This window comes from Falco cherrug, chromosome 3 (genome assembly GCF_023634085.1).
Source record: "Falco cherrug isolate bFalChe1 chromosome 3, bFalChe1.pri, whole genome shotgun sequence".
In the NCBI taxonomy this organism is placed as follows: Eukaryota; Metazoa; Chordata; class Aves; order Falconiformes; family Falconidae; genus Falco; species Falco cherrug.
Window position 1 is genome coordinate 25,630,387 of NC_073699.1, and position 72,089 is coordinate 25,702,475.

At 38.5% G+C, this 72,089-nt stretch overlaps 1 protein-coding gene across 3 annotated transcripts; it reads right to left on the reverse strand.

Moving 5' to 3' along the window:
* Positions 1 to 12,535: 12,535 nt before the first annotated feature.
* On the reverse strand, positions 12,536 to 53,425 carry EMC2 (ER membrane protein complex subunit 2). Of its 3 annotated transcripts, none has more exons than XM_055704428.1 (11): positions 53,292 to 53,425; positions 47,258 to 47,371; positions 43,875 to 43,939; positions 39,492 to 39,577; positions 36,624 to 36,681; positions 25,572 to 25,657; positions 25,339 to 25,398; positions 22,839 to 22,920; positions 21,637 to 21,747; positions 19,131 to 19,235; positions 12,536 to 13,132 (listed from the first exon to the last, which is right to left on the reverse strand). In XM_055704428.1, the coding sequence occupies exons 1-11, from the start codon at positions 53,329 to 53,331 to the stop codon at positions 13,046 to 13,048; spliced, it is 894 nt and encodes a 297-aa protein (XP_055560403.1). In that variant the 5' UTR covers positions 53,332 to 53,425; the 3' UTR covers positions 12,536 to 13,045. The 3 variants fall into 3 exon arrangements, with proteins under 3 accessions (XP_055560403.1, XP_027655258.1, XP_055560404.1); XM_027799457.2 differs by lacking the exon at positions 53,292 to 53,425 and adding an exon at positions 52,666 to 52,717; XM_055704429.1 differs by lacking the exon at positions 19,131 to 19,235.
* Positions 53,426 to 72,089: the final 18,664 nt, after the last annotated feature.

Sequence of the window (72,089 nt, forward strand, 5' to 3'; positions counted from 1 at the left end):
AGCTATGTTCCTGACAAGTGCTTCTCATCCCAGTGCTGTCCCTGCTCTGCCTGGCTGCACCTTGGCTCCTCTCACCATCCTACAAAGAAAAAAGCCAAACCCATCCCTCACCTGCCCAGAGCAGTACAGGGGAGCGTCCCTGTCATTACAAATTTCCTTCTTCCCAAAAGACAGGAGTGCTTTTGCTACTCCCTACAAGAAGGATTGTAACTTTCACCTGCAGGAATTTACACTCGCGTGTAACAACTCAAGTCATAGCTGAACTACAGCTACTGCTCCAGTGCACACCTCCAGCCACGCTATGCGCTTAACCAAAACCTGTTTCAAGTCAACATAAACTGAACTGAAATCCATGTGGTTGTTTACCCAGTGTAATTACAGTGGATTAGGTTTAATTCCCCATTTAGCTTACCATGGCAGTGAGCACTTGAAACCACCACTGCAGCCTCCAGCCACGAATGAAGCACCTCACTGCTGGTTCTTTTCCCAGTGTAGTTCATGTGCGTAGCCATGGTTGGTGATTTCCTTGGCTGACCTGGCTACTATATGAACAATTTGACTGGATTACCAGGGTAATTGATGTCCTAGCTTCCTCTCTCAACATTCATCTTCCAGTCTTTAATAACTACATTTAAAAAGAAGCCTTGCATGTGAGTTTTCAAAAAGCTTTTACTCTCTGCAAACCTGAATACTATGTTTTCAAACTAGGCACATGCAAAAAAGCACGTAGCAGGTGACACAATGAGAACCAAGAAACATCTCTGACTTGTGCAGAAAGACTCTCCTTAGACCTGCAGCTTGCTCTTCAGTTCCTGCTAGAGCAATATTCCCAGTAAAAAAGCACAGGATAGGAGGAGAAAGGTAATACAGCAGCAGAAATAACACACTGTAGAAGTTAATGGTTGCAGCCATAACTGTACAACCTTCACAAGCAGGTGATAAGGCTTAGCCCAGTTTTAGCCTAAAAAGCACTGGGCCCTTGCTACACTCCTGTTGAACCCCTCCAGTTCCCCATGAACCCAATGAGATACCACAAACAGGCAGAGGCACATCTCCAGCCCTGTGTGCAGAGCCCAGGCCACCATGTGTTCACTGTACACTGCCGGGCACCCCTGGGGCACGTCCCTCACCAGGTTTGCTTTTGAAAGTAGCAGAAGGTTGGCACTCAAGAGCATCCTGGGTCCCCCAGCTTCACGAGCGCATGTGGGATTTGTCCCCCAGACAAAAATCCTCTGTACAGCTTGGCTCTGGGGAGGGCTGTCTCACAACGAACAAGCACAGTGAGTTCGGATATACTATACCTCATCAGGTAGATGGTTTATCGGGACTTAAACCTGACTATACCCCATAAACATGTCCTTTCAAAGAGCCACTCATAAAGTGGAAACAACACATCCTGCAAAGGGTAAAGTGTGGCCCACGGTTAACTTATTCCTATCTAACATACTACAGACGTCCTGATTTTTACAGCACTACATGTTTTGAACCTTTTCAGTAAAGTGGAGGTTTCTCATTTCAGCCTAACTGCTGTTAATCTGTTCCAAATGTTAACATTGCAAATAAGGTCTGGTTACCATCTCTGCCCCAAGTCGATAATAGGAACAGAGCTGATCAGCATCTGGTTTAGTTCAGAGTACAACTTGCTGCCTAATACTGCAGAATTTGGGTTGGAAGATCGTCGCGTTTCATGAACACCACAAAAAAAATTAAACTAACAACACTCACATACAGTCATGTGTCATTATTTATTGCTCTATAGGCTTGCTAAAGATGGAATATCGCATTACTAATTCTGGCAAATTCCAGCACACATAAACAGGCCAAAACCTCTTAACATAAATTATACCAGAGCTGCCTAATGATAATTAAAAGAATTCAGTCACTCACTTTCCAGACTTGTGATAGAAAAATAGTTTAAAAATAAGAGAAAATTATAAATCAGTTTCTTATTTTATCAAGCACCCTGAACACTTGAAAATGTGTCTGATTCACTGCAAGGTACTTGGCAATGCAGCGCTTTCAATATACCAAAAACTATGGTTATAAATGAAAATGTTTTTAAACTGATTTATAAAATACAAATTAGTATTTTAATGGAATATAATCATTAACGTAAAACTCAAAACACCAAGTTCATGTTTAGATCAAAATAAAAACCCCCGCTGAGTGAAATCAGAGCTGAATGCAACTCTTAGTATACAGAATAATTCATCTCAGGATTAGCTGTGACCCCTCTCACATTCAGAACCACTTCTTTTTTCCTTCAAGCACTTTTTATACTTTATTCCAAACTCCTTTACTGTGTGTTTCAACATTTTGCAGTTGATCATATAAAAATTCTGCATACCACATATTTCATTTCATTTCTTTTGTTAATCTAAATGGCAGATTCTTCTTTACAAACTCAACGAAGACTACAGGACCAAAAGCTCTTGACATGTATAGAAAATAAACCACAAATTATTAATGAACATTTTACATTAGCAAGATATGCTAACTCAAATCCATCAACCATTCACATTAAAGTTCAGTTTGAGCAAAAGGCCCACCTCAAATATTAAAAGACCATTTTTTTAAATGAATGCACAGAATGCTCTAAAACATCTAGAGCCTGTATAAAATGCACATGAATTCTGCCAAATTTACCCTACACTTTCCTGTCACCCGACACACTGACTGGGGTGACTCACATGACATAAATTTCTTGTTACCTGTGAGAAATAACTGGACACAGAAATTACTTCTCTCCCCAGACACATGTAGCCGGTTGACCAGCCAACTACTAATACAATATTTATGAAGTTAAGCATGATAAAACTGATACGCACTGTATTATTTTCATGGCAACACCTAAAAGCAGTGATTTTTTTAGGCACAACAGATTCCACCCATCCTATTTTACATTTGAGAAATCTGAAGCAGAAAAATCCTACATTACTGAATTGCGTCACATTACAGAGCCAAGTCAATTAGAAAACATGGAAAATGGCAAGCTGCTTCATGCTTCACAAAACTATACCACTGCCCTCAGCTTAGCAAGGTTTCTCTAATCGTAACAGATTGAGTAACTCCTCTTCTACTCCACAAGGGGAAAAATAATCAGAGACCTCCAGCAAACCTACCTATCGTCTGCATACAGATTTCATCAGAGAGATATTAAACTATCTAAGAGGGGGAAAAAAGGAATAATCCCACATATTCAATAACTCAGGAGATAAGACACATTACTAGTAACAAAGATCAGCATTTTCAGGTGCCTTTTACAAAAACACTGGCATAGTAAGGAAACCTACCTACTCAACCCTACTAACATCATACACAAAACCACAAACCCACCACCCTTCAGCAGATAAGAGAAACAGACTAATGTTTAGAGATCTGTCTTTGCTGAAATGTCATGCATCTTCCTTAGCAGCACGTTACACCATTTGTCCTCTGAACCAAGCAATGTGCTAAGTTAACTGATTGTAAAAAAGTGAAGATGCAGCTGTACATCTGAAAGATAATTCACTTGATTCAAGCTGTTACCGCTTCACTAGTTTGCTGATATATGTAGTTGTCCAGGACAGGCAAAGTGTCTAAGCAAGGTCTTTTCTCCTTTCAAACGGCCAAGAGAATCAAGACTTAATGAGGTCGGTCCATCTCTCCAGGTCCTACTGACGCATGCAGAAGCAAGTACCTCTTTCCCTATTTTCCTCGTCCTTTATGCTTCTTAGAAGTAATTTATCATACAATGTTTACGTGACAAGAGCTTAAATTATCAAAATACTGAAGTAATTCAAGGCTTTTTTCTATGTTGGCCCTTAAAAAGAAATATCTGCCAGGCAACATACTTCCTGGCTTCTTCCTTTTTTCATGGCCATTACCTGAGCTGCAGCCGGCCCCTGCAAATGCCCACATCATGAATTTCTTGGGCAACCATCAGTGGATAAAGCTGGGAATCGGGCTCTGCAGAGACAGCAATGATTTCAGAAGTTTCTTCACCTGGTTTATCTGCACTTGAGAAGCCTGGGCTGAATTTGGTCCCTGTAAGTAGCTGAGTCCTTACTGCCCTCTCTCCAGTTTTCACTAGGGGCTCTCTCCTTCACTTGCTCTTTGAGACAACCAGCTGTGCATGAGCATCCACTCACCAGCCACACTCCCTCCTGCCTCCGCCTGACTCTACTCTGCATAAAGCAGTGATGCTTCCCCTCATACCTCCTCCCAAGAACAGCCACAACTCTAGAGGTGTCTCTTCCTTCAGAGAGAAAAAGAAGATGGCCAGGATGAGCAGCTCAATGCTGCTTTTACAGCGAGTTAGAAAGGAGAATGGGGAAAGCTATACAGAACAGAGCTGCCCAAACCCACACGTGAGCACTGACCTTTCCCTTGCTAGATTCTGTTGGAACAGCGAGCAGTGCACAGAGAAGGCAGGCATGCTGCTCAGACAGCCCACCTTCGCCTTCTCAGACACAGGCAACGCTCCGTAAAACCTCCTGTTCTGTCCTGCTGCCTGCATTGCCTGCTGTCCTGAGCTGCCTCAAAGCACAGAGAAACCATCCACATCTGTACAGGACGAAGTGCATTAGCAAGCAAAGAAAGGGAGCAAGCACCAAAAGCAGATTTGTGTTTTCCTTTCCCTGTAAAGTTCCAGATTTGTTAGCTGAAAAAGACCCAACTTGATTATTTTTAATGCCTCTGAGCCACTGTATATTAAATAAATTGTGAAGTCCATGTCCTGGTTGTGAAAGATTGAAATTAACGGTGCAGTCATTAGGACCCATAAAAGCCAGATGCTTTCCGCAGAAATGCATTTGTTTCACTGCAGCTTTCTCAGGGCCGAGTTTATTTTAGAGAATTTTAGTGAGACAGGACCCAACCTATCAAAGCTAATTGTCCGGTCCCTTCTATTGAGTTCTCCCATTTTCCCAGCTGTCTGTGAGCCAGAGACTGACTCAGCAACACGATGGTTAGGTCACTTGCTAGGAAGACAGAGAAACTCCAGTTCAAAGTCTCTCTCTTAATCAGGTAGACAGCATAAACCTCCATCTCCTACAACCCCGGGAAATGACTCAGTCATTAGGTTACTAGTAATTCAGTGTGGAGTCAACCTTGTGGGTATGGCTTTTTCAGCAGTGAAAAGGTTCCTGTTTTTTTCTAATATGGAACAAAACCAGAAGTTAAACCTCAGTTTTATTGTAAATATTGTAAAATAAAATTCTTGCCTTCTGGCCAGTCCTCAGTAATACCACTTCCCATTTGAATAGTCTTCTTCATCCAGGGTGTTTGTGCTCCCCTCCCTCCCATCCCCATGATGGCACTGAAGCATTGGTTCCACAGCTTTCCTCAGGTCGCTGGGGACCTGACAGCAGATGGACATCCTCCTGACACCTTCAATTCCTCCGTTTCCTCTACCTGAAGTGATGAGAAATAAGTGAACACAGGCAGTATCTGGCAGCCTTCTGGTATTTTTTGTTAACTGCAAAGAACACACCCTCGGTTCTCAACCACCACTGAAAAGGAGACAGGACAAAACAACAGAAAAACCACCACCCTGGTGTGACCAGATGTCATCCCTCAGTTCCCATGCGTGTCATGGTAGGCCACAGCACACGGCCAGAAACTCTGCCATAAAGAACCCACAAAAGATGTAACTGGTGGGAGGCAACAGGCATGAGACTGCAGGGATGGACAGAGCACGAATTAAAAGGAACACACTGCTCCAGAGCCCAGCAGCGCAGAGGATTTGTTTCACCTTCTCTATTTCAAGCAGACGTTTTACTTCGCAGATTTCTACCCTTTCAGTCACTGCAGCCTTTCTTGCATTAATGTTGTTTAAAATGTTCTTGCTGCATTAGTCAGCGGTCACTTTTGTTGCTTTCTTCCTATGATTTTACACATAGGTGGCCATGTATGAGAAGGCCCTTTTCGTTGCTTGCAAACACACAGCCAGGGTGATTTAGTAAACTACCTATCCTGCTTCCGCTTAGGAGTCTGGCAAATGAACGACACAAAGAAAAGAAATAAAATTTGGTACCTAAATTTCAGAATCGAATCCATGTCTAAGCACTTAAGCACTTAAATATGTGGTCTGATTTAAAAAAAAGCACAACTGGAATAAAAAAAGTGCCAGCAAGGCCAAATGGGAGCCGATGACTTGTAGAATTCCATCCCTTATTTTGTTGCCTGAATAGCATTCCAGGAATATGGCCCAGGAGCCCATTTTAAACAAAATATTTGTACGTATGCTAGCTAGAGCCGGAGGGAATAAATTGGATCGCTGATCCGCTCCGAACTGGCAAATCAGTGGGATTTTTAAAAAAGCACTGCTAATATACAGAAATTCAGAAGACTGAATACGACAGTTGGGCATTGGGAGGACACGAGACAGACTGCTCTTGCCCTAGAGAGGGACGTTAGCGCAGGGTGACATGCCGCACCGCCTCGGCACGGAATGCCCAGGTGCTCCTGCCCGGACCGCACGCGGGGCACGGCTCCCACCCACACCCGCCCGCCCACACCCACTCTGGAACGTGGTTAAGGCAGCTGAAACCCAGGTATCAGCCAGCCTAAAGGAACTTTCTTTGCAAAGGGCTTTTTCTTCAGCAAACGTTGCATTAAAAAAAAAGGCTCAAGAAAATTAGACATGGATCTCTTGCTAGGCTTCATCCAATCCCCTCCCAAAGGGATGGTGTCATGTATCGATTTGTTCTCAAACTGCTCCCAAATGACCACATCTACTTCTCTGCTTTGCTGAGAAGACGGTTTGTAAGTGGAAAGGCCTTGATGTTCCTTGAAACTACTCTGATAACAGGCGTAGCTGCTTCTTTCGGCTAATCAGGCTCAGATTTACCTGAGTACGGGAGCTTCCAAAGAGGAGCAAATTATCTGTTTCTTTCTCAGTCTGGGTGGTGCCTACACTTTACTAAATCAAAGTTTACTTAAAAGCTTATTAAAGCTTTTGGCTCCATACAGACATCACATTTCTGGGAAGTTTTGATCAAAAAGCCTGGCATGGCTACAATTACAATATTGTTACAAGTCACTAAATGTTATTGATATGTTTAAAACAGAAATTTTGTGTTCATTTTACATATAATTTATCTCAACTGCAGTCAGCAAGACCAAGGTATTTACAGGTTTTCCAGAATTTTCCTCCTCCCTTTGAATCTTTCAAATGTATTTCCAGCTTATAAAAAAGCCTGCTAGTAACACCCAAGCAGTCCATACAATAATTGTTCAACTAAAAAAAGTGAAGGAATAACAACGCTGATTACACAATTAAAAGGACACAGCAGCTATTGACTTCCAATAGACCTATTAATAATTTCTCATGGTTGTCATTCTTGATTCTACCTTAAACAGAATAAACTGCAGCAGCTGTCCAGGGAAAGTTAGATATTCTTCTACTGGGTAGTTTTCTTACACTGCTGCTCATATCTTGATCTATCCAGAACTACGCAATTTCCAAAGTCTAAACTGAAACAAACATTCTCAGACAGCCAGTGACAGCTTTGAGTGTCGCATCTGTACTTAATGGAATAAAAAACACAAACCAACTTGTCAGACACACCACTGTGTCAAGCTCCATTACCTAAACAAACAGAGGTAATGGTTAATTTTACTTGCTGCTCACTTTTTTGAAACTGCCTCAGCGTTGATTTTTGCAGCCTTTTCCCAGGAGGATTACATCTGCCTGGTTTAAAGTTTCACTTCCAAACATCATGTCCAAAACCTAAAAGCTTGGTACAGAAAACCTGTATAAATTTGGGGAAAGATCCTTCATTCTTTGGGGAAAATTGGCTTTGATCCTAAGAGGACTCTTAATTAAGCAAGCCCGGTCTGTGGGACAAGCAGTGCTCCTACTGCTGACGCAAACAGGTCATGACCTGCCATGATGGGATCCCTTCAGGAGCTTTTCCCAAGTGAGCAGTCACTCTAAATGTGTCTTTCTCCACTGGTAGCCCTGAGGCAGATGCCTACGTGCTAGCCAAATGGCATGAGGAACCCTAACATCAACAAGGTCACACAGAAAGCAGTTAAAATGCATAGGGATGAAGAGAAAAACATTTTTTCACTGTAACTCCAATCTTTTTTCCAAAATAACCTTACAGCTCTTACTATTTATGCAATGCAAACGCGCAGCATATATTGTAATCTACTGCAGGGAAGAGAACTACTGGACCTATGCTTACTTAAGCAAGCTGAAAAGGTGGCTCTTCCTCCCTCCAGCCATCCCTTTGACCTTGGATAACGGGCCTCCCATCTGGAAGCGTTTTCCCTAAGTTATTCACTCCATGCTCTTTCATATATACACACACACACACAAAAAAAAGGCCCAGTGACTGTGAGAACTAAACTGCAGTCACCATGACATGAGGAACAGATCTTTCTATGCATTTGCACGTCGTTCAGCATGGATAACATCCACCCTCTTACATTCTCTGTCAAGCACCCACAAAGGAGCAAAGCAGACTGCAGATCTTTAACAGGGCAGGTCTGATGTCTGGTGTCTTTTCAGTCCAAGGCAAAGGCTTACACGCTGACCTTCAGGTGTGCACTGGTAATTGAGCGCACTGAAGCTAAGAATGTGTAAAACCTCCACAGATCCAGGATCAACCCTGCAAACTGATCCATCTCTACCCTCCTCTCCGCACCTAGCCCCAGTGAAACTGGCAGGGTACCACATCAGGAGAATCTTCTGCAAGATTCTTGCTGTGCAGAGGCCAAGAGGACAAAAGTAAAATACAGGGGCAAAAACCTGCAGGCAGATTCATGCCAACATGCAGCCCTGCCGAGGCCAGAGAGGACACTCACGTGCTGTGCTGGGTGTCAAAGCACTTGTATCGGAGCTCCTATTCCGTAGGCTCTGGGCTATGCTGGTCCAGCCTGATTTAGCCCTCTTCAGTTGCAACCGTGCCTGCTCACCACTGGGATCTGAAGTGCAAAAGAACAGCGTTTTCTTTGCAACTTGCCACAGGATGTCCTACAATGGCATACGGGTGGGGCAGGCCTTTGTGCCGCTCTCCATCCTTTCTTCTAGACAAGCATCAGAAGGATTGTACTGCTTTATAAAGGGGATCTCATCATCACAGGACAACATAAATTCACCTATGAAGTGCACCGATAAAGGTTTTCCATTTTGCATCCAGCAGCTGAAAAACAACTTTCTCTACCAGAGGTGGTTTTTGGGGGTTGATTGCTTTTGTTGCTGTTGCTTTTTTGGTTTGGTTTTTTTTTTTTTTTTTTTTTTTTTTGAGGGCGGTGCTTGGGGCTTTTCAGGCTGGGTTTTTTTGGGGGGTTGGGTTTTTTTGTTTCTTTGTGGGTATGTTGTTTGGTTTTGTTTGGCTGTTAGGAGGCAGAGATATTGATGATCATTTATTTCTGAAAACTAGTCTCTGGGTTGAATCCAAGTTCCAGCTGATACCTATCAAGAGGACTGAAATCTAAAAGGGTGCCGAGTCATTCCAGAAAAGACTAACAACTAATTTCAAGTACTCTATTCTCCATGTAGACTTAAGTATCTGTAATTAAGCAATAGCTAGTCCTAAAATTCTATTCATGCACTCAGCAATGCAAGTAATAACCAATATTTTAAGACATATTAAGGACTATTTATTTGTCTTTTAGATAAGACCATATCCACAAAGTGTTCTAACACACCGAGCTGAGGGAGGTGGGAGAGCCATCCTTCCCCTGCATACCAGTGTACGTGCACACTGTATAGTATTGCTTCACTGGAATCTGGATGGTTTAGATTTTAACGGTGTTGGTTTTAGAGCTGAATCTGTGGAAGCTTTTGAGTTACAAGAAGAATTATTATTGCAAACCTGACTACAGCTAAAGTTGGTGTTCTTGGAAGATGAGGCTGCAAGTAACAAGAAGCTAACACACTCATGCCAGTAAGTCAAGTTTAATTTGCTTTCCTTTTCCCCTCCCTTCTAAAGCTGGCTGAAATACAAGTTCCACTGTAAACGCAGTGACTAGCAAACATGGATGCCATCACAAATACAGCGCTGCCAAGAGGAAGTCCTCCGTTGACTAATAACAGAGTTTCCAATAGCAACTGCAACATATTCTGGGCACCGGACTGAAGAGATTTAAAGATGTATTCTAAACAAGACGTGCTTTTTGCAGCTACAGAATATGAATTGTATAACATTTGGAGAAAAGGCTTTTAAGAAATTACAAGGGCAGAATCAGAGGTTTTGCTAGCTCTTCAACGACCTTTACTTCAACAGGTAACACTAACTGCTCCCTACCAAGCCTATTATCAAGGCTATTAGACAAAAAATAAAGACACAAGCCGCTGCTGCACAGTGTGGCATTGCAAAGGTCTCAAGGGTTTTGCTGTTGATTGAAACAATATGAAAACATAGCCTTTTATTCTGGAAAGAGGAGACTGCATGCTTAATAATAGTATTTTTGTGTAGCATTAGTCACTGTCAGAGGACAATACAGAACATAATCAAGTTCATTTGTTAACTAAGTAACCCATTCTTTGAAAACCTATTATTTAACGCAAGACAGCGTCAGTGACACGTTACAAAATCATTTACTAGAATTGAAAAATTCCTTTCATAAAGATCACATTATATCACAGCTTCTCTTCTGTACCCTTTGCTTGCCGAGAGTGCAGGGCATTTCACACAGTTACTTCTCCTGCAGTCACAGGATCTTTTTTAATATATTTTTTTTTCATTTGAGTACAGAAAACCCCCTGAATTTCCATTGCTGCAATGCAATAGTTCTACCAAAGACTGCCCATGCCCTTTCATAGGAGTAATTTATTTTATCTTTGAAGTAAATACAAATTTGTCAGAAATATTTGCTAGGTCAATTTGTAAGCTCAAACTTACTTGTGGGAACTATGCCAAAACACAAGCACAAATCAGAGTGCTAAGAATTAATTTCAAAAAGGTGCCAAGCAGTAGTGAAAACTAGAAGGTTCTAAGCAGCCAACTGAGATGAAATTTGCCATCAAATCACTGAAAACAAGAAACAGAACGAATTTCCTGACAGAGAAACTAATATACTATATGCCCAAGTCTGGCATTCTTATGTTAAATGTTGCCTCTGAATAAAACATTATACAAGACACTTTCCAGCAGCATAGATGGCTGCTGCACAAGACGACTGCACTGGTGTTCTTTAATACCTTGGAGGTAAAATGTTAGCATCCCCAAGTAATTTTAGTCTACAGTACAGCTTCCCACCATTTTTAATTATAGAATGCAACCAAGTTATTTGAGATGTAGGCAAAACAAAGGAGGACTAATGAGGGTTTAAAACTCTAGATGGCACACTCATACAGTAAAATACTATAAATCTGAACATCTGAACAGAAATACATAGGTTCACCGATGGTCTTTTCTTGGTTTTCCGCCTGAAACAATCTATCTGCAAATACTATTCTGAGGCCAGTTTGTGAAATATTATTATAAAAGGGTCTGCATTACTACTTCCCCAAGTTAGAATTGAGCAATTTAATGTAATACTATGCAGTATTTGCAGTTTTATACTTCAACAGTATGTTTTTTTCACATTAATTAAAGATTCCACATACAATTAATTCTCATGGCATAGCATCCTGTCACGTTATCACACTCCAACCTACTTCACGGATAATGGGAATGAGATCTTAAGATGTTTCTAAAAAGCCCAGTCTCATTCAACAACCAGTTCAGTTATACACATTTTAAATCTCTGAACTCACAATGGAAGTTTTTGTTGCTGCTTTGTTTTTAAGCAGGAGCTCAGCTTTGTTTTATTACATCAGGTCCAGGGTCATAAAATGGACACTTTAATACACAGCCTTTGACCTACCCATCTATGTAGAGGAGGCAGCATAAAATCGTAAACTCAAATCAGCTTGGATGGTGTAACAGTCATGAAAATGACATTGCAATATTTTTATTAGAATTTGTCAAGGCTTTGTTCCTGCTGTTATGCAATCTCACTGAAGCTGTAATAAATGAAACGATAGCTGTGCAACTGAACTGCCACAGTACACATCTGAACAACATTCAGAATGATCAGAACTGCGAAATGCATGCGTTAGGGTGTTTGACTAATTATGTGAGTAAAGAAGCACCTAAAAGTAAATACAATATAGATTTACAGGGTGCTAGGTGCTTCATGCTAATGGTGTAAAAACACTTTTATCCTCTAGTAAGTACAAGGAGCTGAAGAAGCTCTCATCTCTACAGTGCAGGAACACTTGGCTACTGTGGAGAAACCTATATACCATAGCTTACACCACCCATACCGTAGGTACAAAATTAGTAGAGGAGCATGCAGACCTGCATTCAGATGGGTTTGAAATTTATGATGTAGAACATATATACAACAAAGGACACACAGAAGGAATAAAAGAAGTGCATATGCATATACCGATTGAAGAGCTACATGGGACATGGAAGCATTTGCTCACAAAGTCAGAGATGACTTTGGCCTTAAGCCAGTACAAGAGCACCTCTGAAGCAAAGTACACAGTCTTCTCCATTTCTACAGTACTGGATATTAATTCATTAATAAAACCATTAACACCAACTGCTTTCTCTAATAAAGTGTATTTGATAAACACTCCTTGCTGTACGGTAAACATTTACCAGCAAGTATACATCTCATGCCTTCACTATTAAATATGCAAATAAGATAAAAATGCCTAACATACATTATTCATCTACACACATAAATTTGTAACTTCTATTTGCAAGTCCAAATGAATCACTGTAATTTCTTTTTAATCATTTAACAAGTTTATTTCTACAAATTATGGCTTAAAAGCAGATACTGTAGATACAAAAATCTGAAGAGACTAACGTGCAGCATACATAATTTCTTTATGTTGTCTGTGTGGATAAGTTATTCATTTCAGTGAGTATTCATCACATTTCTTTTAGCAGCAATAAATAGGCATTTTACTTTCCATAAAACATTATTTTAGATAGCACATTAATCAATACAAAATTAACCTTTTAACAGCACTAGAGTAACATAACTCATAGGTCATTACAGGTTGATCACGGAAATGGAAAATGTAATATTGGATCTCTGTGCCAACCTAAGACTGAGTGATTTGCAGGGTCTCCAACATGTCTTCCACTGCCTTCAAAGAGTATTTAGTTTCCTTCTTACTGCGACCTGCAAACTAAACAATAAAAAAGGATTGTTATTTGTCTTGTATCAGAAAACCTGTATATAGATCCTGTGCAAATAACAGTTCTAAACTTTAAGTACCAAAACTTAACTCTTATTTACTACAAACTTAAAAGCACAGCTTCTTTATTGTTTCACTGAAACTCAGCATTTTTAGTAGCATACAAGCTGTGTCAGCCTTCCTCTAGTAATGAAAAATACAACAAACTCCTCAATTTCACTCATTTGCTCTGAATTTGAATAATCAGCACAAAATACTTTGAAATTTAACATTTATCTGAACAGAGATCTTTCTGCTGTTTTGTTTGCTCTGTAAACTTTAACATAATTTTTATTTCTGACTTGATTTTTTTATGTTATCCAAATTAGATTATATTCATAATTAAATAGCAACAAAACTTGGACCTATTATTGAAGCTATTCCATTTTCTATTTTTGTTATGGTGAGACAAAGTTCCACTTATCATAATCTACTTATAAAATAATCCAGTCATCATATAATGATATTTTATGGTTCAAAGTAACTGTGAGTAATGACCCTCTATTTGATTGTAACCTACTATTACAACAGCAATTTCAGAGAGCATCTGAAATAGCATGGCTTGGTAACAAAGATAGATACAGCTTAAAAAATACTACTTATGGCTTAGCTGCACGTCTTGGGGAATCTGAGATTGGGAAAGGAAGGGGTAGAAGGGCAGGAGATGCTGATCACCCCACATTGACCTCAGAAGGGTTCTTCTAACAGTATGACGGTTCCCATCACTCACCAGCCTTATCTAACACAGTGGATTTATTGACTACGTTGGTCTTCAGTTAAATGAAATTCTCAACCATTTTTAATACACCTGCATTAAAAAGTTTTGCATTTGGGGTTGCGAGGGGTGGTAAAGAAATTACAGAAGCAGTAACTATAGCTAGTTGCTGCTAGTAAAATAGCATATCCTCTACCTAAATGTTAACATCTAAACACTCAATAAATTTTCAATTTAATGTTTTTTATTTCAAATACCACTGGTGTCTTGCATAGTTAGTCCTTGATTTATAATGTGTCCCTTCTCTCTTGTAATTAACTTAATTTAGCAAACTCTTCATGACCTGTTAAGAAAGATTAAGTCATCAAACCCAGGTAATATCACACCAGCAACAAGCTGCAGGACCTGTTAACCTGCTTTTGACCCCCAAGCTACAATCTAACGCTGGGATTCCCAGTCAGTACAGAGTTCTTAAAAAAACAGGTTTGGAACAGTAAATGAAAAGCTATTTCAAATTAAATAGTTAGGAGAATGAAATGTTGTTATAACGACAACACTTTATAGTTAAGAGACATACTGAAAACACCATATTTTCCTATTTCATATTTCCAAATGATGAACTGATGTGCCATGTTTTGACTCTAGTAGTATGTATGAACTCCTTCTTTACGTTGTGCAGGTTCCATAGTGACCTGCAACAGTCAACTTCAGAGGAAAATCAGAGACTTCTTAACACTCTCCCAGGTAAGAGAAGTAACTTCTGCATCAATCTGACTTAATACAGTATCCTCTTTTTGCTGACACTAAACAAGAACAGTCCCAAGCAGATACCTGGGGGGTCCAAATCCTTTCATAAAAACAAGCAAATGAAAAAATAGAACTTTAAATCCTCGACTGAAAAACTGTTTCAAATTCAAAGCACTCAGATTTCAATAAAAAGCACAGAAGCCTGAATATACTGCGGTCAAAAAGCATGCTTGGCAAGACACAGAAAGTACAGAAAGGAAAGCTTCAGAATAAGAATTTTACTTATTTTACTTCTCTTCAGGGACCCTGAAAGCAAAACCAACATAAGACATTAGTTTAAAAAATGTTACTTGCTAATTTCAAGAGTGGTTGACTTCATGATACTGACATGTACTTTAAGCTGAACAAATAAAACCAAACTCTGCGTCATAACAAACAGAAGTATACTTGGAAATGTAATCACTTCAAATTTGCCCTGACGAACAATTATTTTGTCTATTCTGCCATTACACAGCAATTTGACTGATTGAGCCGGAATCTATTTCTTAAAATCATGATTTAATTTTCTGTTTCCCAAATGGTTTGTAACAAAATCACCTCCCTCCAACCATAAATAACATGTGGATTGCTAACACAGAAGAATTTAGCAATGTACCCAAGAAGCATGTATCTGGAAAATTACTACAAGTAGGATCACATTAAAGATTTTTGTGAGCATTAATCAAACTTCCCTGCCTCTGCTGAAACACTTCTACCGAGGACATGCTAAACCAATTACCTAATTGAAGAGCACTAGGCAGCCATGCTTTGTTTCGATGTTAAAGTAACTGTGACTCATGTCCTCAGTCAGAATAGATAAACTTTCTTCACAGAGTCTGCACAGAAGGAACAATCCAGTTTCCCAGTGATAAGGTAAAACTAAGCTTATAATAATAAACTGAAAATAATTCTTTGAATAATGAGTAATTCTCTAACACCTGAAATAAAAGATTAAAATTAGATTTGATTTTTTTTTTTAACCTGGTCAATTATATTTAAGTGGCCTAGAGAATAAGGGCTTTTTTTTTCCAGAGCATGTGTTGGCAGCCAGGAATTTCAGCTCCATACAGCAGCCCTAGCTACAAAACCTTTCTGTCATCCTGCAAAAGTTTACATTTCTCCTAGATTAGGCACAGATGAGAATTAATAATCAGCCCAGAGGGTTACATATACAGCATCAAATATCTTGTGCTTTTCAGAAAATTATTTAATTCAGTTATTCTTTATCACTATGTTTTCCTGTAAAGAAACTGCTTCACAGTCCAACCAACTCTGGTGAAAGTTAAGGTTTTCTTTTTACACCCAAAGATTGTTTTCTTTAAACGACAATAAACTAAAAGTTCCTCTGATTTCATACAGGAATGCACAGGAAAAGCAAAAACCAATTGCCAAAGCAAAGTGCCTGAATGAGAGAATAAATTGAAAGAAGGGGACCATTAAAAATATTGCAAGTAAATTGCATATAAAATTAAAACCAAGCAACTACAGCCAGTGCTGAATTTCAAAAACTAAAGGTAGTTTTCCAAAATTACTGAGCAAACTGCTGGTAATTCAAGTTCAAATCCAGACTGGAAATGGGGAAAGATCTCACTGCAAGACAACTGCTTTAACGTAACTTTTTGAATTAGTAACTTCAGATTTTAAACTCACAACTTCATATAATTTTTGTAGGCACCCAAATCAGAATTCTAAGTGCATCCTATTCTCTAGAACATGACTACCAGAAAAATTGCATTTAACAGTGTAAGAAGGTCCAACTAATAAAAAGAAGTTAATGCCAAAGTCAACAAGCTCTTAAGGCTCTTATTACACTTTACAAGGTGTTTTGGATAACGCAAGGAAAGTAGGGAGGATTTATAGAGATAATGTAAGTATCTAGCTTAAAACCTGGCTAGAAAACCCTCCACTAATGGAGGAATGCTGTAAGGGCTTCCACTGGCACAAGCCACCAAAGTTTCATCTTTAGGTCCAAAAGACGCCAATTTCCAACCACTCAACACACTAAGGGAGCAACAAACCGATACTGACTCATAGGGGAAACTGCCACCTACTACATCACCAAACACCATTTGCTGTAGCAGTTGGATGTTGTAAGTCTCTGACATACACACTGGAGCAGCCAAAAATTTCTGCAGTCGTGTAACAAGCTCAGTAGGGTTGGGCTGGGGCAGTCCTGTCCAGCTGTAGTCACTAGAGCTTCTTCTGGTACTTCTGTGAAGAGGAAGGGGGTGTTCACACCATTTGCTCACCAAATCCTAGCTTGAGAACTTACATTTTCTGTATAGCTAAATTCCCCCTATGACTCCAGTCAGATATGGTGTTTGTGACTTTATGGCCCAAACAGCCAAAACCAGCAGCTGAAGTATGCAACTTATCACAAAATTATGAAGTCACAAAGAAGTTATGACGTGTTTTAAATAAGTGTTAGTTGTGTTAATGCGATCTGTTTTGGTAAGCATCAACCAAAAACACTTAACATAAGATACAAAAGAGCTTCACAGAAACAGTGGAATTGAACTCGCCAGTAAAAAAAACCTCAAACCACCTCCACACACCCAGAAACTCCATGACTATCACCTCCTAGTACAAGTCATATTTTGTTAGAGATATTGTGATGTTAATAGACAGCCACATGGGGAGACAGATAAAAAAAAAAAAAAAAGAAAAGAAAAAGCCCAGGCATGCTTACCTGCTGTGAGTCAAGTTACTACAAACTGTCATAATTAAACTTTCATTATATTTAGAACCAGGAGATGCCTATTTCTAGGTCTTAGTCTTGGTATGCCACCATTCCACAGCCAACTCTGGTTTTACATTTCCATCCTGATGCACCCTGAAAAGGGCTGTACCCCAGAAGTGCTTCCAGGTTGGAAATCTCAAGTCTTAATGTTCACTTAAAACATGTTCAGAAACAATCTAATCTAAGCAGTTAATTTTATTAAGATGTAAAGCATGTAATACAGCTTTCACTCAAAATTCACACACCTTTTAAAACCTGTTTTGTTCTATCAATGGTGAATCCACTGTGTATTCTGTTCTTCAAGGGACTTTTTTTTTTTTGGGGGGGGGGGGGGGTGTTTTGTTTTTTTTTAAATCCTGCAATACTCGAGTTTTCCATCAGTATTGCACTTACAGGAATGTCAGACATGATGAAGCCAAAAGAAATCTGACTTATTTATGGGACAAATTTCGTAATTCATACACACCTTACTGTCAAGAGCAGGTAAATGATTTATTTATGAAAAGCATTTAAAGAGCAAAACAAAGAAATAAACTTTTAGGTACACAAGTATAAAAAGCTTAATTATGTCCTCAGGGATACAATATTCTTCACTGTAAAATACACACAGAAGCTACAGGGTCAATCAGGGGAAATGAAAAATACTTCTAAGCTGTAATACATCAAAAACGTGTTAGCCACAAGAAGCTGCACTCTTGACAATGAACTGACATACAGTGTATTAAGAAAACTGCATTGTCTTAAAAAAAAATACATGTAGTTCCATAACAGAGGTGGTCAAAAGGCCACTTGGTTGTATTAACTGTGTAAGAGTATCAGCAAGAGAAAAACTAGATATTGGGTTCTGATACCAAAATACTACAAGAAGAAAGGAGCGTTACATGTATATAAAGTCTCTGCATCAGCAAATTTTTTGCTCAGAAAATGCTCTGAGGAAAACTGGACAGCATGATCATGATGTTCAGGATTACTTGTACATAAACTTTGGCCTATCCTTAAGAATAGCTGTAAGGGAGTCAAATATACATACTATGTTTGGGATTCACAGACAGCAAAACCTATGAACTAAAACTCGGTTTAATTCATAGAGAAAAAATACAGAGGCTTATAACACCAAAAGCAAATATAGATGTTTATGCATAACTTTTCAAATAGCTGAAAAGACTTCTAATGACTTCAATAAGCTCTGATCGTTGCCTAAAAAGCGTATACTTTCACAATTCAATGGAAATTTTTCTATGTAACTATGCAAAACCAATTTCAGTCACAATTACTAAGGTAACTATTAGAAACACCACTGAATATGATTTCGAAAGCTCAGAATAAACTGAAGAAAAATAAAATTTTATGGTTTTCATTTGTTTTCTAGTAAAGTAGCTGACCATGTCACTCTAAGAAATCTTTATTAAAATACTTAGCTGTAGAACTGCCTTGGAGGTCAACACTACTCTAACGTACATTCAGTTAATGTTAGTAGAAAAAAATATCTGTTTAAAGCTAGTAAGTAAACACTAATCAAGAACTGTAAAATATCAACTTTGTATTAATCAAGGCTTCCAGGAAATCAAACAGAAGCAGAATACAAAAAAATCCAAGCTAATTATGCTGATTTATACATCGTATCTAACTTCTTGGAACAGCAGTTGATATAAGTGCAGAAAAGAACTACAGAGCATGTTGAGAGTATCAGGAAACAATGATGTACTAACCTGGTATGCTCTATTTATTTGGTTAGCTGCCCAGCTGGCATATTTCATATTATCTTTTTTCATTTTTGCACTTGCTTTTGGATTAGAAGCAATATGGCTGGCGGACTAGGAATACAAAAATAAAAACAGTGTAACTACAAAATATATGTGCATGAATTAAACTGAAAGCATTCAGCACCTCTGATCCAGGGCCCCACACACAATGATAGCAGAAAAAGAGACAAAATAAAACGAGTTACTGGTAAACAGTACCCAAATAAGAAATATCTGAACTTTTTAAACAAGCATTTGTTTCAATTAAAGCTAAACTAGACTTCAGTTGTGTAGTGAGTTATGAACCAAACCTGGACATGATCAGCTAATCCAATTTGCTTTCTGTAAAGTGAGAGTTATGAATTAGTTTTCCCCATTCAATCTGTTACCGGAGACAATATAAAATACTCCATTTGTGGGTCCAAACTGCCATTAAAAACATGACATTTTTTCCCTGTGGCGTCAGAAAACGTATTTTAAAAGCAGGTAAGACTCTCTATATAAACTATGCCCATCTTCACCTGAAAAAATAAAGGAAGATTACTTAAGAACTGAACTCATCTCAGACACTTTTCCACCTATATAAATAAATCTACTTTGCAAGGAATCATTGCTACTCCTTCCCTGAATATCTTTGAGTGCAAAAGCCCTTGAATGCAAAGAGCCACAGAACTTTCACCAAAGAAAAACCTCCAGATGTTTTAGAAAGGACTATGGGAAGCAAATGCCTACATGAATACTATGTTTCAGACTTGAAGAACAACTGTTTCCCCAAAACTACCTCCAGAAATGGGAGAGGAGTGGGACTGTCAAAAGCAGCAGCCTCCACACACTCCAAACACATTCTGTGAAGCCATGCCCACATGAACTGAATACGTGATCTAGTACAAGGTCAGGATCCTAAAACGAGGCATAATTCTCCCTGTTTCCTGAATTCGATGAAGTACTGACCAGTTTCCTCAGCAGATATAGCTGAACACCTTTGTGGTGAATTTATTAGAGTTACAAATATTCTTTGGGGGACTACAAACAGCGGGCACATCTGTCAAGTACAAAAGCAGCAGCTACAACAAAATCAGATCCTAAAACTTGGAAACAGCATTACAAAGAAACCAGGACCCAAAGGATATACACAGAAGCAGTGATGGCAAGTTGTGCTTGCAAAAAATACCTAGTGAAATGTTGACAGCAGCCAGCTGAGCAAAACTAAAGAACTGAAACAGAGCACACATGCACTTTTAGCAGTAATAAACTTGCATTATGGAAATTGGGGTTTGCATGTATGACTTTCAGGGTCTGCCAAAACAAAAAGTTTCTCAAATGCTTGGGTCATATATTAGCTCAAGGTTGCCAGCCAGATCGGTCACCATAGGTAACAGGCTCTAAACCTGCTTTGCAAGCTGAAAGTAACAGGCAGGGTCTAAGATCTGACAGAGGACAAGCCAAGATTGGCCATAACAAACACCCAGGCCTGTTCTAGAATCAATGCAGAAGTCTCTATGTAAACACACCTTAAATATCAGTTTAGGCCAATAAACAGATCTGCTACAAAACTTACTCCTAAAAAGCTAAATGACCTAAGGAACAGCAAGGAGTCAGTCTCTCCTTCTTGAGCATACTATCACCAAACCAAGAGTCTCTGCAGATGGGCTGAGAAGATTAGGTTCAAGTCTCTTTGAGTCTTAAAGGTGATGCCTCACAAGTCCTTGAAAGGAAGTTCCTCTATTGCCTGGTATTTACTAGGAAGCCTCAAAGTTACCTGCCTGATGTATCTCTGTAAACTGCCCCCCTTCCCAGAAGATAAAAGGGTGGCATAGAATTAAAAATTAAAAAAAGAAAAAAAAAGAAAAAGAAAAAGAAAAAGGAACTTTTCTGGTTTTGTCCCTAAAATGACTTTTTTAGAACATCTAAGATCTAAAGGAAGTTCCTCAATAGAGGCCTCCGTATCTTTGAAGAAACTGAAGAACTGCTGTGCTGTAGTTAATGTGGTCGTGGCCACACTCAAGCCAACGACGCCATGCAAGCTAAAGACTCATTTTGAAATTGGAAGTAGAAAGTTGTATTTAGAAACTGGAGTGAGAAAAAACAAACCCCAGGCTCATTAAAAAAAAAAAAAAAAAAAAAAGAGAGAGAAAAAAGAAAAAAGCAGCCATCATACTGTGCTGGTACTCTTCATCAGTTCACCATCCTGTAAAGAGGAGTACGACTTTAAATCCTTTTTCAAGAAGCTACCTTCATGTGTCAGTAATTATAATTCTTTGGAAAACATGGGCAAGACTTAAAGCTTAAGATTAAAAAGTACTTACTGGCATAACATCGTCCATACTCAGTATTTAAAAAGTGTCAATAATCTGAGCTATTAGGTTAAAACAACAGGAAAAAACCCCAACCAATCAGCAAATGGTAAAATACAATATACATGCATAAAAATTTATTCAAAATTGTAACACAGAAAATATATAATAGTGCTTACCATGTAAAGTCCAAACAAAGCTCTCATATTTCTGTTGTTAAGCTTCAGTGCTTGTGCAAAATATTTTCTTGATAGCTCAAGGTTTTCAAGTCCCCCTTGAGTGTATTTAACCTGGAAAAATTATAAGCTCCTGAAACTTGCACATCATCCATACCTCAGGCATTCACTCTTAAAGCAAAGGTTTGTTCACTTCAGGTTTGTTTCACATACTTCAAATCAGGTGAGTCCTACCAACTGGCTTGGGAGCAATCTGAGCTCTTTTCAATATACAAATTCTAAAACACGTAACTCCAAGACAAAAAAAGCCAGCATTAATTTAATTAAATTTATTGCTACAAGGATACAAACTTATTATTTTGCACGTATACACACTTACAACCTTGGGATAGTCTTTTATGAAAAGTAACGCAAACCTTAAGTCTAAAGCTAAATTCTGACTACTACAAATCCATACTAACTCCATATTCCTTCAGCATGTGTTATACCAGTACACAAAATAAAACATCTTTCATTACCTATTCAACTGCAAAAAAGTGCACAAAGTTAAAAAAGACTAGTCCATTGTTTTTCTATTCATTTTGCCTATTATTAGATCAACAAAAAGGATAAAATAGTAGAAGACATGCTTCATAGTTTTTCTATCAGAAAGCTATTTAGACTTTCAAGTTTTAATGTTAACCCAATTTTATCCACATTAACAAAACAAGTTAAATCCATTCTAAGCAGTTAACAGTATAACTTAGGAAAAAAAATAATATAAATCTGAAAAACCAGAGTGCAAATGGCTGAAAACCTTCCGCTATAAACTTCTAAGGGCTTGCTCTCCCCGTAGATTTCAGCCAAAATCTGTGTGGATTCCAAGATCTGGCTCCAACCTCCCAGGCAGCATTGTTGTGAAAAAGTTTAAATTCTCATGCACTGAATTTGAAAAGTGCATACACACTTCAACAGGAATAGCTCATTTAAAACAAATTTTTATCTTCAATTATTCCTGTCCTTACTCTTATACGTAGCTTAGTCACACTGAGTAAGAAAGTTTTCTTTACATATTAAGTTCTATGAGATGTTAACATCCTCTGTGTACTCGCTTAAATCTCCTAGGGAAAAATTAAATAAACCATTTTTATTCCATTTTCACCACTTCAGTAACACAGAAAAAGGAAATGTATTCAAACTTAATTGATTTTTCTGAAGATACCTACTTCAGCATACTGCTGACAATATAAGTGGTTGTGTGGATTAGTCATCATAAGCTCCTCTAAGCAGAAAGCTGCCTTTGCATAGCTGAGGAATATAAAACACAGTGACAAAATGAAACAGAGTATACAGTTCTTTGCTTCAGTTTCTTTACAGCACAATAAAAGAAGTGTTACTTCCCCCCCCCCCCCCCCCCAACTTCATGTGATTCACAATTAGGAAACTATGTTTGAAACCTCAATTTACTATTTTTACATCATAGGTAGTGAAAAATATATATAGGTATATATGAACAGCTCATGGAAAGCATTTAATATACTCGTATCATTAATAAGTGCCATCTCTAATCAACAAATGATGAGCAGAAACAGGCATTAAGTACTATAAGATAGCAAACTCAGACTACAAAATAGTTAATTTTTTTCCTGCAAGAAAATTCAGCTACCCAAAGATCTACAAACCAAGCTACAGACCTGAGCACTTACACTGTCAGTTAACTTTACCTGCTCACAGTTAACCACAGAAGAGAGATAAAAAAAACTATACTAAGAACGGTTCTAAAAATAAATTCAAACCTATACGTGAAAATAATAGCATCATACCAGTCCAAATGGGCAACAACTTATCATTTGAATAGAAAAGCCTAAAGCTTTCAGGTAGAATTAAGAAGTCAAGCTCAAAATTTAGGTTTATTTAATTATAAAAATGTTAGCTTCATAATCTTTCAACAAATAAGGTTCCTGAAGAATGCGCATGTTCTACAGGTATGCGATAGCACTGTTATACAGAGTTCACATGACAGTTCCAAAATTCAGAGATGCAATGTTTATAACGACAGTGTGGATAGATATTTCGTGTCAGAGTAAAAGCAATCTAGCAATTATGAGACAGTGTAACACCATATATTCTGTAAAATCTTATTTCTTAAAATAAATATATTGTGGTTTTCTCCTGTGCATATTATGACAGTCGCATTTGTATTTTAAATATTCATTTTGACATAAAAGGACAGCCACCTCGTTCTCCAAAAATGGAAACCACAGTCCTCATAACCGAATTTAGAATTGAGGACTACATAAACCTCGTATATCTCAGTGTGTATATGAACAATGGTGATTTCACAAGCGAGACTAAATTTGTGATACTGATGTTAAAACAAGTAACGTGATGAACTGTGTCCTTTTTTAAAAATTGACTTTTATTTGCTTTTTAGGCAAGATCCCGAATTTTTAACCCACTTAATCATCAAAATAATAATAAAGCTCATAAAAGTACAGTGAGAATTGTCAAATCTTTCAATGAACTGGAGAAAGTTCTAAATATTTTTTTTTATTGGAATTACAGACCAAGACAAATACAAGAAAAAGTAATTTCTTTCTCAGGATTTATTACACAATTTTGTAAAAAAGATTGTAGAAAAAAAGCCCCAACCCAAACCCAGTAACAAAATATGTATGTTTGCACCACTCTATCATTCACTTTTGCACCTACAGATTTGACAGGCTTAAATATCTAACTTTTTTTTTTTTAATAGCTATTTTCTTGGAAAAGCGGCTAGTGAATTTCCCAAAACAAATGGAAATCTGGATATCAAAATTCTAGATTATTCCTTAAGTCAGCATTTGAAAGAGTTTAATAATTATTTTCTTTGAGAATGGGGTGGAATAAGAGGTGATAGGGGAACAATTTTTCCATCACACTGAGAACAGCTATTTCTTCCTTGAGAATTAGATCCTTTTACTACTCTCTGGAAAGGAAGGAAGGAAACAATGTGATATAATTCAGGCTGGGCTGAAGAACTAAATAAAGGGGGGAAAAAGATACGCCTTTGGGTGGAGGTTAGAATTAATGCGGTGATATTAGAAAACTTGCACTAAGGCTTTGAGCTAATCCTCTCACACTGGGATTTCCTCCTGTCACTACAGCAATAAAAAAAAAGCTAACAAAACATTAAATATCCAATAAGCAAGTTACTACAACATTCAGCATTCTTGATTGCATTGGGTTTTGTACCCAGGCGACCAGATGCCTCTAGTTCTGGATCTGTGTTTTGGTTTGGGCTTTTTTTAAAGGTTACTAAAAGTTCTTGCAGAGGTAGGCTAAAAGAAAATCAGACTATCAGCTGCCATGATCAATTGATTTTAGAAGTAAAGAACTTAAAGTCCAGAACTAGTAAAAAACATCACTTGAATGAAAAATTATGGGAAATCAGTGGTGTTCCCTGCTACATTCAAACCACTTGTTTTAAAATATTGGTTTTAAAAAAATTACTGAAACACAGGTAATTAAGTAAACCGTTTCTGTTTTAAAATCAAATGCCTTTTTAAAGCATTTGTTAGTCAAATAAGGCTGGTAATTATTCCTGTTGATGCTTGTTACATTGGAAATGAATGAGACAGAATACTTTCTAACACAAGTTCTTGAAAATAAATTGCTGAGGTCTTTGACTTACACAGAGTAGGTTTCAATTTAACAGTTTTTATGCAGACTTAGGAAACAACTTACTCATGTTCATTGATGTAAAGTTCTGCAAGTTCATGCCAAGCTTCTTGGTCTCCAACAAATCTGTATAGAGCAGACAAGAAGGGGGAAAAAAAGGAAAGCGAAAAAGAATATGCAAGGGATTCTGTAAATGACCAGCATGGAAGCAAGAGTGTAAATCAAATGCAAATTCCATTTTAATTAAAAAGATTTATCAGAATAGCAAAACACAATCCGTATTCTTGTAAGACACTCACTGTTCCAGATACTCATTCAGCTCTCGGATGGCCTCAAGATTTTTCCCCTGGGCTTTTCGAATGGCAATCTTACGCTTTCTTGCTGCCTATGGGTTGACATTAATAAAGGATTAGGGTCTCACAATTCCCTGGGTTTTTGTAAAGAAAGCAATTTGACTGTGCAAATTATTATCTCAATACCAGTGGAATTCCACTGCAGAGCAACTGCTAGGTTGAAGTTTATAAACATACCCTATGACATCCCACTGAGAGACTGAAAACCTCTTCTTACAATCACATTATGTATGCTTTTCTTTGGAAGCACAAACTGTATGCATTATTTCATTCAAATAAATGATTGTCCAGATTCTGATAATTACAAAACAGCAGGGGATGCTAATCTTCAGTCATTCCAAAGACCCCCACCTTGTCATTCACAAGATCCATGACTACAGAAGAGAGATGGTGACTCTTAGAGAATCCCAGAGGCATCTTGGGTGCCACTGTATATAGATTTTAGCCATTTTTAAAGATTGTTGTTGGAGTGCCAAATGCCATCTTTAATTAATGTTAAATACACACCAATTTCATAATATAAGTCTCATCATTCCTGGAGCACAAAGTAGGCTCTTCAATGTAAAGGGAATACAAAACAGCCATTTCAATGGCAAAACTGAGCAGTACTTCCATATGTGGGTGGAAAATGTATTTCAACATACACAATATAAAAACAAGTTTTAAGAATTATAACATATTTAAATTTTGATCTCCCTAAAAGTTGTTACAAACCACCACAAGAAAAAATACACAGAATTTTAAGTTGATTGTTCTGTACTTCAATATTCCGATTTCTGAAGTATGTTTGTTACAGTTCTCTAAAAGCAGTTTTCCGACCTTTAGCAGTTGTGAGTCAAGATACATTTGAGGTGTAATTCAAAACAGACATCTTCCCAGCAGCCTGACAGAGTTTGGAGCATACAGCTCTCCATCTCAGCCAGCCTGAAAGCCACCAGATCAGGAATCTGATAGAATGAAAGTAGAACCAAATTCCAGCATAACATGCCTCAAAGAATGAACGCCATCAGCCTCCTGCCTTGTCTATAACCCCTGTTTTCCTGGGTGACCACAACCACTGTAGTCAGACACAACAAGACAGACTGTCCGGTGTGCGTGATGTATCTGCGTACACACACACTTACAGGCCATTTCTCCATGAGATAGTATTAACGAAAAGAGAGGAAAAAAAAAGCAAGCACAATTTTCTAGTAATGAAGTCCCACTGCTTATTCCCCTCATAGCTCTCATCCCATCTCATATCTTATGAAAAGGTTATATAGTTGGGTATTACCTTACGGAATTCTTGACAGCACGGGAATGGACAACTCTTCACCTAAACCTTAAACAACTTTGATCTTTGAATTTAAGATAGCTCTGAAATTAGTTTCTTCATGATGTATCTTCCTAAAATCAGTCACATATATCCCAAAAGAGTTCTTGTATTTCTACAGTATTTTAAACTTAACCATCTTCTCTTAAATTGTTTCTTATCCTTTGATCATCATTTGAACAAATTAATTTCTTCCAGAAGAAAAGTGTAACATTTAAGTAAACTAGCTCAAGCTACCAAAACAGCACAGCTAAAAATGCTTTTTAACACTAGCTGTGAGTTAATTCTTTCCTTTGAGTTCATCCCCTTCACCTTCCCCACAAACATCTATTCAACGAAAATTCAGCGAAAATGACTCAAGTGAGGAAAAAATATTTCACTCTTCTGCTTAAATGTAAGGCACATGCAGACAGAAAATTCATCAGAACAACCAGGAGACAAATCAGGACACAGGCAGTGTGGTAGGTTTACTCAGTGATTTTTTCCACTGCTGCTTTATCAAACTGCAACCTGTGAATTCATCGTTCTACTTTTACTGGGAGACACCCAGCTAAAATCCCTAACTGACTTGGGACATTTTAACTGCTGACCACATTTATCACTACAACAACATACACTCTTTATTTTTGAGTTTTTAAAATAAAGCTAGCAGTGCAATTAAACTTACTTTTTAATATAAAAATAATCCCACATGTTTATCATATCACTACTATTACTAAACAAAAAAAACCCCCAACAAAACCATTGTTCTCTACCACATTTTATGAAGAGGTCTCAAAGCATTTCACAAAGCAGGTCAGCATCCTTGCTATGGTGGGAACACCAGGGCTGAGTTAAACTCACTACCCAAGGCTGACATTATACACAGCCCAGTGACCTGCCCACTGAGCCTGAAACACGAAAGAATGGGAAGAGAGGATAACAGCGTGCACAGCCAAAGGAGTGTATCACGCAGTTACGGCTTACAAATACAGAATATTCTGTTTTTTGCAGGTAACAGACTACCTAGTTTAAAATGTAGCTTTTGGATTAAAAATTCCGTTGTTATTTTTCAAAACGTAAAGAAAAAAAATAATCAAGAGACTGATCAAAACTAAACTACTTGAGAACTGAAATAATCTGCTTAATATATAAAATCAATCATTGCATCCACCAACTTAATTTGCAAGGGCAAACAGGAACAGTCTACATAAGCCACTCTTTTGTTTCTAATGCAACTCCTTCAATCGCATGCAAGTCAGTCCTCCAAAAGAATCTGGAAACAGATTTTCTCCATGGCTGCTTTATTCCTTAACCACAGCACTCCTAAGTAACATAAATCACTGGAACCTCAAGACATTAATTTATGAAAAGCTACAACTATTCCTAGTCACAAATATAAACTGATGTCTACTTGTAACAAGCACATCATCTAATGCAATCAAATAACGAGGATAAGAGGATTAAACATAATTAACATGTTCTGATGGTAGCATTGAGGAGTTAAATGAATTACATATACATTAGACAGAATGTATCTGCTTCTAAACTGCACCAAATCCCATGTCTTCAAAATTACACTTGTTTCTTAGTTGAGGAAAAAGAGTATTTAAAACTTCCTTTTTTATCCACCTTCTTTATCACCAAAAGTAAAGCAGCATCTGGGCTTGAAATCTGCACTCTCTTCACCCTCAAATAAACCTTAAAAAATGCTAGGATAAGTTTATTTACAAAGAACTCTTAGTACAAAAAGGAGGCTCAGCCACTCAAAGCAGTGCTGGCATTCAGAGGACAAACAAAACGTATAGTAGCACAGAATTTTTTTAAGTTTCTTTAAGCTGCGAAGAAGTCGGTGAGGGTGTAGGGTTTTTTAAAGCTATTATTATTTTTCCATCATATAAATAAAATTATAACACAAATATTCTGACCACATTGCCAAGAGGCGTACACATAGGTGTTCACTAGAACTGAAGTATTCAGACCTATGATTCCAAGGAGTGATAAGACAGGCTAAAAAATAGACAGAAAAGCAAACTGCTATTGCTTTTATCTGTATTCACAGGCTACTCTCCCATTTCACTTCCTAGGGTGTTGGTTTTTTTTTAATCATAAAGACTATCAGTATTTTTTAAAAATAGAATCTGACTCTAAGAACAACATATATGAAAAGGCCTGCACTGAAAACAAGGCATGGGCCATTTTGTCTGCTGTAAACTTCTAGTTCTTATTTTGATTTGTATTGTCCCTGAGCCCCCATCTAGCTCCCTGTGTACCAGCTTCCTCCTCAGTGAGCTGGGGCTCACACTCAGCATACTTACTGAGTGTCCTGAGGAAAGCAGTATAACTAATGACAATTTACATGCATAGCATCACATTTTACTTATTTCCATCAAATTAAACTAAATGCTTTACTGTGCAGAACACTGCCAACACTAGTAACCACTTCATGAGTCAAAAAAAGTAGGTTTTTGATAAGGAAAGCCAGACTCTCACCAACTCTACAGAAACTTTACCTAGCATTTATTTCATATATCTGATTTATTACCTGCTTTAGTATCAGCTGATACAAGAAAAGCAGGCAATTTTATCTGTTTTATTATGTTTCAGGCCTTTTTTGGATGAAAATCTCACATTTCAAAATATAAGCTAACTTTTAGGGGACCTACTGCAAGACACTGAAAAACTGCAAAATGCAGAGTGCAAATCTGTTCAATCATTAATTTCAAGTCCACTAAGAATATTAACGAAAAACTTCTTTTAACTACAAGATCTGAGATAATTTTTAAATCTACAAAGCATACTAAAATAGTTATAGCAATTATGTTCATAAAGGTAAAAAAAATAATGTTTAAACTTCTCAGTTCTTTTCATCACAACAGTAAGATTTTTAAGAGCAAGCCTGATACAAAAATGAACTCAACCTCATTTCTCCTTCCACCTTAAATCAAAAGCAAAAGACAAAACTCTCAGCGCTGCAATAAGATCTGCAGTGTTTGACCATGCAGAACTTATGACATGGAGTTCCTCCTATCAATTTTCCAGCATTTAATACAAAACGCTAGAATGGTTATTGGCTGATTCTGTAAAACCAGCATTCTTAATTGAAAGATATATGCTATGTTAAAGAAACGTTTATACCATAATCAGTATCATATGGACTAAGGTACTTCAGTATGTCACATACTTATTAAACAGTGAACCTTCCTAATCTATTTCTTTATAAAGACTAATAATCCCCAATCTGGCACAAGAACTAATCCTCCATTTGTCATGATTCTTTTTAATTAGCATTAAGCAGACTCAAAGTGAAGTGAGGAGTTGAACATTTATCAACTTCTGCATTTTATTAGTAAAACATATCAAGACAGAGTCTTCAGATTGTTGTAAATTTAATGGTTGCAAAGAACGCATTAGTAGGAAAAATTTCAGGGACTGACACCTCTAAGAAAGGAACGATTTCCTATCTGTATAACTGTTGCAGTGTTAAATCACATTTTGCATCTTAAAATTCCTCCAATTTTTAAAATTTGTCTTTATCAAGGATTTAACACTTCAGAAAATATGAATTTGGTCTAAGTTTGATACATTAGAATAATTTCCTTCGAATCGCAATATGCAAATCAAAACAAGTGTAAACATCTACAACAACAACAAAGGGAAGATATTATAGACATCAAAAAATAGCACATAATCTGAATACAACCACAGTAATGAATGTATTCTTACCAGATGTAAGTTTTTTTCAGAGTTAGGCATGGAAGACAGTTAAATCGGGCCAAATCTTGCGAATTAATCTATGCAGGCACAGAGCTGCTGAGTTGAACATGTCAAAACATAAGTAGCAATGGTGAATGTAACTTTACAGGATTCTAGGGGGAATCCAATAAACAACAGCCCATAAAGTCGAACACCAGCACACAGCAAATTGGTAGAAGCTATAAAAGCTAAAGCCTGGCATTGGAAAACATGAAAAATGTTATACACCAAAGAAGAGTAAGAACAGCTCACGCAGAGGAAAGTTAGGCTTCTGTTCCACTGGAGTTCTCCAAAGGAGTTACTAAGAGTGTGGATTAATAAAGATCCATATAAAAGTCAACTTCAAAAGTGACTTCAAAAATAACTTCAACAAGATCTTTCACTCTGAAGCCGAAATCTCTGAAGGAAACTAAGCCACCACAGCACAAGAGGGGAAGGTCATCACATGGATAAACAGATTTGTCAAAAGTTATGAAATAGAGGAGAAAAGAATTCTTGTCCACCAGTGACTTCTCTGCACTGAGAATCCCAGTTGCCTGTGCTAAAAACTACTGCACAGCATCTTCACAAATAATCTAACAAGGGAATGAACAGCGATGTGCTAAAGTTAACTGATGATGAGTTACACAAGTATAAAGAATAAAAGCCAACGGCAAAGAACAGCATTCACAACAGTGTATGTCAGCACAATAAAACAGCCCCTGAAATTTAAATTAGAAAAAGGGTTGCATGTAGGGTAAAACAATACTACTTGAAAGTACACATATAAGCTGTCCGAATTTGCCCAGTTAGGAAGGAGGCGCTAGAGTTGCAATACACAGTTCTACAGAACGTCAGTTCAATGTTCAGAAGAGGTCTTTAAAAATAAAAAACAACTGTGATCATTCCAGTATCAGAAAAGAATACAGAAGCAAACACATCAGTGGTATCACTTTGCCATTGTGTAACTCCATAATGCTCCTTCATTTTTAATACTGACTGCAGTTCTGTCCTCTCCTTCCTCACCCAAATACAGAAAAAACCCCAAACAAACAGAAAGGACACTTTCACCAGGGTTTCAGGGCACAGTATGGCAACAAGAATTTCTGAACAGATGGGGACTTCTCAGCTTAGAAGGAAGAAAAATGTGAAAGATCCCTAAAATCATGAGCATGAATAAAGTGAACAGAAAAAGAACCATCGACCGTAACAAGACGCATTAAGAGTGTCAAACACAATTGTCAGATTGAAGGGGTGTGTGTGTGTAGATTTGTGCCCAATCCATTTAGAAATTATGAAATTCCATAATGATTTTTTCATAATTTCTGAATGATGTAGACACATGCACACCAAACTTACAGAAATTCAAAAAACAGTTAAAAAATAATAAATCAACATAGACATTTCATGAGAACTATTAGAAACAGTTACCACTTCTGACACAGCAAAACTGTAACATTAAGATGAAGAGAAACTGGCAGAACAGACCAGAGCAACCTGTGATTGCCCTGTTCTTACACACCTCTCCTGGCATCTGCTATTGGTCGCTGTCAGAAACAGGACTTGGGGCACAACTTCAGAACAGCTGTTCTTATGTTCTCAAATACTTAATTTCAAGGGACAAAATCTCCAGCAACATTTAAAAGTGCTACGCTTACAGAAGTAAAACAGGAAAAGTACTGGAATGCACTCTGTTCTCTCTCCACCAATCATGACTGAACAAGAAACAAGAAAACCCTTGCAAAGGTAAAATATGCTCTGTCAAAAGAAGAAGATTCCTTTAGGATCCATGTAGCGCATTTCCAGTTGAACCATCAGTCCCCCTGGGGACTACCTGCAGCAACAGCTGCAGCTCTTCACACATTTCACCAACTCCATCCTGCAACGGATACAATGCCAAACTACCTTTTTTGATTCCCTTTAAAACTACCACTATACATATTTAAATTGAGGACTAGCTGTATCTTTCCTGGCAGTGCTAGCAATATATCTAGTGAAACATACACGCCACCTCAGAAAGTTACCTCTATTAGTAGATACTTCATTTGATGAGCAATTTTCCTTTCTGCAACTTAAAGCAGCCTGTAGGTAAATGTAAAAAGCTGTAAGAACTTCACAGGAGGTCTCTGTTCAAAATGAATTCACAGCTACTGCGGGAGTTTCAAAGAATTATCACTGTTCATACGACAAATAAATGCTCAGTCCTGGTGCTCATTATTCTCATCTTATTTAGCAGAGACAAGAAACTGGGCGAAAAAATTACCTATACAGTCAAGATGGTAGTAATGCACAATGGCAGAACGAGATACTAGGAAGAATGAACTCAGATATTCGTAATATAGAATTGCTGCCTGTTTACATGACACTAAGTACTAAGATTTTGCTCTGAACCTTTCTAGTATCTGCATCTCAACAACCTCCTGTGCCTGTCTGAAACATGTCCACCTTGGCTAGAAAGAGTATCAAAATAGTACAGAAAAGTGTAACCTCATGCTACCATATGAAGAAACTTGTTCCTGCCCACCCCCATAAACAAGAGTTAGTGAAGTATTTTATGAAAGCCTGAAAGACAACAGCTTCACCAAGCACATTATCTTGTTCTGAAAATTCTAATTTTTAATACTTTGTTCACACAATCATATTACTAGACCCATGAAGTTAATAAGATTATCCACATCGCCTAAGCTAAGTAAGCACATACGGTGTCTTGTTGTATTAAAAGCTTAGTTGAAAAAGCAGCAAGAAAAACAGCAGAATTATCCCTATAAAGACATCATATTTTCTGTGGATTAGAATTAAGGCAGAACTTTGTGCTTTATCTCACTTTCTCCTGACGCTGGCCAAGTGCTCTGCAATCTTCTTGATGGCCGAGCTGAAGAATCAGGAGAAACTGGAGATGCACTAGGGTGACAGTGGAGTGGGTTAGACACCAATCTCAGTCTTGTACACATGAACTCTATATCCTTTCTCATCATCAATTTCTCTGCACTCTGGAACAGGCCACCTTGAGAAGGGTCTCACTGACAAAAATATTTAGCTCTAATTAAAAGGCTTTCCTCCAAAGCAGGTCAGGATTTCTCAATGAAATACATTAACAACAGCAAAAAAAACCCCAAAAAGTCCTTTCTACCAACCCTGCTAAAAAACCAATGCCCCTCTTACTCTGTCCTGAGAAACCAACTAAGCACTTTATCTAAAGATCTATAAACAATGCAGCCACTGCTCAGCATCAGTATAAAGATTTTCAAATGAATACATTAAATTTTAATTAATAAAAAAGACTCTAAAATGGAAAATGTTCTACAGCCTTAATAAGCCTTCATTTCAACCAAAATGGATGAGAAAGGAAAAGGTTCCCATTCTTACCCTATATAAAATGCACACAAGTTGTACTTTTCACAGGAGTCACATCTCATTCATTACTGTTAAAATCTTTAGAGAAGGAACAGGCTCTTACTCAATGCCTACATGCTCTGAAAAATGAAACACATTCTCTCAAGTGACAGTATTAACATTGTTCCATTGTCAAATGAGTCGCCTTTTTCAGCAAGCAAGCTCAGACTAAGATAAAACACTGAGAAATGGTCATTTTTTTAAAAAAAAAAAACAAAGACTACTTTGAATTCTCTCCTAAGAAAGGAAATAAAATAATTACTGTTATCTTAATTTCAGCATTTTGTATGTAACAAAACCTCATCTGAAAGTGTAAGTGTCCATTACATAATCTGAGTTCAAAGTTCACTTTTCAGGATGGAAAAGTCTGCTAGGTGTCTAAAATAAATGTTTTTTTGAAAAAACTTTTTCCATGCTTCTATTTGAAACTGTCAGTTGATGCAAAGTATGATTTTTACATGATTCGTGTGAAAAAATGTCCATGTATCACTTACAGCACTTGCCAAAATGTTTAATGTATAAAAACAACTCCGTGTCAGCAGACCAGAAGAAATTGCTACAAGGTAAGGAGTGCCAGGACAAACTCAGCAACAGTTTCTTTTTTAAAATCTTAAAATATTTATTCTCCTACAGCAGCCACATGTGTGCATGGCATAATCAACAGGTAAAAGACACAAAGAAATCTGTACACAACAATTTATCAAAACTTTCAATTTAACTTTCACTCTTCACATGCAAGGCTTAACCAACCTATTCTACCGTAACAGAGCAAGGAACCTTTGCTTTGCATTTTACACACACCACTTCTACTCTCAGATCTTAAGAAATCAAATGGATCATGCAGCTGTTCTAATATTTACATCTTATGCTTCTAAACTTTATCATGTCATAGATCTTTATGATTTTCTTAAGGCGGTGATCCAAATTAGGTAACAGTCATGCATATTATTTAAATATATAATTTTGTTTTATAAAACCATCCACAAACCACTCAGATGACGTTAGCCATGTTGAGACAGCTGAACAGTCAAATTGCCAAAAATGCACACTCCAAAGATCTGTGGTCTACAGAAGTCATTGTAATACAGTGCTTTGTTTTCCACTGGCTTCAGCAAAGCATCGTAAAATGTGCACCTAGGTGACCTGTTCTTGGGGATTCACAGCAAATGGGTTCCATCTTGTCTTAACATGACTCTGAAGAGATAGTGTCTCTGAAACTCTTTGGGCCATACACTGATAAAATCCACCATTTATCGCAGGCAGCTATGCACCTTGTACTCAAACTTCTACTCAAAACCACTATGGACTTTCAAAGAACAACTTCAGATGACCTACACTTGTCTCACAAAACATAGTTTAAGTATTACTGCTCTAGGGAGGGCAAAAAATAAAAGACTGAAGAATTGAAATAGTTCTTTTTATCCTTGCACAAAAAATATGAGTTCTACCACTGCTAAAAGACACAGAGTTTAATCTACCACTGTTGTCCCAAGTGCTTAACTTGGTATTAACATTTTCAGATGTGTTGCTTTGAAAATAATTTTCTGATTTGGTGTGTTTGGGTGGGGTTTAGTTGTTGCTTTTTAAAGTTTTTTTTTTTTAATGTGTTTTGTGGGGTTTTTTTAAATGGTTTACCTAGTTTAAGTGATGGCACTTCTTCTATATCCATCTCTGGCATAACCTAGTGAAGCCCATTTATATGTGTTTCTGTGGGTTTTCCCCTCCTGAATAACAGACCACATCAAATAAGCTGACTGAAGAAAGGCAGAGGTTCAAAACACACCAAGGAAGGTTTACACAAGACTGCTAGAACATCCCCAATAGAAGTTTGCCCAACAAAGAGAACCAGTTCCTCGAAATCAAGTAATACAGACAAACATATACGCTCAGCCAATGATTAATAATGACTTTGCAACATGCAACAGAAAAATTTGACTTCGTATTTCTAGTTTTATCCTTGTGGAAAATAATGCATGAAAATATATTGCTACAAGTTTCCCTAGACACTGATTTTGGCATCTAATATCTCAAGGCAGCTTATACAACCAGTATTCAAAAAAAGCTTAAATGAAAAGTACAGTCTGTCTCAGATTTTGTTTTATACAATTGGCAAGTTTTATAGCATTTTGATTCGAAAGCTAGTAAAGTCACCCAGACAATACATAAAAATAACTGCTATTCAAGCACCACCTGACTGTTTTCATACTTAATCTTTAAGATTAAGCATTAGGAAGAGAGAAGACACATGGCAGGCTGTACTGGTCCTTTAAATAGCGAATATTCAGGGAAAAATGTAAAAGCTGAAAGGCTCAAACTAAACTCTACCAAGACTGCTGGAAAGGTTTCTAGTTATAATCCTGTCTTCTAAATTCAATGTTTAAGCAGGTATTATATATATTACACCTTCTCATCATGAAACTAATCTCATTTGTTCTAATTAAGGTAACACAGGTTATTATACTAGGAAACTAAAGGAAATACAGTAATACAGACATATTTTTCCACACTGAAACCCACAAAACATAATCACAACTTCAAACAACAAACCACTGCAGTTCAGAAAAATATTTTAAACTTACTGTGTTAGTTGAATCTTCTTGTAAAATTCTATCATATAACTGGATAGCATCATCATACCTGTTCAAAGAAATCATTTGCATTTATTTCTGCTAAGACAGAACTCCTGACATTTTGACTGTCCTTGCAAGAGTTAATAAATCCCCTGTACTATCTATACTGAATATATTTAAGCAAACTATATTCATACGTAACACTCGAGAATTTTGTATGAACTGCAGTATTTTATGTCACTAGTTATAAAAATACATAACTGCTTCATGGAATACTGTTTCAGCAACAACTTAGGTATTTTACACCCAGTTTCATATTCTCCTGTCTGTTCTTTCTTTTTCTATACCAAATAGGTAAAATCATCACATCCTAACGCTCCCTTTCACCCCTCCCAAGAAAAAGAAACCTTAAAATTTGAAAGGCCATCCAAACTAATGTCTTTTTGCTTCACTGCTGTAATTTAAAACTTTATGTAAGTTTCTTCTGTTATGATTTTATAAAGTATAAGCAGCCCCATACAGTAAAATGCAGTAAAATGGGAGGATTCACACAAAAGCCCACCCCTAGACTATACCACAAATCTTGAAAGAAAATGTTTTCCACCATCACTGTATAGGTTTTATTAATTCAGCTATTTAAAGCATGCTCATAACTGTTTACTCTGTCCACTATAAACACTTTAAATCTTCTGGGAAACAGATCTGTGTGTTCAACCAGCTGTGTACATGACCCAAACTGGACATACGAAATAATTCAATCCAAAACACATCTGACTGACTACACAGCTGTTGTGCTAGCACCACATAACTAGGGCACACTTTGTGTCTTCATGTATATTTCAACAATTGGTTTTTCAGAGGTACTGATGATTGATTTTGATGCTACACATCCCCTTCTTACCTTGGACACCTATTTATGTACTCTCACTGCTCCCTAAGCACTGCTGACAACTGCTCAGCTGTCCAGTTCAGTTACCATAAGGTAAGAGAACAAACGTGAAAGGAAGCACAAAAGCAGGAGTAGGTGACTGCTACAGACTTGAGCAGACGTGCTGTAAAATGCTGGTTTCATGTTCCCTATTAGTTGCTACTACATCAAATGTATTTTTTAATACTGAACATGATGGCCATAATCCCAGCTTTACAGTGTGAAGTTCCAGAATACTGTTCTTATGATTAGCAAACGTCTACTGGGATGTTCTTCGCTGTTTCCTCTTCCTGCTGGAGATGACAGGATCCTTCCTAGATCCTAGAAGTCACTTAAATTTAAAAAGAAGCTCACTTCTGAAGTTGAAAATCCAGCCTAAGTCTCTGCAGGCTTCATTTACTATCAGTGGAGAGAGACAGGGTTCTTCAGGGCATGGCTTACAGCATCTGCAAACAGGTTCAAGAGCACCCAGAGCTGAAGCCTCTTTCTTCTCTGACTTCTGAAGAAAATCTATGAAGATGAAACCTTAGCTTTCATTAATGCTTCTGCTCCCCTGATATTCCAATCTCAAGGATCTCAACTGGGACATTTTGTCAAGAATTTTTATGAGCATCTTCAGAAAACTATGGTGCAATAGCACTGCATAGCTGGAACAACACATGTTATTGCATGGGAACAGATCTTTGTGGAAGATGACTACTGCACAAACATCTTCCACGTACTCACAAAAGCCTGAACAGACTTATCATCTGATCAGGAAACTGCCTGTCTGAACAGGTTTTGGGATGGTGGAAAATCTGCTGCCATTCTCTCACTGTCTTCCTACCCTATATCCAATGAAGACACAAAGAGAGCTATGTTCAATGGAAATTCCTCATGAATGTTTATTTGATACAAAGTGAGTGTGAAATATGGATAGTATGACTACTCCTGTGGTTGTGGAGTCCAGTTATCCACTCTTTTTGATCCAAGCTCATCAGTGGCTCATAACAAATCACATCTTTACAGTTAATTTTGCAAGAATGTAGTGCATGAAGAACATCTCCTAAATAAATATATTAAAAAAACCCCAAACATATAGAGTTTACTTCTAAATTCTAATTCCTTCTTATCAAGATGGCCCAGAGGCGCCAAATCCCACTAATACTGCATGCAAAATGTAGCAAGGAACAGACTTCCTAGCATTCAAAGGCACTGGAAGTCCTTCTCAACACCCAAGAAAAGTGCTTTAGAACAGAATGTTGATATCAAAGATGTACGCAAGGAGAAAGGCAGGCAATAAAGGCCAGTGTCAAGCCCTGAGGTCATCAATCTTGTAAAGCTGTAAAGTTTTAAGCTGTTCATTACTTTAATAATTCCTGTTAAACTTAGTATGTTGTAATGCTTCTACAGGATATTTCAAAAAGATCAGTCTGAGTTTTAAATTCTGCCATTCTATTCTATACATTTTTTGAGCTGTTTCTATAACAAACGCTATAGATTTAATCCTTCTTAAGTTCTACTGGATTTATCCACACTCAGAAAACAAGGAAAAAGAGCTACATCCTGCAGTAATTAGGAGCATAGGAGAACAATGAAGACAAAAAAATGCTGGCACTGATTTTCACATGCTGCTTTAGCTCTGTAAGATGAAACTTGTATCTCTCAGACTTTGCCAGAAAAGTGCCTGGTGCTTTTACTGTACAGTGACTTATACTGTCAAGTAAGAGATATTTCTAATCTACAAAGTCCGATGGGAAGACTGCAAAAAATGTAACGCTGCAAAATACATGCAAAAATGCAATAAAAAGGTGTCTAAACATTGTAATATGATCATGCACACCATTATTTTCTATAAAGAAACCAGCCAGCATTGCTTTGCCACGTTTTTGTAGTGCCTGAATGCCTTTTTAAGAAATAGAAAACACCTTTCCTGACAGAAACTAATTTTTTTTTAATTCAGGTTTTACCTTTCCATAGCTTCAAATCGCATTCCAGTCAATCGTTTAACTCTGTGGCTCCCAGGAAACTGCCGCCTTAGTTCCTGAAGACAAAACTATACAAATAAAACCAAAAATAGTATTTTGAATATAATTATCTACACAGAAGATGTAACAAAAAAACCCACCTCCTTGGCTGATAATTCAACAACCTGAAATGGCACTTCTGAGTGAAAGCGAATACCAATTTTTGAAATATGCAATGAAATGTACTGACAAAGACAAGCTCAGAAACTGAAACTTTATCTGTTACAAGACTAATTCTAAGCAATAACTTCCATGCAGGTCATTAGATTGTCAGGCCTTATGGGAAATATTTATCTAGAAAATTGAACCTCCTAAAACAGTTCTGATACTATAAAAACTTGAAGTCTATTCAGTTGCCTCATAATAACACAAGACAGTAAAAAACCAAAATAAAGACGGTAAGGGCTTACATGATACTTCTTTCATAAATGGATATCTAACAATGGACCAAACTATGCTAATACTATGCTCTGTGTTTATTTTTAAAATAAAACTTTGAAATCCAAAGAAAATGTTTGTCACTGGTTTGGGCTGAGTCTGCTGGCAGAAGAGGCATGGCTTTTAACTTTTGAAATCAATGAGACACCTGGGCTGGATAAAAGGAATTCATCACAGGCAGATTTCTCTGGATTAGTGAAAAAGGATGTTTGTTAGAGGGACTGAGTCACAACTTCCCCAGAGCAAACTAACTCTAACCATATCATGAATGCGGCTAGATAGCATTGTAAAGTTTGTAGCTGACTCATTACAGTGAGATGCAGGACAGTCCCCAGGCTCTCAAAAAGACCAGTGGTTTAAATCACATTAAAAGCCTGGAAAAAGAGGGTTCTGTCTGAAGTTTTTATTTATACAACTCAGCTTATAAACTACTTCTTCAGATCTAAGGTTCAAGCAGAGGCCTATTGTTCCATCTCATCATACCCACTGGTCAAAGGAAAAGTACAGAAGAGAATCAGTAAAAATTAGTAGGTTCTGTCTCTGTTGCTGTGGATAAACATGTTGCTAGAGCACAGTGAAGAGAAATATTCTCAGATGCAAAAAAAATAGAGAAGGAAGACAGAAAGGAAACAGTAATCAAAGAACTCACACTTAGCCTCAAGTAAGCACAGACTACCTTCAACATGATCATCTCGGCTTCCAATGAACCAAAATCTTAACAATGCAATTTCACACAGAAAGGCTCAGGATTAGTACAGAAAGAGTTTACTGGCACTTTGAGTGACATCTAGGTTAGAACTGCTGCTGCTCTGGACAACAAATTTGTCATAAAAAACCTACATGTACTTAGCAGCACATTATATGACATCTGAACTAATCTGTGAACATTCTTAAGAGACAGGAAAACTTGCATCAAACTCCAGAAGAGTAGTTTCACTGCAGCTTTTAAAATCCCACCAACCTTCTACATTTTAACAAGAAGTTTTGCAGACAATAAATCCACCCGGTGGCCCAATGATCTGGGAATCCTGAAGGACAGTGATTTTCAGTATAAAAATGTGCACTGCTTTTCTCCCATTTTGAAATGTCACAAATTATAACATATGCAATACTACTAAACTCCACAATCTGCAGATGGACTTTTACATCTAGAAGAATGCCATCAACAATATGTAAAATGCTGATGAAGTATTATTCACATGCAGGAGTACTACGAGAACACAATTGTTCACATTAAATCTGACTACACAATCATTATTCACCCAAACACAGCAGCCTCAAGGCCAAAGTAAACTCCTGTAAATCAAGACATCAGACACAAAGTAACTAGAAAAGCTGCGAGACAGTCACGAACAACTCACTGTAACACTTTCAAACACAAAAGTGCATGATAAACTACACTAGCTATATCTTCAGAATATTCTGGACTCAGCAGCACTGAATGTCCCGTTCTTAAATTGAACCTGCAATCCCCATAATCATTTATGTTACTGAGGACTGGTTCTGCACTGTGTCAATAATCTACTTTGGAGATTTTCTCAGTAACTCGGCAGTTAAAATGGCAAATCTCATTTGTGAAACTTTAATTTGCAGTTAATTTGCTTTCTGATTTATTTAATCACATCAGTTTTCAACTGCAAAGGTCTGACATAAGGCAAAGAAATATAAACCTGGGCTTCAGAATGTGAAACTCCGGTAGTGCAAGTGCCTGCCAACAGCAGGTGATTGCACTGAAACATGCACATGAAAGAACTGGCTGATTGCAGTAGGGGCACGCATCATGTGTAGTCATTTTGTGCAGGACTGAGATGACAACAGTAATAAAAAGAGGAAAGAAAAAGAAAAAACAAAAGTCATATAAATTACTCTGAAAACCATCTCAGCCTCCTCATTTGGAGCAGATGAGACCTATCCCCCTAAGCAAAATGCATCACAGCTGTCAAAAGCTCACTGCTAAAAAACAGAAGTTCCAAAGCTGTTTGTCTGCTTTGGGACTACAGCTGTAGCAAAAAGCCACATACAATGTTGGCTTGTTAGAATTAACTACTTCTTTATTATAAATCAATCAAACTTAAAAAAATAAAAATACAACTAAGTTTCCCCCGAAGTTTTTAACTTCCTTTCTGAGCTGCATATAAAATGTTGCACTCCCTCATTTCAAGCAATATTCCTTAGAGGGCACAGAAACTGAAATTTAAAATCCCTGCCAGGGTTAGTAAAAACAAATTGTTTCACAACTGATCTTTCAACACTGGCTCCCTCACCAATTTTGTGAAAGTCCTCCTAAAAAGACCCTGAAAATAAAGACCAAAACTGTTTTTGATATAAATCAGAACAGAGAAATATATTTATTTAAACAGTAAGTCTATTTGTTTTCATTTAAACAGACAGCTATATTACAACAGTATCTTCTTCTGAGGAACAAAAGACAGGGAAGTTCAGTGGGTTCACAACAAGTTCAGAGTGTTGTGCTGTAGTTTCCAGTGTACTCTATTTTACCATATACATATGGGATGTGAGATAAACTTGTCTAGTTCTGCCTACTTTCAAATTGCCCTTCTCCCAACTACATCCTCTGGTCTGACCCCTTGTATATCACAGACCATTAAGTTTCACCCAAATGACATCACATGAAGCTCAAAGACTTTATGAGGTATTTTGCCATCTGACAGAGAACAAGGCACTGGAAGAGTAATCCCCACGAAAAGACCTGGACTCCTGAAAATAACTTTCTTTTTACTAAGAATAATCTCAAGCTTGCTGGCTTTCAGGGCACAAGATGAGCTCATGAGCCCATGGGGGTTTTTTCAGCATTCTGTGAAGGAGAGATGAAAAGATTCAAGCAATACACATTTTTGCCTTTTTCAGTTGCTGCCTTTAAAGATTAGCTAAGCTTAGCTAGGTTTTTTGCTTTGTTTCAGTAGTTTTCTATTTTTAAACTAGTGAACAGGTGTTCCAGTTCCAAATAATCTTACTTATCTAAATTATTTAATTCAAATAAATCTGCATACAAGTTGACTAAACCCAAATACCCATTAACAATATTTTTATCAAGAATCACTGTATAATATGGATTGCAAGGGACCTTAGGAGGTCACCTGCTCCAAATCCCCACTCAAAACAGAGCCAGCTTCCAAGTGAATGCTGGGCCATATCCTAATCCACTTGTGAGCACCTCCAAAGCAGATTTCACAACCCCTCTGTGCCATTTGTCCTGAAGTGTTCATCAACCCCACCATTAAAAACTTTTCCCTAATACCTGATTAGAATTTCCTTTGTTGCAACTTGTCTCTTGCACTTTTGCTGGACATCCACAAAAATTCATGTCCAGATTCTTTACATCTTCCCATTTTTACATATTCAAAGACAGCAATAAAATCCCTTCTTGGCTTTCTCAAGACTTAAACTCACATCTCTCAGCCTTTCCTCATACATTATGCAGTCCAGCTCCTTATTCATCTTGAAGCCTTGCTCAAATATGTCAATGACTTTCTTTGATGATAGCCAACATGACATATGAGATGCATGACAGGACTTTTTAACCTCAAAACATTCGAAAAACCAATATAATTTGATAGGTTTTCAATAAACAAACACTGTCTGTACAATATGGCAACCTCAATATTATTCTTGACATTTAGCCCATACCAGAGTAGCTGTAAATATTTTCATGGCTGTTGGAAGAGACACAATCTGTCTAAACAAAAGTTACACATTATAGAAGGTAGATGGTGGTGGTTTATTCCCAGCAGTGTACTTCTTGATAGATATTCTACAAGTCCAAGCTATGGAGTTCAGAATATCCTGTAACTGACTGAAGAACTATCTGGAAGAGATACTCAGAAAGAAAGCTTAAGGTTTGAGGGAAAAGTCAACTTGAAAACTTACCAATGCCAAATCATCTCGACTGCAGTCCAGGGCAGCAATCATCACTTGTTCATATATTATCCAAACTAGACACAAAAGAGGCATTAAATGCAGATAACAGATTTTTTTAAAGATAATGTGAAACACCTAAATGTAAAGAAGATTCGTTAATTCTGTCTGCATATTCTTCCCCTCCTACTCCTGTGGATCACTACTGAAATGGGGACATTTTAAGAAACTGCTGGAATTAATTAAAAACGTATTTAAGTGATTTTATTGCTTTTAGTAACAAAGTACCTTTTCACATCTTGAAAGGCAAAAAAGCTCTAATTCTCTACTTTTCCTAACGTTATAGCTGCAGTCTTCTAAACAGATCCCCATTAGGGCTTCCTCTCTGATCAGACCTGGAGATCAGCCATTTCGGCTAGAAAGAAACACATCTCTCTTAACTGTTTCACTGCTGAAAGTCCTACAAACATAGTCTTCTTCCTGGAGTTGAACAACTCCAAATCATTGCCAGATTACATTATTTCTGTTCTAGGCTATCTACTGAGTTCTTGTCTGTAAAAAAACTTAACAGTGCAGCTACGCTAGTTGCAGAAGAGAGCGGTTATGTTAGAGGGAAACATGTAATGCAAGTACTGGAAGTACTAAGTGTTTTGAACTCATGTAAATCCAATCAGGTGTGTCAGTGAACTAAAACAGAACCAAATGTCTTAAAAAATAAAGATATATAATAAAAATAACAAAGGTTCTCCGATTTTTTAAAATAATTTCTATGATACGAATTTCCACTATTTTTTTAAGAAAATACTACTTCTTGCTAACTATACAAAGGAAGAAAAAACAGGCATAAATTTGCCTGTAACCCCTCTTCCTCACTGGAAATAGTTGTAAGACATATATTCTATCTTTATTATATAATGTATACAATTTTTCCATAATTGTAAAAGTACATACATAGATACAGACAAAATACAGATAACATATATCCATGATATAAATTATATATTATGTCTTTTTAAGTAATTCTAAACAGAATAATAATATACTTTCATAGTCTATGAAGTGGCTCTTCCCATTTGATCAAACCTCTACTTTGATACTGTAACCCTAACACAGGTTAATGTCAGATATTAAGCAAAAGAACACTTGTAAGAGAATCAAGTAACCAGTCCAGGGAGACGTGTTGTTCTAAGCTGTACTAGAGATTTCTTCTTCAAGCTTAAAAACAACAAGCCACAGGTCTTACTCCTCGACTTTGAAGTCCAAACCTATAGCTTTGGACTACTGATTATCCATTAGAAAATCCCAACTTTTCATTAAATTATGATGTGTATAATAGTATCCCTCTTAGGCAGAATTGTCAATGAGTTATTTTTATTTTAAAAACTCTTAGTAATGATTCCCCCCCCCAGGCAATTACATTGGATGTCTTCTACCAAGTAGGTAAATTACAGATACACCCAAATAATCTACTCCATTGCATTCATTATTTTCCCTTCTACATGCATTCTGAAATAAGCCACTGTAATATCCAGGTATTTTCTGAAACTACACAAAGCAACAAGACTAACATCCATGATATACAACTCCTTCACCTTCTGTGGCTACCTTCTAAAGCCTACTATAGCTGTTCTGGGTTTTTTTTTAGTTGTTTTAAAACTGTATACAGTTGCCATTCTGATGCTACTTTTTTAAAAAAATATTAAACAAAATGCAAAGATGTAAATAAATTCCAGATAATTTTACGCATTTGCTAAGAACCGCATGAACACTGCGTCTAATTTATCTAATGAATCATCAATGTCAAGTTTATAAAAGAATAAAATACATATGTCTTAAAAAGAAGGACAAACTCAACCCTGACAAGAAAGGAATGACTCAGCCTGTATTACAGAGAACAGTGTTTCAGAAAAGCATTGGTAAAATCTGAAAGTAATATCAAGCTCCTCAACAACTTCTTACTAAAATACAGTTCTCAAATTACTAGCAACATGGTGAGAAGAAAGTAAAATCAAGGTTAGTTCTCAAAGGTCTCCTAAAGCAGAAAGCACTTATGACAACTCTCTTGCAACTGGGTGTATTAAGCCTACCCATGCAGTCTAAAAACAAGCATGTTCCTCACTGTTCCAGTGCAAGACCCCCTCACAGTGCAGTATCTTCTTCAGGCACTCAATCTACACACACACTCCACAACTCACTGCTACGCACAGAGGTGTCTTCAATACATGACACTTTGAGTAGATTATCCATCTATCTATATACAAAAAAATACAACATTTGTAGTGGCCAAGCTCCTTAACAATGGAAAGGGCTCTAGAACAGAATTACAGCTTGGAGGGTGCAAGACAGAACCAGAGCAAAGCATCAATATAAAACAAATCCTATCTGCAGAACCCCAAACCCAATACTGAAAGATTCCTCACCTGACAAAAAAAAAAAAAATATATAAAAAAAAGAGCCAAAGTTTCTCTGAAATTACTAAGTAAATTTTAATTCCTGGAACATTGTAAGACGTTAGGCATTTGAAATTAAAGTTAACTCACTAAACTAAGTGAACAAGTTAACTAACTGAGCCAAGTTAATCATATGGAATACTGTAACTTTTATTAGTAAATACAATGTACTACTGTGGCTGCTAAAATCCACTACACAACAGCAGCTAATAAAATGAAAGAACTACAAGAGAAATGTATTAAAGAATATCTACATTAAATTACCCAAATTATAAAAAAAGGAAAAAGAAGAAGCAGCATTAAAATAAAAGCCTGTGAGGCTAATATAGAAATCTATACAATCTTTATAGCACTTTGTTTTAATTTATGGTTATAATAAGAGTGCTGCTGTACCGTGACATGTTCCTAAGCAATTCTTTTTCATACATTCAAGCCTCTGTCTACTTAAGTTAGTATAAGGTAGTTAAAAAACCCTGAAAAGAGTAATTTCATGAATAGTGGAAACTTAGACTTACCCTCAACAATAATATTACAAATGTAACATTGTAATAAAAACTGCCTTAATATTAATTCTTGCAGTATCTATGACTTGATTAAGGAATAACTTTCTCCGTTATAAAAAGATACTTCGATTTTTGCCACCATGTTGAAAACAGAAAATCAAATGCCAGCTAGATAACAGTTTTGTGCTAAGTTTTAATATAATGACCTAACTTTTTTTATATAGCTAACCAACAGTTCTAGTTTTTCCATCTGTTTTCACTGCAGCTCACACTTGGGAAAGAAAATATAGGAATTCTGGCAGCCTACTGGACTAAGAAAGTAATATATATTTCATCAACATCAGCAGACACAGAAAGGCAACACAGAAGTACAAAACAGAGGCTGAAAAGAGAAAACATAATCAGACAATTGGAGTTTTTAAAATAATGGTTGTTCACTTACTGTCATCTCCAAGTTTAGATGCATATTCATTAATTAACTCTTCTCCAACATCCACTATCTGTTCACTGTTTCGGTAGTTTTCTTCCCTCCATTTCCTCATTTTATCACGCATATCTGGGGGCAAAGGGGAGAAAAAATAAAATGAAAATATTGAGATTTCCATATAGTAATGTAATCTGAATGTTATTTCTGGAAAATATACATATGACGAATGGGTTTAGAGAGCAATAGATCTAAAAAAGTGACTTCTTCTAATACCAGAAAACTACTAGAGAACAGATGGGGGTACCAGACCTCTGAATCCACGTCACACAAACCATGCTCATGCTCTAATATAAGTAATTCAACTTCTAAGGTCGTAGTCTCAGGTTAGTAACATATGCAGTACAAAACCCCTTATACCTGCTTGGCAAATAATTAATAACATTTAACAGACATTAACCACGGTTAGGAAAAATAGGCTACAAGAGACTTCTCCCAGACTGGTTCATCCTTAAATTTACAAACAATGTTAAAATTGCACTTCTGCTCCAGGTGAATAATTTTTCACTTGAAGTATTAGAAAAACTAACAACTCAATCACTGCTTACATTTATCAGTGTAAGCAAAATGCTGTGAACGTCCACTCCAAAAATAATCTACAGGCTCCTGTAACAAGGAGCCTCAAGAAAGGCAGACATGGAAGTGAAGGCTTTCTACATTAGGGAAGTGCCCAAAGATATAAAAATCATCGCTGTTTGTCTAGGTGGGATAGAAAAGACATCTTAGCATTAGGATTTTTGTTTCAAGAGTACATTTACTATGGATCTGATCTCCAAGAGAGCGAGCACGCTCATGAAGTCAGCTAGAGAGCACTACCTAGCCTAGACTTTATCCATCCTCTGGACCAGGAAATTGCTAAGAATGTGATTTTATATACATACATACACTTATATACACGTAGATGTTCCATTCACTAGAAAAATTCTGAGGAAACTTAAGGAAAATACTCTTCATTACTAGATAATGGCTTTATTAATATGAAGGTACCAGGATAACTGTTGGCAATATTGTTTTTAAACTGTACAACAGCTGGGAAAACAAACACCACAATAGATCTAAACACTGTCAGTTTTTCCTGCACTTCAAAACACATAGTTAACATAACTGACAGTTTAAAACTAAGTACTGAACTTTCTCCCATCTACCTGAAGTGATCTCAAATAGCTCATAAGACTGTTATTGTGCTATGTTTTGTATTTTGAAATTCAACCAAAACCACCACAGGGTTACATTTCATATGCATGGGTAAAGTTAAATGGTTCTAGACACATGATGGTCCCTGGAAATTCAAAGTCAGACAGCAAGAATGTGAAAGAACACAAACATTCTCAAAAGCTGACAAGCTAAAGGCATGAAAATAAGCTGTCTGATTTCTACCCACTCATTTACTTGGAAATTATCAATGCCTCCATGCCAGTGTGATTCCAAATGGAATCACATCTAAATTATGTTTTAACAGAACACACATCTACCATTCATCACCCAAGTACAGCATCTACAGCAATGGAAAAAAAATGCAGGACAGAGAATAGTATATCAGCTGATGACCAAAAAACAAGGTTAAAAAAAAAAAATGTTCTCATTAACATGACTCTATTGAGAGGCTCGTTAGTTTTAGAAGTACTGAATTTTAAGCAAAAGGTAAAGGAAAGAGAATGCTAAAAACTGCCGCAAACATCACACTAGGCTTTTTACAATGTTATTAAACTTAATTAATTTTTTACTAAGAAAGCCATCAAGAGTCAGCCAAAAATAAATTAAGTCTTGGAGAAAAATCTACATAAAGCACGTAATACAAGGTTCGGCAGTAGCAATCAGGGATTTTAGAAAAAAGAATTGTTAAAGAAATGTCTAGTTTGAATTACAATTACTCCTGTCACATATATAGGCTGGTCCAAAGCCACTGATACATTTTTTTTTAGTCGTAGTTTCTCTTAAATTAGCAAGCTTTGCACATATAAATCAAAACATTACAAGTTCAAAGGATCAGACGCACTTGTCACAGTGTTTGCTGTTTCCAAAAAACACGCAAGCAGTCTACAGCAAGCCAAAGGAAATAACCTGTGTTTTATTCTTGTGTCTGTTAAGGCATCAATTAATTTGGCCTGAGCAACCAGATATGAAGTAATCCTCTTATAATTACTTATACTGCGATTGTTTAGTTGGATAGTAGTTTTCAGGTCCTTGATATCTAACGCATCTGATGAAACAAAGGTAGTTGTCTTATAAAGCATTTTATGGTACCTTCCAAAATTACAAAGAATTCCTTGAAAAAAAGTCTCACATGAACATGTTAACAAAAACTCTTTAACATGCCACTACTTAAGCAGCACAATTTTTAATACAGAAAATATTAACACTAATCTAATGATACAGAAAACATAAGTAACTTAAGCAACAGTTACCATGAGCTATTAAAAATCTTCCAAAACATCCTTTTCACTTCTTTTCAATTTATATTAAAAGAAACCTAGTTTAGAGACTACACCATTCCTTTCTTTTTTTGGTTTTGATAGACAGTGAAGAAAAATTACTGACTGAAACAAGAGTTGCCATGACAGCATTCAAAGATCTCCAGAAAGCCCATCTTAACACTAGCCATTTTAGCTGGATTTGAGATGTTAACACTACTATGCTTCTGTGCAAGGTAAAGAAAAGAAAACCTGGTTTATTTTGTCCAATTCTGACAATATGTCAGATTAATTTTCTGTGGAAGCCAATTATTATTTTATTAGTTCCTGACTATCATGACTGCTGCTGGTTTGCAAACCACACTAATTCTGGACACACAAGTAATTTGTGTGCTCCAAAACCTGCTCTTAAAATAAAGTTATACAGGTGTCATTTTTTTTCTATATATATTTCCACTGATGGGCCAAAGTCTCCTTTAATGTATCACTAAAACCATATTAAATTTTTCCAAGTGGTCTCTATAAAGTTCTATACAGCTTAAGAGACTCCTATAAGAGGCTTCACATCACCAGTTACAACTGACATGCTAACCTACCACATCAAGCTTCCCTGCCAAACCTGAAATTCTTGGCTCCCTGTCACTCCACTTGTAAATATGAAGGAAGCAGGAAATGTAATACCATTTGCTACAGGATAATGAGCAACAGTGACAAAAAAAAAAAAAAAAAAGAGCAATATACCATCTTCATCTCAAATAAATAAGCTGTAAAATATATGATGCATATCCACATGTAATCACTTCTTTTAATACCACAGCACCCCAAAGTCATGTTTGATCCTCTAAGACCCTGAAGTTTAATGAGAGGTTTTCCTGCTCCACTGATTCCAAAATATACTTCAAAGCTCAAGACACAGCAGCACAGAAAAGAAAGAGAAATAATGACAACAGCTCCAACAGTGGAAAACACAGTTATTTTCTGTAGTCTTTCCTAACCGCCTGTGCAATCCATTCACCTAACATAAAATTTAATCATGGTTAAACTCCCACCTTTGTCACAAAGAACCCAAGTGAAAAGCAAAGCAAAGCACCAACTGTATTTCTTTTGCATCTTGTTATTCTTTTTTCCTAACCTCCAATCACAGCTTCCATCTTTGAGCAATATGTAAATAAAAACTGTCTTGTTTTGAAAGGACTAAGTATATAAAGGCCATTTTCCAGAAAAACACCAACCATACACCTGCTTTCACAGAAATTAAGCATTTTAGACAAACTCAACCTGAGCTACATTAAATTCCTGTAACTGTGTTCAAGGTCTTTGGTAGGGACTAGGTCACAATGCTGCTGGGACCACCTCACCCATGAAAAGTCTCATTGCACCACGGATCTGTTAAAAGTACGTATGGAGAAGAGAGCAAAAAGCCTTCTTCTCCAAGAAAAGTCACGGCACGGTCTGTCACAGGACTCCATTCATTTTCACTTGACTTCGCATCCCTTAAAATAAAGGAAAAAATATAAGGTTTTTTTAAATGTATGCTTCTACAGCAGACAGCTCCTGTATCAATCGAGATCTTTCCATACACTCCAATTCTTTCAAATGGACATAGACTGTAAGATACCAACAGAGAATCTGATATGATAAAACTCCCCAGCTGGTCCACAAGAATTTCTTGTTCAACATACCCACATGCAAAACTGTGCACCAAGCACAATGCCACAAATTGTTGATCAAAACTCTTGGAAAATGAATATGGAGGTTATTTCTACAAGTAGGACACTCAGAATGAATTAGCGAAGTCTAAAAATAGTGAGCTTGAGCATTCTGTACCTGGCTTTTACATTAGAGGATAAAGACACCAACTCTGCAATACTCTCAGCCAAAACAATTTCATGCTATATGTCCAGAGACCCCATACACAGTGCACACCACCTATCCTGTGAAAAATCTCATTTCTCTTTCCAACAAAAGAACAATGGGGGGGGGGGGGGGGGAAATCTCAAGATCTCTGGGTTTTGTAACAATGTAAGTTCAAGCGAAATAAAAACTGGAAAAGTTCTTTACACAAGCTGTTTTCCAGCAAATTCTGGGAAAGCCTAACAATAACACCAGTAATGCCCCATACTTCTGTACAGTGGCCAGCCTGCTTGCTACCCAAGCCAAGCTTTACAACTGCTATACCTTCTCACAAGAGATATAAAGGAACACACAACCAAGCTTTACCCAAAATGCTAAATTAGTATAATGACATCATGATGATACAACCAAGTATCAGAGCAGAATTACCTACAAACCAACCACCAGACACGATAGCACAAAAGCCCTCTTCTTCATCATTAATCACTCAGTTACAGCACCATTTTCTTCAATAACAGATAAAATACTTCCTAAGATTAATGCAAGTTGAGCTGAAAACTCAGTATCTCGAATTCCCTTGTTTTGCTTCACAGTCCTACAGAAAATGGTGCAGGAGAGACAGCACAGGCATTATTTATGACGGGCAAGTTACTGGCATCTGCTACAATCCATCACATGCAATGTCCTCCCCTTATCACCATACCACAAAACTCAATAATTAACGCTTGGGGAATTACTCTATTCCTTAGTTATTTCTTCACAAATAAGCTGTACCTAAACAAAAAAACCAAAGATCACACAGCTTCTCTCTGCGTTACCTTCTCTAATGTATAATGTTTGTAACGTAGGGGACCACCAATCTAAAGGTTTCCCCCTTTATGGCCACAATTATGCAGAAGCGTTAATTTATTGCTGATAATGAGACTGTAATGGGGTCGAGTGCTGCATGAACTCGCATTTAAAACACGTACTGCTCACGAGAGAACCACTGAGGACGTCTGGTAAACCTCAGAAAACATTGCTATACGAAAATAATCATTATGATCAAACAGACGTGAACACTACGAACATCTGGACAGCAGGATTTCCAAAAACTTTTACATTGCTTCAGAGCTTCCAGGAGTTCCTGCGCACACATTTATCATCGGGTTTTAGCCAAGTATCAGGCAGTTTTCAGGCGCTCCGAAGGTGAGCTGGGGCACGAACTGCTGACCCAACCGAGAGCCATGTTTTCCCGTGAGCGCCGTACTAGTGCTGGGCGGCGGGGGGTGTCGAGGAGCAGGGCTGTGAGGGCGCCCCGCCGCCGTCCTCTGGGGCACGGGGCCCCAGCCCCGTCAAGCGGAGGCCGCGGCTGAAGCGCCTGGGCCCGCACCGGGGCCCGCACAGGCGCCCTCCGCGCACCCCCGCACCCGGACGGTCGTCAGGGCCCACTCTGCTCCCCGGGCGGCGGCGCGCCGCAAGCAGGCGGTCCCCGGGCACCGAGCGGCTGAGCACAGCCCGCCGAGCCCGTTCCTCCGGCGCGGCCGCCCCCGCACGACCCGGCAGCTGCCAGAACCGCCGCCCCCCGGCCCCGGCTGGATACCGCCACTGCCCGGCACCGGCGGCCGGGACACAGGCGCCCGCCCACCCTCGGGCCCGGCGCGCAGCGGGGCTCCGGCCGGGGGGGATGGGGGGCGCCGCCCCCTCCCTGCTCCCGGGGGTCGGTGGGCCGGCGGCCGCGCCGTTACCTTCCCAAGTTACGTCGTACATCTCCGACACCTTCGCCATCTTGGCGGCCGCCCGCGTGACGCGGCGCCGTGACGGCCGCGGCCCTCATTGGCGGGGCGGGCGGGGGGCGTCCCGCGGCGGGGCCGGCCCGGGGCGGCGGGGCCCGCCCGAGGCACCGCCCGCCAGCACCGCCCCGCCCGGGCTGCGGCCGGCCCCCCTGCCCCTCGCAGGCCGGCGCGGCGGGAGGGGGACGGAGCGCGCTGGGTGCCGGTCCTCGGAGAGCCGGAGCTGGCGGGGACGGAGAATTGAAAAGGCTCCGCGGCTCTGGGGCCACGTGTAGCCTGTGTGCTCGCAAAGCGCGGTGAGCGGGGCAGACGCGTGGTCGCCTTTTCCGTGGCACCCGGAGATGCCTGGTTTAGCTGAATTAAAATGCGCGGAGCCTAAACTGGCTCTGGAGGTGGCACTCAGGGCTGCAGGTTAGTTTCTCCTCTTTTATAATCCATGCAAACACACACACAACCCCCCTCCAGTTCACGTGGCGCAAAGTTTCACAGCTCAAATACGCGGAGCATGAGGAGGCGCCAGCTTTGTTCCCAGCGTGTGGACTGTCAGGGTGTCTCATGTCCCCAGGCTCCTGGAGGCTGGGATGAACCATGGAGGGTGAGCCATCTACTTACCCGCATTCACTCCAGCCACCCCACAAGCCGTGCCGCCAGCCACCCCAGCCACGAACTGCTGGCATAGACTTGAGAGGAGGCCAGAGGGGGCCGACAGCCCGGAGTGGGGCCAGAGGCCCTCACCAGCCATGCCCACCTCAGTCTTCACTATTTATTTTCCACCGCTGAGGCTCCTGCTGACCACCAGTCACAGAGATGAAGCGTTTCTTACTAAAGGCGGCTCCTGATTTCAATACTGCATAGCTGTTGAAAAATCAATATCTTTCTGCTAAAGATCTTGAAGAAATGGTTGTGGATTTTTAACTTAATGTATTCTGAAGGAACTGGTTTTTAGAAAACTATCACCAGAAGCTTACTTGTCTGGCATTCAACTCTTACAAGTTCTGTTCTGGTAAATGCCTCTGACTCCAAAATTAATCCCCTAGCTCCATTAACAAAGGTACCCTAGTATCAAGAAAACAGTTTCTGTATTTTTTGTATTGCTTCCTCTGAACTAGAATAAACTACTAATTCTTGATACAATCTGCAGTGTAATTACATGTATTGACTTCAACAGCTAAAAGGCCTTGACTGGAATTCAAATGGTGGTCTAGAAAGACTGTGTATGCCTAATTTTTCTTCCCTTAAAAGTGGTTTGATCCTCAAAGTCACTACTGAACTGTTGGGACCTTGTATAGCACAGCTATGCTTCCAGCTAATTTTTACAGTGCCAGTGTCTGTATTACCTGAACACTTCCAAAACCATGTACGTATTTATTTTTATAGTGTGACTATGAGTAGGGAACTATTACTCCTGTTTCACAGGTAAAGGAACAAATGCAGAACAGTTATGTGCCAGATTCATAAAGGGTTTAGCACATACCTGCTCTACATGTTACACGGTAACATTGCAATAGCTGAGTTAAAATGGTAGGTTCGCTTGCAGAGTTCAGAGCTGCTGGATTGCTGAGCTAGCTGTAATGCTTAATGTAGGACACAGGCAGAACTTTTAAGCATATAAATCCAAAATTTTGATCCTTTCAAAAGCCCCGTCAGCTGCCACCTAATGCTAGAGGAACTGAAATTTGAGAAATGTGTATTTTAAGTGTTTGGGAGGGGTTCAGACTTTCAGGTCCCTGGACATCTACTTCTGTACCTGCCCAGAACTTTCTGTCTGGGCAGGAGACGGTACCTCACAGGTGTTCCATCCAGTTACTGCTCTCAGGAATAACTCTGGTCTCTCTCCTGGCTAGATTTAGACAGCTCCCCAGTTGTGCAGGATTGCTTCCTAAGACACGCAGCCCTCCACCTGCACTGTAAGAGGAGACTGGATCCTGAAGTTACATGCTGTAAGTGTTGCCTGTCACCTCTTTTGGATGTAACCTTGAACAACTTGCCTAAAATCACATACACTGTGTTCTGCCGAGCTCAAAACTGACCCTTGCACTGCATTCCTCTGCTCTTACTGTGGAAGAGAAAACCATCCACGCTTACCGAGAGACGGGAATTATTGTTACAATATCCCATTATGCTAGATACTGTTATAGTTGGAAATAGAAATGTTTTTGGTATTAAGCTTTTTCTTCTTGGAAACTAAAACAGTGGTTTTGAAAGCTGATGTCTAATGCCAAGGACCTCCATTACTTAATTCAAAGTTTAAACTGTTTTGCTAATAAAGCTTAAAATGCTCTGAAAAGGGAGTAGTCATGTGAATTTTCTTTTCTGGATCTGTCTTGTGCCAATTCTTCAGGAACCCATCAGAAAAGTAGCGACCCAAATCTTGCATAATAATGGTAAATGCAGGATGTTTTTGAGAGGGCTAATTAAAAGTGCAGAAAACTCACCATGAGCTTTTTGTGGGCAGCACTGCTAGTTCTACGTGTTACCAAATGACAATGAAAAAAAAAAAAACAAATACCCTTTTTTTGCTCAGTTTCCTGTTAAAAAAAACTTTCTCTTTTATTATGAAACCCATCAGTCAGTTCAATAATAATTCAGTCAGAATTACAGTTCAGAGGAGTGATACCTACCGAGGAAGAACATGGCAATTTAATTTATACCTTACCAATATAGCAAAGCATGGAAGCCTGCATCCTGTGCATGAGCTACACGGCATATAAAGATGCTTGGGTTCATCACCTAATAGGATCTAGAACCTATTTTAGTTCAGTAATGGGAGGTTAGTAGTGTAACAACAGTGCCATCTGGAACAGTTGTGGCACAAAGAACGTACACGTGTAGGACTTGTGTATGCTGTGAACAAATAAAGTGGTAATTTGTTTTCTCTGTGAACCAAATGATTTATTTGCTTGTTGACATGCACATTCCCACTGTGCAAGAGTATGGAAAAATTTTTATGTATGGAGCATTTACAGATACTATTAATTTGTGTAGTGATGGTAAAGATGAGTCCCAGAAGATAAATTTGTGGATGAAAAGTACAGGAGATGCAAGAAATTGGAATCATGCAACTGAAGTACTCTGTGCTTTAATGTATCTGCCTTTGAGCCTGTTCCTGCTCAACATTGGTTTATTAATGTTGAAACTTCAGAGGTTTTTCGTACACCAAGTTTAAAATTTCCCAACATGAAAGAAAAATAAGTAAGAAAATAAATGAATAGATTTGCTCTAAGTGGATTACTGTAATGGTTAGTATATAGAGGAGAACATTTTAACATCCTTTTAAGTTTTATCATAGCATCACCACAAATAAGAAATGCCAAGTAAGATTTTTGTAAGTCATCCTGAAAGATTTTGAGGTTTTTTTCCTTATCATTTTGACTAGTACAAACTATTAGATGTTGGAACATACTTAGCAAAGCAGTAATGTGTTGAATTTCTAATTCAGAATTAGTATTTACAGTCAATTTAAAATTAATTCCCTCTTTCTGACTTCTAAACTAAAAGACAAGAGGAGACCATAGCCGGAGGAATATTTTTTTTCCCCCTTAAGCTATAAATCTTCCTGTCTATTGACACTCGCAAATGAAGAACACACCAGAATTACATCATTCAGCGTGCCGTGAAAAAAGGCAGAGAGGAGACACTTTTGGAAATCTGGGGAAAACAAGAAATATAAATCAACTTGATGAATTGACAACGTTAGCAATCCTTAAGCAAGTCAAACAGCACTTCCTCTACAGCTTGATACTCTAAACTGTATCCTGAGAGCCTCCTGAGACAGAATTTAAAATGGCAGTGAAGTGAGCAAACACCGCCGATCCAACTTTCTGAGTTCATATGGTAAGGTAGTATGTGCCTCAGTTTCAGCATTTACTAGCTGAGTATACACAAGTTTGAAACTGCTGCCCCAAAGACAACTCTCTGCATGCTTAACTAAGAATTTTTGTAGAGTCTTAACTAGATGCTGTGGGCATTAATTAAATGTAAGAATACATTAACAATAATATGTTGCAGAAGCTTAAATTTGGTGCTGGAAGCTGTTGCTTCCTATAGCTAAAGTGAACATATTTGCGATAAGGAGCGGCCCTTGCCGGGGGCAGGTGGGGAGCTGAAGAGGGGGCATCCGGGCCAGCAAAAGCCCCCATGTGCCCGTTGCCCTCCTTTTCCCCCTGGTGGAGCCCAAGAAGGGGGCCAGCCCTACTGGGAGGTGGGCAGAATCTGGTCCTGCCGTCCCAGTACCAGGCAGGGCAGGGAGCAATGTGTGCAGATCACCAGCTGACCTCATGGCAGTTTTCACCCCATTTCCCTCCCGCTCCCCAGGCGGTGTGAGTGCACCATGCTCCTCAAGCAGGCCTGCAGTACTCAGCGGTCTCGTGCTTGCTTGTATTCAGCAGCAACACCTCTCTAAGGGCAGAGCAGAAGAAATAAATGCCTTGCTCACGTGCCTGCTGGGCTGAGTTGAATGCTTCACGCTTGCACAAGAAACGAGGACAAGAAGCGGCAGGACCGGAGAGATCCCCTCTCCCAGGGCAGCACACATGCATGCGCTCCCGAGCCATCAGCTGTAGGGGAATGGATGGGGAAGAGACCCAAAGGGAGGGCGCGGGACCAGGGGGCTGCAGGTGGGCAGGTCCCGTGGGCTTCCTTGGAGGGCGGTGGGGGACACTGCAGGCAGCTGTATGCCTGCTGTATGCCTGCAGGCCTGTGGCCAAGGGGCATTGGACATTCCCTTCCACACTCACCTCTCCAGCTCCCAGCCCAGTTACGCATCTCCTCATAGCTGCAGCAGTGTGTCATATGCATTTGGGGTCTTTTTTGACTGACTTGAAATAAATTGTACTGAAGTTAAGGGAATTACAGTTCTCTCCCCAGGCTGAAGTCTGCTCTCAGAATGTCTTTTTAATGCCCTCCTGACATCCTGACCATTTAAAAATCTTCTCATTTCTGAACCACATCTCTGTCTCACAAAGAAGTCTCCTGTGCTTTCTCCCAATCCTTATTTATTAACTTTGTTCCTTTTTCCAAGTTCTCCCCTTGTGTTCAACTACATCTCATTATTTTTGCAGCGTTTCTGAGATGGTTCTGTCAGGACAATCACCGGACTCACAAGGTGAAATGATCTCTTTGTAAGGCAGCATGTTTTATTCATGGCTACAGTGGTTTGTGTTCCATGCTTAAAAAGAAAGGTAAAGCCTAGTGGAAACAAGGACTGGTTATCACACCTGCCAAAGCAAAATGATGGTAACAGTTTGCCAGTGGTAGCCGATCCCTTCTTGCTTTGGTTGAGGCAGGAATGACTTCCATGCAGTTCCTTGAGCAAGGTGTCTCCTCATACTGAGGAAAAGAAGTCTCTGTGTGTATGTGTTTCTCGTCTCAGTATTAGAGATGAGAAAAATCAAAATACAAGGAGCTGATACAAGTAACTTACCTGAACTCCTAAAGCAAAACAAATGCACAATCTAATTGTCCAATTTGAAAGTCTTTATTCCTAGTTTTAACAATATCACTATTTGGTATTCACATACATCTGTTTTACATGCTGCTCACAACGTACACTGCCAGGTCCTGCTGCAGTTTGAGTAGGTTTGTGAGGTGTCGAACTTCAATATAAATTTTTGTAGGTATTCCAGCCCTTCTCCTGCCTTGACTTCTTAGAAGCTTAGTGGCAAGGTATACCCTGTTATTTGTCATTTAACTTTTCATTTTCCTTACAAGCTGTTCCAGGCTTCTTGGCCAACTTTTATGAGTTTCCACACCACCAGCTAGCTGCTGTTTTACCACTTCAACCAATTGCTCTCACACTCCAAGTCCCTGGTTAGAAAAGTAAAGTCTGTATCCAAAGGATGGGTCACGTCTGGAGGAGCTACAGTGAACACCACCATTGCAGTAGTAACACACATCAGTATTGGCAGCAGCCTCCTCAGCTGTGTTTTTATACTACCAGAGACATGAGCACAACAAATATGAAACAGCTCAACTTAGAATCAAAAGAAATTCATTAGAAGGTCAAGAATGCCTTTACATACCCTACTACAACAACCTGAATTAGATACTTGCTGGTTCTCTGAATGCTAATCTACCGATCGCTTCATCCAGTTCTTACTCAGCCTGGGACTTATGTTTGGAGGCAAAAGCAGACTAAAGGAGCAGGGGTAGAACATGGACACTGCAATATCAGGTATCCCTGCGTAAGCGCAGAACTGTACGCTCTGAACCTGCTCAATGAAATGGTGTGAGGAGTTTCTCTGCAGATGCTTTTAGTAGTGCAGCCTCAGCTGCACCCAAAGCTACTGGGAAGTCTCAATTTTTGCCATCTTTCTTTGATTCTGGAAGAAAACTTTCAAAGAAGGGAGGAAGTTTTGTGAACAAAAACAGAGTTAAAGGAGGATTCTGACTTTCCAGGGGTGTCACTAGATTTGATTTGATTTGGGGTAGAAAATTTAGTGGATGATTTACACATCTCCCCTGCCTTGCCACATCTTTGGCAGTGTGGCTGCCAAAGGAGAGAAACAGCATTTTAAAAGCACAAGCCAAGCAAAAAATGCCTCATAATAATCTAAACTGTGATTCTAATTACCATGATGTTGTTACACACTAGAGCTGTTACATAAGATTTTAAAAGAATATACATCATTACAATCTGCATGAGTGAGTGTTAATGGACTGCAGCTTCAGAAAAAAAAAGTTAATCAAAACAAGGCTGTGATTTTCCTGCAAATAATATGACTCCTTCCATGGAAACTGTTAATGTTAAAAGTCAGCAGCAGAAGGGTTCATCTCACTTCACTATAAATCCATAGAGTCTAGATGTCTATACACAAGCTATTTGTCTCAGGTTCAATTTATAGTCAGTGGAGCAAATTATGTGTTTGTGGGGTTCATCTCCTCCTAAAGTAGGTGTCCAAGGCATAAGCTAAATCATAACCCAAAAGCAACTCTTTTGATCAACTGTAAAGGGAATCAAGAAGACTAGCCCAGCTGCAGATGGCTTCGTTGACAATGTCTATGTTTAGTCAGATGAATTCTCCCTAGATAAGTGCCTCGTGTCCTTGCTCGAGCCTTGCTACAGCCACTGAAAATGGGAAAGAGGAAACAATGCTTTTAGCGAATCTCTCTCTGTTAGGGAACTAATCATTAAAGTTCTCAACACAAAACTCCTGAGTGTCTTCTTTCTTCACCCCAGTGATATTCTTGCTTTCTCTCACCACTGTAAAGAAATGACATTTGCAAGTTTTTATACATCTAATAATCAGCAAGTTGAGGAAATAAACATGCCCACTTTGTTCATGTGTATATTTTGCAGTCACCAGACTTGTGAAAGAGTGTCTTTGAAGAAGACTTCTCTGGTGTGAAGTACCACCACACTTTTCCAGCCACGAACCTGTGAAATAGTTACGTTCCTAACAAGATGATTCGTTTGCAAAAGAGCAATGGAGCCCTAACTAGTGAAAGAGAACTTTTTTATCAGCCATAACTGTGTCCCAGTTACAGAAAAATTGCTATCCACCAAGACAGGACACCAATGAAAAAAAAAAAAAAAAAGTGAAGTTAATTAAACACTGTAAGAGACTGCTTGAGCAAGTTACAGAGTCTTTGTTACTGAAGGGTGTTAAGAACAGACAAGATAGCAATGATTGCGTTAGGGGATGGATTTCATGTTTCTATGACTTCCTATATGATTTGTATCAAAAAGAAGGAAACACCTTCTGATATGACTACAGTTGCTTTGTCTTCCAATATTCACCTCCAAATTACCCATCTTAGATATATGTAGGCATGATAAAACCATAAAATGCAAACTGTAGCTTTGTAATACTCAAGACAGGATACAAGAGGAAAGGAGGAGAAACTATATGTACTTAATTTAAAACAGTGAATGAACTACTTTTGTTTCACACTGAAAGCACATGGGGTTTTGTGGGGTGAGCTGCCTGCTGATCAACAAGAGTATGGCACTGCTGCTTCAAGAGGCCAGAAGATGAATCCTGACAGTCATTCCATAGGTGCTGAAGCAGCCCAGCTACTGCGAGGCCAAGGCTGTCCCCTCTTCTTTCACACTCGTTCACTGGAGAAAGGATGGAAAAGGAAAGTAAAAAGCAAAGGGAAAACATGGTAGAGGGCATCACGTCTAGGGGGACCATACTTACGCCACATATAAGATTAGGCAGCAAGGCTGGTGTAAAGGGTTGCCTGTCTTGTCCAGACCTATTTTCTCACCCCTGACAAACACGGTGTGCCCTCAGTTGCGCTGGTACAACTGTTTTCTGGTTCTCAACCAGTACATACAGGCAGGTGAAAATTAACCCAACAGGTTTTAAAAAAGGAGGATCATTTGCTCCAGCTCAGGGCCAGAGATCTAGTCTCTCTAAGTTAACTGAACTGGGAGCAATACGCTGTTGCCAAGGACAGGAAAAAATGGTTAAAGATTTCCTTACATGTGGAATGATGAATCCCTTCTGTAGTGGCACTGCAGTCGAATGGTGTGACTATTCTTCTCTTGAACTTTCATTTTATACACACTTCAGTTTTTGAATTATTATGCGTGTTAGATTTGCTGAGCCTCATCTACACATTATTTTGGCATTTAAAAGAAAACACTTGTTTGCTTTTGGCACAGCTGACTGTGGGCTTGTTTAGCTTTCTTTATCACATATTTTGCCAGTTTAATAAAATTCAGTGTTTGTTGAACAACTTATTGCTGTAAATGCGATTGCAATGAAACAGAAAGCCTCAAGACATTACAGAAATATTAGAAACCACCAAGCAATGTGTACAAGCCCCAGAAATAGCATTCCATGATCTCAAAATTGCAGGCAGAAAAGGCTCCAATTAAATCAATACCTAATTCGGCAAAAAAAAAAAAATCAATGTTTTATACACTACCACACTTAGAATTTATCAGAAGTAACATCTGCCCTACAGATCACCATCTTCTTCAGTGCAGCATTGCAACAGTAGGAGCACTTCTAGTCTGCAGAATAGCATGAGTTAGCAGGTGACTTCTTGAAAGGATAACTATGTGTGGCATGAATGTGAACACATACATACTTGGAGCGCCATATGGGCTATATTTGTTTGGTGAATATATGCAGAGGAGAAAGAAGTATATGTGTTACATTTCATATAATAAAACAGGTGTTGTTGCTTTTTGTAAAACGCTTTTTGTCCTTCTCATGCTTTTCTGTGAAGGCAGAAAAAGTAAGCAGGAGAAAAATGTGAAGAATTTCAATAACAAAAGGTGCTATAAAAATGCTATTGACCATAAAGTGATCCTGAAAAATTTGTAATCGTTACACACTAAAGTTCCAATATGACTTTCCTAATTTCCCTAGTCTCTTGAACTAGGGCCTGCATTGCCTTTGGGAGCTCTTTCCAGATTTTCAGTTCAGCTAATGAGTTCATCAGTATCCAGATATTATTCCAATAATAAAACCCCCCTACCTCCAGTTTCCCATATGTTGCAGAAAGGTAAAGCAGGTCATCATCATATGTGCAGTATTTATAATATTGGCATTCAAGTGACTCTGGAAACCATGCCTTCTTGCCTCCAGCTTTCCCAGTGAATAATCCACCACCATTCTGCAACCATTACAGGCTGTAATAATATGCACTGGGTGGATGCACTTGTGTATATTTGGCTGCTTAAGTTCTGGCAGGAGAAGCTAGATGGAATTCCTCAAAATAACAGGAGGCACCTGCACCCTATTGAGAATATTATTAGTGGGAGAGACTAAGGATCTCAGCTTGTCCAGGGGTTTGTGTGTCTTATCTGCCTCAAACACAGATGTTGTAGATCTTGCCAATGCCTCCCAGGCTGGTGCTCATAAGCTTGCTCCATGGTTCTCAGGGCTCTTATAGTTCACTTACTCACTGGCTTCTTTGGTGAAAGGAAAATAATGAGTATATTTGTACCACCGACGATCTTACTGCAGTTTGAAAGCCCTGTTCTCTGAAAGACAGACTCCAGTGTTTATTGCTCAGAGGTTAACAACTTTTAGAACAGCATTACAGATCTGTACTAATACACACAAGCGTTTTTCAAGAACAGATGCTAGTCTTGATTGGCTTTCAGATCATGATCTGCTTGCATAATTGGTGTGCTTCTATACTAGAGTGATTGGTAGACTTTGTAGGTTGACTGAGGGATAGGAGATCATTTGGGCCAATGAATTTTGCAAATCTCTGACATTTTGTCACAGTCCTCAAGATCTTCTGGCCTTGAACATCTTGGAAGATTCCCGAAGTCATTCAGCTTCTCTCTGACCATCTGCCTGCCTCACAAATATTTGGTCCACATTCTAAGAAATTCTTCTGTTGGATCTGTGGTTGTTGCTTTGTACCACACAACCGGTTTCTGTCCTTTGATTCACAGAACTTCTGTGAATATTTTTTTAAGATGATACAATCATTCCACATCTATTGTAACAGGAACCTTGCCATGGCACTCCCAAAGTGAAGAATGGGTTGTGGCCTTTTTCTGGTTCCACAAGGATCATTTTGCCTGCTGGCCTACTCTTCCAAGGCTTGAAACTAACACTGCACTCACCTTTCAGTTCTACCCTTCTGCTATCCAACATTGCACATCTATTAATCTTTAACAAGGGCTCTTCTGTAAGACAGACCTGCCTTTTCTTAGTGTGGGTCTTTAAGTTCTTTCTATTCTCTCAGCTTTCTGAATATCACTCCGCCTTTTGTCCTTTCTGATGCTCTACTAAATACCACCATGATTTCCACTTAATCTGTGACCATTGACCATCTCCAGCTTACTTCTTCTCTACTTAATACAGAATCTCCTTTCTCTTCAATCTTTTGTTTCTCCTTTTCATTCTTCCATGAAGGAAATACACCAGTAATTCTCCTTTTTATTCTGTGTTGTCTTCCTGGTCATATGATGGGTTACTGTTACCACTCACAGATCAGTTTTTCAAGTTTTCTCATCAACACCTTTCTGAAAATCTTGGTTCTTCCTCTCCTTTTCTCCATTATGTGCCTCTCTCAACTGCAGTGTGGACTCCAGACACATTTCTGGATCTTCTTTTCCTTGGGGCCTATCAGATGACCTGATATGGCACAAACTCCTGTTGAATGCTCAGTGGTAACATTCAACCCACAACCGTTGTGTGCAGGTGATCTTCATTATCTCTGCAATCTTCCAGATCTCTTCCACTTCTTTAGCAGCTACCATCTTCCCTGTCAGTAAAAAACCCAGCACAACAACCACAAAAACCAGACCCCCACACACCTTCTCCTTCTATTGTCTGCCTGCTGTTAAAGGACTCGGGTACTGGCAAATTGAGTTTTAAGTTTCCTTGATCCAAAAAAAAAATATTTTTCACTTTGGAAATAAAAAATTTGAGAATGGCAAATCTAAAAGTTGCAGAGCTTTTCCTTCCACAAAACATTAACAGTGATAACCGTACCAGCTGAGGATGAAAATGGATCACTGCTAATCCAGACTTCCTGCCCGTTCTATGATGAAGCCCTGTTGTTACAAGGAAGGGACTTCCATCTATCAAGGTCCACTCAAGTGTCCAGCAGAGAGTCTGCCTGCACTAAATCCTGAGGGCAGTTTATGAATCCCCCATGCACCTGTGGACGAGATCCTATATGCTTCCCAAATGTGGCTTGATTAGCTTCTGCATTGCTTACCATGTATGCACAGCCAGAAATCAGAGGGGTATCTGCCCTCTTTACATTTCACACCACACTTAAGTAGACCCAGCCTTGTAACAGCTCAGTTGCAATAATAAATTGTATGAAGTGCTGATATAATGCACTTTAGTATATACTTCTTTGCAAGCTACTGTACAAATGGATATATATTATTTCATATTCTGTGTAGAGGCTGATAAACATAAGTAAGTACTTCCTAAATTCCCTAACAAGCTACTTTTTATGCTGAAATATATCTGCAGGCAATTCTTTGGTCTTTTGTCACAACTCACTCGTTTTTGGTAAAGGCCAGCAGCACAGAGTCGAAGTGAATGTTATGCCTATCCAAAACTGTATAAGCATACATCCAACTTCCTTGGAAATTCGAGGACATAGTTTCTGACCTGATATTTTCACGCACCTGCTAATTTTGTTTTGTGTCCTAAGCAATAAAAACTTAGTTACGTTAATACCATTTTGAGAGGATCAAGCAAATATGCACCAAGACCTGCCTAGGTTTTAATGAGATTCTGATGGGAGTATGAGTTTAAAATGCATTATTTTTCCTTTAATTCCAATGATTTATTCTATTCTTTTTTTAAAAAAAAGATAAATATTTCCTCTGCATTTCTTTTTTATTACTTGTTTGCTGTTCCATGGAACTGCAATTTTTGGAAAATGCAGCAATTAATGATGTGTCCATAGAGATGGGTAAGTAGAATGCTCATGTAGGATCTGTAAAAATTAATTTTGAAGGACATCAAAATGAATTGCATATGGTCATTTTTTAAATTTCTGCTTCACTTATCTCTAGGTCTTAGACCTTAGTATCTCCAGATGATTGTGAGTGGCTATGCATCCAGACTTACCAGGGAACTCAAACATTTCTATAGCCACATAAAATATTCAACTGCCTTTTGTCTAACTACAACTTGTCTCAAAAGGACCAAAATATAAGGGAAGTTAAAATCTCAAGCTGCACTCCAGACCTGCCTCAAATACAGCTTTGACGTCAACAGCTCTTCCTTGCAAAACAACTGCTTGTCTTCCAGCTTCTGAAAGTAAGCTGCAGATGGAAACTTCGAGCAGGCAGGAACACAGCTTACATGCTGAAATTGCTTATTGTGGAAACCCAAAGAAATTGTGCATATGTCTTTAGTTTAGCTCCACAGGCAAGAGGAAAATAAGGGTGAATATATATGTATTAACAGCCCCTCTGAAGTGTAAGAAACCATACCATGTTGTCATTTACACTAATAACCTCTCTTGAAGAACTGGCATCATAGAAACAGAAGTGAGAGCTGATGGCTAGATCACCCCTAACTATAACAACAACCATATGGATGTTAGGAGAGAAAAATCTCCATGATACTCCTACAATGGATTTGCCTCTAGTGAGTGAATCACAGGACCTGAACTCAAACCCAGATGCCAGGGTGTGAGAGCTTTCTGGTGAAAGACCCCTTGTAGTGAGAATTAACAGGGTTACTGAAACTTCATGTACTTCTCTGGTAATACAGAAAAGGTCATGCTTGTGAGTGATGCTATTTGGACTGTCATATTCTGTATCCTGAAATTCTTGGTGAAAGGACTGCATTTACCATGGGTGAGGTCTCAGAGGCTGTGCTCTGATGTGGTCCTCACTGGCTGTGCCCATGTAGGTGAATCCATGTGTGCAGGACCATTCTTTGGTACTGAAGCAAATTGGCATTGAATGGTCTGCATCTCTACTGCTGACCTCTCCTGTCCTCCAAAACATGGTGGCTGCATCCAAACTGCAATGGTCTTTGGCCTATGCCTCTTCCTGAATTGCACCCGGGAATTACTTGGGAGATTGCCAGCTGCCCTGGGACACAGCCATCCCAGGGACTATTCGGGCAGTTTAATAGTGGAGGCAGTTGATTTTCTGCTCCTGGAAATGCTGTTTGATTTACTAACCTAGATGTAGTCATTGGATACCATTTAGAAGAGTAAATGAGACCACTGGCACATGTAAATTGAGAGATAAAGGCAGAGATTAAAGGAATGGCAAACAGTTACTGAGCTTAGACACTCAGCAGTGAATAGTAGTGGATTTGTGACATCCTGGCTTTTAGATGATAATACACATTGTCGCTGTATTATTTTGAGATTTTTTTTTAGTATTCATAGTTTTAGTATTTTTTCTGCCTGTACAAGCGTGTTACAAATCTAAGGGAAAATTTTTCACTTTCAGTGAATGTTTTTTCACTCTGTGACTGATCCTACAAATATTATTTCCAGGGTATGTTCATACTCAATGGGTAGAAAAGTAGAAAAACATATCCTTCAATGTTTAGGGGAATGAATTGGCTATGCTTGCAATCTCAGTTCTCCTAGACGCATCAAGGAGAGCTTTGATTGCAAAAGACAAGCAGAATCTGGACCAGTACATATGTAACAAATTATTTAGTCATCAGCACTTTGCTTGGCAAATAGATGGCTGCTAAAAATAATAGTTTTTACTGTCTTGCCCTCAATTGCACAGTAGTTCTACAATAAGTATCAGAGATGCATTAGTACAGCAATTGAAAGTTTCAACCACAACATTCTTTTCAAAGGTATCACTGCTAGAAACCCCAGGGTTATTAAGTGGAAAGGAATAAGAACTTATTCCACTACATGAACCACAAACTATTTCTGAACTAAAAATGTGCAAAAGTTGTCAAAAAAGTAGCTACTGTGAACCTCACCATACATAAAATATTGTCACTGCATCAATTCTCAGCTGGGTAGTTCAGGCTGTTGCTCAAAAACTATTTTACTTTTGAAAACCAGCATGAAAGAAGTCTCTACTGATGAAGGGAATTTATCATTAGCTTCAGTATCATCTTTCATTTTATTCAGTATTTATTTTGGTTTACATGTACTGACAGTTTAGGTAAAATATTTTACAAACTGGTAAGTATGATCGTATGAAATAGTCCATGTTCACCAATGCATTGAAAAGATCCATAGATAATATGTGGCACTTATTTGGTCCTGAATTTTCTGGACTTGATCCTACTCCATAAATGTAATTTCTATTTCTGTAAAGGGCAAGACTTTGCAATGTATTGCGGTATATATTTCCAGTAAATTAGAAGCAAAAGGCAATATGTTAATACTGCCCAAAGTGTTAATATGAAGTCACCTAGAGCTGTACAGTGTGCTCTTTTTACCTCTTAGACAATTCCTATTCCGTATTTTTGTTACGAAAAGAGAACATGGGTACTACCAGCACAAATAGTTTCCTAGGTCATCCTATGGGTCACAGTTTGTTCTGCTGTGATCCTGATGCATCAAGCACAGTTGATGTACTAATAAAATGATGGAATGGTATATTCAGGCATTTGCAGGGACTTCATGTGAAATGGTCCAACCCACATTAAAGTGGGCATCTTTTAGATAGAATGTGTTTTACTGTATCTATATGTCCTGCTAGTAAACAAGAAAATTAACAATTTTCATAACTGTAAAAATCAAGGAATGCCTGAATTCCTTAGAAATTACAGCTTAGGGTGCTAGAGATGGTATGAGAGCTGTTTGTAACTCTTAGTTTGTAATTTGTGTGGATTTACTGCTTGTATGTTTACATACAGTTAATGATATGAGCTCTTAGCAAACAACTGAAACTTTTACAATCTAGGTCAAACTCAGTATGCATCGATACTTTACCAGTGCCTTTTTACTGTTCTCATTTTGTATCTTTATTCAATAACACAAATGCCTTTTGTTTCTGTAGGAGAGGATCTGCCCAAAATTCTTTGGAGATCCCATGGATGCCAGAAGAAGTTGTACCTAAATGTCTTTAATAATTCTAAGCAAAGACCTTAGGATTTGTGCCATACTTACTTTCATTTTACATTCCTCTCTTCAGACTATCAAAACGTTGTTGATTTTTTTCCTTCCCTGTTATTTTTCTGAAGGTCAAAAATTGTGTTGAAGCAATTTTAAGCAGAGAAAAAGAGCTCTTTTGTCCTGTTAGGAAGTTCTAACTGAACTCCTTTAGTCACAGCTATGAGAAAACTTGGCTGAGGTTTGAAAACTGAGATGCCACTGCTAAATTGACTAGACAGCTATAACGGTTACATTTGACTGAAAAATCACTTCTGAAAATACTCGCTGGACATCTGTCAAGAAGCACCTCCTCACTCATGATCTCACATAGGAAATGGGAAGGGCATATGTTATTATTTATCTGCTGAGTTTGATAAAGCTGAGACTGAAAAAGCAATTGTATAAAGAAGATTGCAAATGCCTCGTTGCTAACTTCAGAACAAATTTCTCCCCAAAATTGTTGCCTTATCCTGTGGGAGAGAGTGGAAAATCCTGCAGGAGCTAAATACAGTTAGTCAGATGCTGGACTATACAGTGAACAGTTTAAAAGGTCAGTATGCACAAGAAGCAGTATGGTTACACTGTCACCTTGGCCTCGTTCTGCCTGTGTATTCTGTGACAGCAATGCACACAGAACACAGGGGAACAAACACATACCACGAAATCCCCACTGCAGGGGGGGGGGAGTGGTAATGCTTTCTTTCCAGTTGCGGTTGCTCCGTGTTTACCACACACTTTTGCAATATTTTGCTTGTAGGGAATGGATTTACTTCATTTTGGGGATTCTTTTTGGTGACGCTTTTAGTTTCATTTTGAACTCTACAGGCCACTAATTTACTACAGAAATTCAGTATCGAATTACTCTGTGCATTTAGTAGTTGCAGTTCCCAAAATTAACTAGCCAGCTACACAACCAGGAAGTCCCAGCCCAAGAAGCCACTGTCACAGGTACAATACAATCAAACGACTTTAACCTCAGCTTTAGCTTCCCAGGTTAAAAAATCTTGACTAGCTGTACCAATTTGTTTCATAACAAATAGCTTGTAAAAGCTTTTGGCCCATGAAAAGCAAAGGTTTCATACACATGTTACTTTAATCGCCAATTATGAATTTGTGACTGCCCTGTACTTGATGTGTATGTGCATGGCTGAATACCGCAGCCTACCAAAGGAAAAGAGACCTCTGTAGTCCATGACAGCTTTCACGATCTTCTAGAAGGCAAAAGCTCACTTGTGGGGAAACCAGAAAGGTAATTCTCCATGCGTTCTACAGCTGTTGTTCTGAAGGAAATGAGTACATCTTGTGGGTACTACAAATTATAAAGACAAACTTGGACAACCACAAAAAAGCATTAAAATTAAATGCAGCCTGACTCCTGTTTCATTTTCCTGTTAGAGGTACACAGCTCACTGTCTGTGTTCGTGTTACCTAACCACAAATAGCCTTCTCATCTTCTGCAAGCTGCATTGCTGTCAAGTGATAGTGATGACCTAGCCACTCTGTCTAAAGATGTCAGGGGAAGAGAAAAACCAGACAACTACAAGTGACACAGCGAATACTCCTTTCCTGTTATAAATTCCACACTAAATCTAAGTAATTACGTGGCTGCAGTGATACTTAGTCTACAGGACAATGCATTTACAGGCATTTAGGAACAGCAGTTTACAATAATGCTTGCATATGGATTTGATATCTTGTGTTGTTAAAACAAATCAGCAAGTCTAGACTGTAATTTGCTGAAGCAATTTATGGTTATTTCACGGCTTTTTTCTCTAAGTAAAGGTGAATATATTTGACTGTCCTAAGAGGAAGGATGGTAGTGCAGATTCTTTTCATTTTAACTGTAAGACTGATCTGAAACAGAAGCATTAACATCTTGATTTTCATATCACATAAAAACTGCCCTAAACTATTTCTGCTTTATTCCACTATGATGTTCAAATATTTTGTGAACTGCTGATTAATCATGAAAACAGCACCGCAAGTTGGTCAACACTGCTGCAGCTCTTTCTTCACAAATTAGTAAATCGAGACTGTCCATACAGTAAGTCAGTAGCAGAGCAGGGAGCCATCTGGAAAACCATCAGCTGCCTTATATTGTTACTGAAGTCATCGAAGTGTAACAGCTGACAGTAGCTGAGTAGTAGCTCCTCACTCCTGAGCTCCTGCTTCAGTGCAAAGCAAAACAAATACTTTTTGTATTTCTGGAAACGTCGTTTTATGACACACTTGCCAATAATTTTCTTCTAGGTAAGCAAGTACTTGCAGTAATTTTCGTATCCTATTTTCCCATCTTACTGCAAGTCTCACACGACATCAAAATCTGTGTATCACAGGAAGACACCATGGTCATTCTGCTCAGATGTGATTGCATTTCTGAAGATTGTAACATGATATACAGCTAAAAAAAAGTAAATAAACATGGGCTCTCCAGAGCAAAGAAAGACTTTCCCAGTCAGAGTCTGATTTCCTTGTAGTGTTCAGCCAGGAAAGCAAGTCCCCAGTCCCACACGGCTGGTGCCTGGCTCACCACTGTGGCACACCCAGTGCCGAGTCCCCACATGGATGAAACCGTTCCCAGACCAAAGAGCCAGAGGCATGCTGAGATTTGCAGTGAACCTTCACAAAGACGTTTCCCACTTAGAAGCTGTCTATCCTCCAAAAAGGGAGCCTCCTTGAACAACATGGATTATAGCTTCAGGGCACTCACCGATGAATCAGTATACTTGGCACTGCCAGAATTGAAAATGGATTTATACAAACTAGTCATTAGCTGACTACTAATTAGAAGAATATCTAGGCTGTATCTTTTTCACAAAGATTTGTAAGAAAGGTATCAACTTAGCCAACAGATACATTTTCATTTGCCTGGACTGCAGTGCTTTCCAAAGCTGGTCAGTTATTATAAAGATGCTTATGGACTTGATGGAGCCTTGTACTGTACTATTTCCGTTTTCTCTTTATTTTTTTTAATGCTCATGTAGATGCATAGGAATTACATTCTGACAATGTACTCTTTAGATTATTTTTTTTTTGCATGCTGTAATTGTCACACTACTAACAGAAAAACTTTGAAAAAACAAATGTATTTATTTTTCCTAGAAATCATCAGATTTTGAATTTACAAGGAACTAAGTCATGTCTTTTTATTAAGAACATAGATGGCCATCATCCTGTATTGGTACAACGTGGCATAACTCCACTCATGTTAATGATTTGCTATGCTACCTTGTTTTCATTGGAAGTGGATGTATGTTTCAAAAGACATAA

Excerpts from the sequence above, each read along its gene's own strand:
- EMC2 (XM_055704428.1), bottom strand. The coding sequence starts at position 53,331 with ATGGCGAAGGTGTCGGAGATGTACGACGTAACTTGGGAAG. Across the intron at positions 43,940-47,257 it reads ATCTAAACTTGGAGATGACA|TTTGGATAATATATGAACAA; the intron begins GTAAGTGAACAA and ends TTTTGTGTCTAG. Across the intron at positions 22,921-25,338 it reads CTTTACATCAATGAACATGA|CTATGCAAAGGCAGCTTTCT; the intron begins GTAAGTTGTTTC and ends TATATTCCTCAG.